The sequence below is a fragment of the Armigeres subalbatus genome, chromosome 2 (assembly GCF_024139115.2).
Source record: "Armigeres subalbatus isolate Guangzhou_Male chromosome 2, GZ_Asu_2, whole genome shotgun sequence".
NCBI classification, from domain to species: Eukaryota; Metazoa; Arthropoda; class Insecta; order Diptera; family Culicidae; genus Armigeres; species Armigeres subalbatus.
The window spans coordinates 455078029-455150117 of NC_085140.1; the positions used below are offsets into that span (position 1 = coordinate 455078029).

General features: G+C 38.5%; 2 protein-coding genes across 6 annotated transcripts in view; both read left to right on the plus strand.

The window, feature by feature from the left end:
* The first annotated feature begins 6206 nt into the window (after positions 1-6206).
* Positions 6207-51761, plus strand: LOC134213816 (reticulon-1-A). Of its 5 annotated transcripts, none has more exons than XM_062693174.1 (6): positions 6207-7314; positions 23459-23494; positions 49549-49756; positions 49823-50031; positions 50100-50205; positions 50270-51761. In XM_062693174.1, exons 1-6 carry the CDS (start codon positions 6465-6467, stop codon positions 50322-50324), a joined length of 1464 nt encoding a protein of 487 aa, XP_062549158.1. In that variant the 5' UTR covers positions 6207-6464; the 3' UTR covers positions 50325-51761. The 5 variants fall into 5 exon arrangements, with proteins under 5 accessions (XP_062549158.1, XP_062549159.1, XP_062549160.1 ...); XM_062693176.1 differs by lacking the exon at positions 6207-7314 and adding an exon at positions 22413-22901; XM_062693175.1 differs by lacking the exon at positions 23459-23494.
* Positions 51762-71473: 19712 nt separating this feature from the next.
* LOC134213817 (glycogen phosphorylase) overlaps positions 71474-72089 on the plus strand; it is a 17638-nt gene continuing 17022 nt past the window's right edge. The window contains exon 1 of the mRNA XM_062693180.1: positions 71474-71942. Coding sequence (XP_062549164.1) covers positions 71700-71942 — 243 coding nt within the window. The 5' untranslated portion in view covers positions 71474-71699. The remainder of the gene's footprint in view (positions 71943-72089) is intronic.

Below are 72089 nucleotides of genomic sequence, written 5' to 3' on the forward strand. Positions count from 1 at the left end.
ACCATGCGTGCAGTGCCCTATATTGGCTAAGAAAATTACAACAGCTGGGGTCATGTTCCCCCTAGACCGGGACAATAGTTACGATTATGAACGAATGTTAGGTTTGATAAATAGTCAGCTTAATTCCGCCCTATGCTCTTTCTCTAATCCTACTTTTCAAAGAATAAGTTTGCACCTCTCGCAAAATATGTAATTGAGTATGCACTTACCATTCTCAGCATAAAAACCTAAGTACATAACTTTTTTTTTTCACTTTCACCCACGTAAAAAAATAAATTATATTTTGTCCATACACACTCCCGCTTGCTCCAGATTCTACAATGCGATCTACTTAAAAAATGGTGAAAATCCGGCAGGATCGCCAAATGTGGAGCTTATTGTGGGAATAGGCAAGCGGGAGTCTGCTGGGAAACTGTCACTGCTGTCTGCGATGGTTCACCACATGCGTTTGACTGACTGCGAATTGCCACGATTGCTTTGATTGATATTTTGGTGGCTCTCCGTTGTCGTTCATATAAAGCCTACTTCGATACTTTCAAATCTATTGAATTGGACTTTCCATAATTAAAACTAGCAACCCTAAAACCAGAGACCGGCGGAGTGAAAAACTGTCGAAATGGCAACGTATGAAAATGCATGAAATCGTGAAAATGATACTGGCAGCACTTGAACTTTTTGCTTGCTTCTTATGGGTGCAAAAAGTAAACAAGTCGAAATGGAACCGCTTTTGACGGCTCGATTGGAAACAAGATGGCGTCTTCGCCGATCTCTTATTCTAGTATTTCTAATTAAAACCCAGTGCCATTGCACTGCCACACAGACCTTTTGAAAAGTTAAGCGAGATAATGTCAAAGGAGGTGATTCCAAGGGTGATTCGAAGTTCATAGCATCACCTGCGTAAAAAGCTGGATAGGAAGGGAAGGATTGTTAGTTCGACTCTTGTTGCTACTAGAAACCGAGAACACCTCTGCATCTCCACGATTGTCTTGGGATGTGGTATTGTGTTAGTTGTATAGGATATTTCATCTGGATTCACTTTGGTAAGTGATGCGATCTATGGGATGGGAAATAACACTAATTTGCTGAACGCCCGGTGGTAGGGGAACTGTTCCGTTTTCCATCTCACTGAACATATATTCATCTCATCGCTAAACAAAGTAAAATGGCACCCTTCTTCTTCTTCTTCTTCTTATTGGCATTACATCCCCACACTGGGACAGAGCCGCCTCGCAGCTTAGTGTTCATTAAGCACTTCCACAGTTATTAACTGCGAGGTTTCTAAGCCAGGGTACCATTTTTGCAATCGTATATCATGAGGCTAGAACGATGATACTTTTATGCCCAAGGAAGTCGAGACAATTTTCAATCCGAAAATTGCCTAGACCGGCACCGGGAATCGAACCCAGCCACCCTCAGCATGGTCTTGCTTTGTAGCCGCGCGTCTTACCGTCAATATGGCACCCATTTCGTCGATTCTTTTTGCTAACGTGCTGATAAAAAATCACAAAAATAAGAACCAAACCAAATACCTTTTCAATTCTTTGTTTTTCGTGGAATGAATATCGGTTCTATGAGATGAAATCCAGGAGCAGTAACCCTATCCAGCTTTCCACGATCGCCATAATAAGAGGATGCTATAAAAACATTGACATTAACTGCTTCCCGACACTGAACTTGAATTTTCATCTAGCAAGCATTGATGTGTTTCGTTGCTAACGACGACTCAAACTTGTTATTTTACTATCAACAAAACAATTTACTAAGGGTTAAGTTTCATCATTTGCACCGTTTCTCTTGAATAATTATTTCATTCAGACATTCTAAATCCAATGTTTTATTTCAGACATATTGAAGACATTCTAAAAAGTAGGGGAGACTGGGTAGACTTTATCCCCTTTTCTGATTTCCGATGTATCACAGCCAAAAATAAACATACGCGATTTCCACACAGACTCTCTAAGAAATATAGTATTAAACTTTACTGATGTATGACAGTCCTTAAATTATTGTTGTTATTGATACACAATCGATTTTTTGGAGTGCTGTCAAAAATCGACTTTTCAAATATTCGGGGGAAATTGATCCCTCTCCAAGAACTTGCTTTGATAAAATTAAAAAGGTGCCCTCAGATTTTTAAAATATTTTTCCTTCAAAATACGCGGAATTTTAGAATTGCTCTGCGTATACGTGAACGATTTTTGTTATTGAATTCGACAGCACATGCAATTTAAAAATTTGGGGAGACTTGATCCCCTTTTTATGATATCTACGCAATGAATATTTTTTCCTGACAACCCTTCGTCAAATCTACAAAAAATTAGAAGCCTGAGAATAGATTTATATTTTTTGAATTTTTTCGCCAAACTTTTGTATGGGTGACTAATGGGGGATCAAGTGTCCCCATATTGAGAAAATAACTTCTAATCCAAATATCCTTAAACTTTGATGGAATGTTAACATTTTCATCAGTACAGATCATTAAGCATATTTATGGCTTTGTGTTGTGAAAAAACGAAAGCATTTGGTCGTTGTTATGAAAAGTTGTTTAAATTTTGCATGGCCAATAAATAAATCTTTAGCAAGGTCAAAACATACAAACCGCCCTGCAGAATAAATAAGGTTGTCAATCCAAAAAATAACTCATCACATAAAGGTCATTTGTCTAGAGGATCTATACTAAAAAATACGCTAGAACAAAACTACTTTAGTCCTCGATAAAACAGGGGGTGATCAAGTCTCCCCGGGGATCAAGTCTACCCACCTTCCCCTACATATGAAAGTTTGTTTCTATGCCTTCAGTACCTTTGGAACTTATTATGTACTGTATACAAATCGCAAAAAAAAAACTGGAAAATAGCCATGGAACTAAACATTATTTGATTGTTAATTTATTTGGTTGATAATTGATACAAATTGGCCATAACTTCTGATCCCATAATCCAATCTAGCCAATTTTCAATAGCAAAAAATGGGACAAGATTCTCAGTCGAATGGAACTTGTTGCGAGTAATACGGTCAATGCTAAGTTCCAAAAAGTGTGTCTACAAAATTGTGTACACATACACACAAACAGACATCACCTCAATGAGCTGAGTCGATTGGTATATAACATTATGGGTCTCCGAGCCTTCTATCAAAAGTTTGGATTTGGAGTGATCATATAGCCTTTACGTATACTTAGTATACGAGAAAGGCAAAACGTTTCGCTATTCTGAGAATTACTAACTTTGGGAATAATGTTTCAAAAAGGTGGACCCCAGTTCGAAACCCCAGTTTGGAAATTAACGAAAATTCTTTAAAAAAAACTCAAAAGCCAATCAATTCCAGCGCCTAAAGAGGGAAATACAATTTTGTTAACAAATGGCGAAAAGGCTCAAAAACTTGCTCAGCAGTTTGAAATAATTGTAGTCTAGGTCTCAATAGTCCAATTGAGGATCAGGTTCCACGGAGCTTCGAAGACGTTCTCAATCAAGCGAATGATTTTGACCCTTCTTTGGGAATTAATTTGGATGAAGTGAGATCTATTACTAGAAATTTAAAAAATTTGAAAGTCCCTGGTGGTGATGGTATTTTCTACATACTTATCAAAAAACCTCCAGAGAGCTCTTTATCCTTTTTGGTTAATTTATTTAACAAATGTTTTCAATTGACATACTTCCCAGTTAAATGGAAAATCGCCAAAGTTGTTCGAATTTTGAAGCCGGACAAAAATTCAGCTGAGGCTTTTAGTTATCGCCCAATCAGTTTGCTTTCTTCAATAAGCAAATTGTTTGAAAAGATTATTTTAAATAGATTGATGATTCCTATTAATGACAATTCTATTTTTGCTGATCAGCAATTTGGTTTTCGCCATGAGCATTCAACCACTCATCCGTTATTAAGAGTTACGAGTTAAATTCGACTCAATAAATCTGAAACATATTCGACTGGAGTTGCTCTTCTTGATATAAAGAAAGCATTTGACAGTGTTTGGCATGAAGGTTTGATTGTAAAATTGATGAATTTTAATTTTCCTCTGTACATTATTATACTGATCCAAAATTATTTATCAGATCGCTCACTGCAGAAATCTGAATCTGATAGATTACCTGTAAGAGCTGGTGTACCACAAGGCAACATACTGGGGCCCATATTGTATAACATTTTTACTTCTGATTTACCTAATTTACCACCAGGATGTCAAAAAAAATGTTTTTTTACATGACACGGGCCTTTCAGCCAAAGGGCGCAGCCTTCGTGTCATTTGCAGTAGATTGCAAAAAAGTTTGGATATTTTCTCCACTTACTTGCAAAAATGGAAAATTTCCCCGAATGCTTCCAAAACTCAGCTTATAATTTTCCCACAAAAGCCGAGAGCTTCTTATTTGAAACCTTCTAGCAGACATATTGTCACTTCGAATGAGGTTCCAATTAATTGGTCTAGCGAAGCTAAATATTTAGGAGTCTATATCCACTTATAAACAGATTTTTAAAAATGATGTTCAAACCAATAATGTGGAATTTATGGTCGCCGCTTATTTTCTTCATTTACAACGATTGTGAGTGAATTATACCTCTCTTTATCATCTTTAATTAAAGATTGGAGCAATTTCTGTAACAACTGATTTTAATGCCAAACATTCGACTATAGTAGCAGTATCGGTTGGATAAATACATATTATAAAACAATTGGCCTTGCAACTTTAATTCTTTGGTCCATGCTGATTTCAAGGATACAAGCAACAATATTTCTAATTCTCGAGAACCAGAGCAGTTAGTGACTAATCATATAAATGCAAAGGAAAATGATTCAATTTAAATTTTCGTAAACGGCAAAAGTTCGATAGCAAACTCAATGTTTTAACGTTATAACAATTTCAGCACTCAGGGAAGCCTGTCATAAGACGAGTTTATACAATCCCATTGAATTCCACCACTTAATTGTATCTTGACAGATACGTATTTCGACCTCAAAAGTAAGGCCGTCTTCAGTGTCTCGTACTTGACTCGACTTCGGCCTTACTTTTGAGGTCGAAATACGTATCTGTCAAGATACAATTAAGTGGTGGAATTCAATGGGATTGTATAAACTCGTCTTATGACAGGTGAAAACATTCCACTAAAAAGCTCAAAATAATTTTCTTATCACTCAGGGAAGGTTAATTGCGCATACGCCTTTTCGCGCCACTGTTGTTGAATAACAATCTATTTGCATTTGTGTGAGCAACAACCTCTGAGTACAAGTCAGAATCATTATCGTATGGGAACGAAATCCGCACAGCATCTACATCTGTTCAATTGATAATTGGTTTTGATAATTGATTTTTACTATAATGTTATTAATATTATTATTATATTATATTATTAATATTAATATTATATTATATTATTTATATTAATATTATGTGATGAATTTACACACAAAAACATTCGAAAAATCACAGAAATAAAGCTTTAAAAAAGTAAACTCCGTTCAACAAGGTAAGACAAAGGTGATAAAATTAGTTGTTCACAGTGTTACAATAAACCATTATCGCGGGGTAGTTGAATAGTAAAATGCATCTATCTGAACAAATATCGAATGAGGTATTATATATCAGTGAGTGTGTTTTAATATTAATCATCTATGAATGCTGTACGGAATTTGGTCCCGTACGATACCTATATTAATTGTATTCAATATTTGTTGCACGTGCACTTCATAAGTGCGTGATCAATGTACTAAACGATAGAATTTTTTTTCTGCAAAAGCACTAATGAATCACATGGTTCGTTTGAAAATAATAAACTTTGAACATTTTTTATATGCTAACTGCCCGTAAAATAGATTACCTTCTTGTTCAGCCTGGTCATATTACGAGCTTTAAATCTAAAATAAAAATAAGAGGTGTGAACTTGAACATCAAGATACTGTTTATCAAGTGATACAGCATGTAGTCCGAACTTCCAACGTTAAATGATATTCCTCCAAGGACTCACATAATCTAGATAAGCTGTGACATGCGAAGCTTGACATTGATCCTTTCTGCATTGCCGTTCAACAGCATGCTGGGTGCATTCACTCATACCGATATCAACTGGTGTTGACATTCGATATCCTTTCGGATAGTGCATCTTTCGCCTGTACGATATAGAGCAGCAGTGTGAGTTCTTGGTGTACGGCACTACGCGCATGTACAACACTATCCAGGAGCCATACAATAAAGCGTGCCTCAGTGTAACACAGTAAGCTGGACCGCGCACACACTGTCAAAGACGGCTGTCGTGCTCTGGAATCAGTTGAAAATAATTTCCTGATCCAGACCGTGAGAGAATCTCTGTGCGTTCTGTGATAGAGAAACGTCCTGTTGTCTTGTCCAAGGTGCTGCACCTCAACTGTTACAAATCCATTCCATCGGTCGGTTCGTCCTTCGAGTGCAGGATATCTTTTAGGAACATCCTTCATACAGTGATAAAGTGTTAAGTAAAGGTTAATAAGTGCGAAAATGGATAGTTTTCTGGGCAGCTCTGACAGTGGTGTTCCAAAGGATTTGGGCAAAACGCCAAAGGAACAATTCGGTGACCTCATAACGGACCACTCCCGTTTTCCAAGTGGTGAAGAAAAATCAGACATTTCGCAAAAATTTCCACCTGAGGTAGATTTGCTAGGTGATTCTTTTACGATGCCCTCTACCCATACTGCGCCGGACAATAAAGTACCAGAGAAAGAAAAAGAAAACTTTGATGATTTCTTTATGGGGGTAGAAGAAAAGATCAATGCTGAACCTGCAGCATCTTCGATAAATAATCTGATTGATGTTGGCGAACCAAATATGTTCGAACCAAAGAAGAAAATTAACAACGAACCAGAAAAGTCTCTGTTTACCGATTCCGCTCCTTTCGGTTCTGGTCCAGATGAGTTAGTGCAAGTGAAAGACGAAATTGAAAGTGACTACATGAACCCGTATGCTGACATTCGCCAACCTCCAGTACAAAGTCAGAAAGCAGATGAGCCATCAGCTGCTTCGTCAGCCTCCACCAAAGATGATTTATTCGACGACTTTGTTAGCCACAGCAAGAACGACCAATTCGATGAACCTTTGTTCGCTGATTCATCGTCATCAGCTGCGGCCTCGTCTATCCCCCCTCCAGTTGTCACTCCAGCTCCTCCCGTCGTTATTCCAGCTCCTGTCCCAATAATATCTGAACCGGTGGAAGAACCAAAAACGAAGGCCCCGGTTGAACCTCCACAGGAAAAACCGAAAGCACCGCCGATAGTACCATCTTCGTCTGGTGCGTCTGCTTCCAACGATCAGTGCATTCAAGCGGAGAAAATATTCAAACAATTCGGTTTGGGTGAGTATCTTATCGTCGCTTATCAGCATGCAACTGAACAGCCAACAGAAAAAAAAATATGTGCGAGCGAATATATAGTAGGTGGCAAATTACGTCATTTTGAGAATTGTCGATGTCGAGAAAAAGGGTAACAGATAGCAAAATGCAATTGTCCGACGGTTGTGAATCACACCTAGCAGGGGTGGTGGCGAATGAGCGTCGCAACGATTAGATATGATTACGCTGGCTGTGGCTAGGGAGTGATGCATGCTGCTGTACGGTTGACGGATTTCAACTACCATTTCTAGCGTGAATAACACGCAAGCTGAAGTTCACTAAGGGGCCATCCACAAAGTACGTCACACTCCTAGGGGGGAGGGGGGGTTCCGAACAGCGTGACGACTCATACAAAAATTTTAGAGGTTTAATACAAAAAGTGTGACAAAGGGGGGAGGGGGGGTTGGAATTAGCCAAATTTTGCGTGACGTACTTTATGGATCTTCCCTAATGGAATGGCAATTTACGCAGTAGAGTTGACTGTGATTGTACATTGTCATTTGAATATAGAATAAATGTGACAAAGAATTGGACTAAGTAGAATGTTATATGTGGAAAATTGTTTTGCTTACTATTTTTTTTCCACTATCCTATTCTGAACGGAATCGGCTAAAAAATTAGGCAGATGTTAGAGTTAAAGTCAAATTTATTTTTTGTCAATTGGGCCGATACAAATTTTAAAAAATATGTCTTTTGAGGATTTTCAAAACATTATTTAACAAATCCGTGGAGAGTTTTGATTTTTTAAATCATTTTTCTATTTTTTTAAATTATCCTCCCTGCACTTGACCTTTCGAAGACCAATTGGACTTTATTTTTCAATATTAGTAACGGCCTCATTTATGAAATAATCTATGCTTGAATTTAGATAGAGGTTAAAAATCCACATATTCAACCGTCTAAGACGAATTAAGTACTCTCCATTTAATTCCACTAGTTAATTTTCGTTATCTTTGCAGATACGTATGTCGACCACAACTGTGTGGTCGTCTTCAGTGTCTCGTACTTGACTCGACAAGACAAGTTGTGGTCGAAATACGTATCTGCAAAGATAACGAAAATTAACTAGTGGAATTAAATGGAGAGTACTTAATTCGTCTTAGACGGTTGAATACATTCCACTAAAAGAGCTTTATATATTTTTCTGAATCCACATATTGTATTGTAAAGTAATGCAAAGTTGCAATGAGATAGGCAGAAAACAAATATGGAAAACCAATAGAAGTGCGGCGTGAAATCATCATTTCATATTTAGATTGCAAAAATTCAACTGCTGAAACCGAGTAAGGCTGAGTAATATAGGTATTGTGGAAAATTATCATCCCCTATTGATCTTAGATTGTTTAATTTAATTACATGGAGTCTGCTCTAGTTGATTACATTTTTATGATAATCAACTAGCTGTATGTACCCGGCCTTGCTCGGAGTTGCCAGTTTAATTCGCAGTTTTTTTCACCATCGGAATTGGAATAGGTCAAAAGGATAATTGTGTTTTCTTATTGATATTTCATCATTTGATTAAAAGAAGGTAGATTACATTTGAAAACATTGACTGATTTTGAAAATGGGATCAAACCCAAAATCGCTTTATTCCGGGCAAACGTCTATTTCTAAAGAAGGAAAAACATACACCGATGCCTTATTCCGGAAAAACGTCTATTTTTAAAGAAATGATCACATTTACCGTCCAGAAGGAAACACTTTAATCATTGCTTTTCTCTGGGCAAACCATGATTTCGATGAAGTGTTGAGTTGATCGATCCCTGTCATCTTCGCCTTCTTAAGAAAAGAATGTTTGTTCCAAATTTGGTTGAAATCGGGCAAGGGGGTACAGAAGTTATGCTGGAACATTGGATCATTGCATACCTTGCTTTTATTTATTAATCTTGAATCATTATCATATAATTATCATACCTTTTAAAATTTGGAATAAAGGTTACTCGATTATGGATCACTATGCAATTTGATCATTCATAATCATCAATCATTAATCATATCGATCGTTAATCATTAACCATACACATAGTGTGTCAACATTTAATCACGATCGGTAATCGTTAATCATAATCCAACGGTTTTTTTCATTATTCATAATCGTTAATTATTGTCAAAATGAATTTAATCATTAATCATTATCAGTCATCATTTTCAAAAATAATAATGCACTAATCATAAGCTCTAATCATAGAGTTGAATGATTTAATCATTTACTCTGCTTCGAATTGGTCATGGGGGTCAGGAGTTACCCTGACTTGCCCGTTTTCTCGCGACCACCGCTTTCCCTTTACCCTTCCTCTTTTCTCCACGGCCATTTCACCCCCTTTGTTATCTTCTCCTAGGGGTAGCAAATGTGTGTACCCAATTTGGTTGAAATCGGTACAGGGTTCAGAAGTTACACTAAATTGCCCGTTTTCTGAACAATACCCTCCCTTCAGACCCCTACCCCCTTATCCAAATTTCCCTCCCGTACGATCGGCTCCTCATAGTGAATATGTGTACAAAATTTGATTTGAAATCGGTCCTGGGGTTGGGAGTTACACTGAGTTGCTCGTTTTCCAAAGACAACACCTCCCCTATACCCTCCCCTTTTTCCAATGACCATCCCATCCCTTTGTTATCTTTCCTTATGATGTAGAATGTGTGTACCAAATTTGGTTGAAATCGGTACAGGGGTTCATGATTTACTTTGAATTGCCCGTTTTCTAAACAAAACCCCTCCCTCCAGACCCCTCCCCCTTTCCCAAATCCCCTCCCATATGATTACCTCCTCGTAGTGAATATGTGTACAAAATTTGGTTGAAATCGGTCCTGGGAGTTGAAAGTTACACAGAATTGTTCGTTTTCTGAACAAAACCCCTCCCCCTTTTCTACATGACCATCCCACCCCTTTGTTAACTTCCTCTGAGGATAGAGAATGTCTGTACCAAATTTGGTTGAAATCGGCCAAGTGGTTCAGAAGTAGTTAGCGAACATACATACATAGATTGGTTTTTATATATATAGATAGATAGATTTCCGATCATATGGAAAAAGCTAATGTTATAGTATTAGATCATTTGTAGTACGAATAATAATATTTTTGCAATGAGAGAGATGAGCCAGTAACAGAAAATTTTCTAAGTATAATCAACAAAACAATTAGCAAGTTACCGTAAAGTTGAAAAGCGTTCGCGCTCTGTTAAATGACGACAGGCACGTGCCAAACAATGTTTCTAGTAAAGAAATTGTCAATTGCTTTTTTGTAAATTTTAATGTTCATAACTACGTAACGATTTTTTTAAATTTCAAAATAGTTTTCAACTCGGAACATTTTATTGTTACGCATAGTGGAGCTCTCTTCTACTTTGGGTTGTACTGCCATTATCTGGAAAAAGAAGTGTACATCTAAATGCAACATAGCTTTTTTCTATTTCTACTTTTAAAAACTTTTAAAACTGTAACGCTTAATGGGTCCCATAACTTTGTCTAACAGGTCTCTAAATCCGAAATCGACTGCGAGATTAGTGATAGTTAGTTAGCGGCCGGCCATTTACGACGCAGTGAAGAGCAATGTCGAGTTTGTGGGGATGAAGTCGACGGAACGATTGGTTCGGCGAAAAGAGCAGACAGATTCTGAAGGAGAAGGATTCAGTACCAGCGGTCACGCTCCAAAAAGGGATCCGGCAGAACGTGGATCGCTATTGATGGAAACGGAAACAACAGACCCGCCGCTTGGAAAAGCGGAATGCAAACATGCCAAGATCTATCGAAAGCTTAACGCATCCCGCAAAGGTTTCGAGCTGAGATGTTCAGGAATAAGGATGGCAGCCACTTGATTGACGAGCAGGTGATCAAAGGGATCATATTCCCCATCTACAAGAAAGGCGAAAAAGATAAGCTGAGAAGACTTATTAAAGCAAAAATGGATGGTGTGCAGAATTGTGTGAAGATTTTGGGCGAACCCTCTAGTTGGATGAACTTTCGTGTTTGTTGCTTAACATGCGGAGTACTACGTATAAAAGCCGTGGTACGATTTTCTTCGGATCCAGTCAATTTATTTGTTTCGCGGATGATATGGACAATGTCTGTTGAGAATTGGAAAGGGTGACACATCTGTACACCTACTTGAAACGTAAGGTAACAAAAGCTGGACTAGTGGTGAACCCAGTATAGATGGAATCAAAAGATAGATGGGTACGACGGGCAGGGAATGTTGCAAGAATGCCGTACAGCAACCCTGAAAAGATGGTGTGAAGAAGGCGTGGAGCGCAACGAGCTAGGTGGGCGCACATTGAAGCTAGGAAATATTTGATCAACGTCTTGGAGGCTACTCTACATATCAGATAAATTAATAATACAGGGACTCGTAGTATTCGCTGCTGCCGGTGAATCGAGACTATTTTCACCTGTGTCGAGATCAGAGCTTTGAGAACAATGCACTGTGGAATAATGCCTCACCACTTATCACACACAGTCAAATCACCCTTTTAGGGTGATGCATGCAGTCCGTCCGAAACGTCACGTCAAACGTCACCGAAATGTCAATGATCTAAATCATGAACCAGTTCCACAATGGAATCGCTGCAAGTCCCGTGATACTCAACCGTGGTGGAACAACAATCTTAAAACGCTCCAAAATAGGTTACGCAAATGTCGCGAACGCTATTTCAAGACCGATCCGAAGAAAATTCCCTCGCCCATCGAAACATGAAACAGTTGTGCACAGATTGTGCTTTTCATAAGTACACTACTGGCTTAGAGTGGCATGCCGGCATGGCTTAGAATGGCATGCCGCGTGATATGCAATACTTGAATGATGTTGTCAAATCTTCCGAAGAATCTGCAAATCTGCTGGCAGAATTACTTTTAAACCTTCTACAATTAGGCCGATACAAATATTTAAAAACAATTATGTCCCCCCCCCCTCCCCCCTTGTTTTTTGCCCAAAAAAAATATTTTGAGGGTGCAACAAAAAAAAATCCGAACAATTTTGAGTATTTTCAAAACATTCTTTAACAAATCCGAGGAGTTTTATTGATTTTTTCTATTTTAATATTTATTTTTTATTATCCCCCTTTTCGGAGACCAGTAGGACATAGTTTAAATTAAATATTTGTAACGGCCTTACGCTCCACCGTCAGTCGCTGATGAAGTTCTTGACAGAGTAATCGAATATGAAGTGAATCTGCCTTTTAGTACCGTCTCAGTCGATGAAGTTTGTAAACGGCTCTCTCAGCTGGACTTCACTGAAGGTCTGGGATCCGATGGCTTATTACCGCTTTCTTGAAGCAATGCGCTGATGTTCTTGCACTGCCGGCGTCAATTATCTTCAACCGTTCCTTGTATAGCGGAGAATTTCCCGAAAATTCATAAGACGGGAGGCGTACATAACGCCGAGAACCTGAGCTGTTTGTTGAAGGTTGTTGCATGTATTGCCCATGACACTTTGTTCGGAGCTGTAAAGTTTTTGATATCCTTACACTAGCACGGGTTTGGTAGGAACAGTTCAACTACAACCAACCTAATGTCTTTTGTAACCAGCATAAGAAATGAGATGCAGAAGCGACAACTGGCAGATATGATTAAGGCTTATCGATTTTGCAAAAGTTTTCGATAAAGTGCTGCAGGCGAAACTGCGGAAAATGAGACTCCCGGACTGGAGAACTGCCTGGTTGCAATCATACTTGACTTCTCGGCTTGCATTTGTTAAAGTTCATGGCTATGAGTTAGCGCGAATTTGTATTCCCTTCGATGTTCCTCACGGTAGCCACCTATTCATGCAAGATTTGAGTTCTCTGATCCAATCTGTACCCGGACGACTTGAAAATTTTACTAACAGTTCTCTTGCATTTAGATTGGTTGGTATTGCATCGCAACTTTGACGATCTGAATATGCAGTGCAATGCGAACGGAATGAGTGTCAACGCTGGTAAATGTAAAACAAGATTGTACGACAATTCCACGAAAACCAGTTCCCCGAATGCAATTTTCCCGAAAAACTATTCCCCGAAAGTAACAATACATAGCGATGGGTATCCAGTTCGCCAAGCAAGCAAAGGCGTAGGATTGCCAAGACGGAGGGTTGCGAGTTCAATTCCCGGTTCAGCATAGGATGCTTTAAGGTAGGAAGCATTTTTGGGTGCTTGAGCACAAGTGTATCCATTGTACTGTAACTTTCTTTACTTTCTTTTAATGAATACGTTTGATCGGTATGACGAACGCATCTGCCTGGCTTAAGCAATAGGAAAAGATAATATCTTCTTAAAATAAACGCGTCTGCCCAGTATACGGCGAAAGGAGGATATTATGCATTCTTTAGATGATCCCGACTAGAAGAGCATAACTAAAACTTAACACAATTTTAACATATTGTGATCTTTATAACTTATGTTGATACAATTTTGTTGTTAGTAGCCATTATTTTTCAAATGTTGTAACAGCATTTTAACATAATAAGATTTAAAAAATGCTTTATACCGAATTGCCCAACAGTAGGCAATTAAAATAGATGTAGCAAAGCCTCCTGCCATAGATATCATAAACGCCGATATATTTTGAAAAAGTTGTCTAATTTATAATGCTTTAGTTTCATGTTCTCGAAAAATATTCTTGTTCAAAAATTAATGATAATGATGATGAGATAATATCATCTTCCACTGGCTAGTGGAGACATATCAGCTTCCACACTGATATCTTCCCTCCCTTCATATGGAGCTATAGAATTGAAGGTCGTTAGGATATGTGCCATCACAACAAGCCTCCGCTCGCTTTCAAATCGATTTATATATAAAAAAAAACATTCTTCATGCTCCGTATCCTAACGGAACTATCAATTCATACTTTCGCCTCTAATGCTATCAAGAATATGTACGTCCAAGTTTGAAGATGATATATGCATTTCCATATCATTGTAAATCGTTTAACTTCACGTAGAAGTAACACACACGAAATCATTAATTTAGTGTAAAAAACTAATATTTCTGAATGTTGATCACAATCTGGAGACCTATCACGACCTGTAACTGCACAGTGAACAATATATTTTGTATCTGATTCTGTTATAAATTTCTAACAAAATATGTTATTTTTATGATAAAATTGTAACGAAATTTGATAGTTTTTTGTTTCGAGTAGTGTAATTTTTGATAGAAATTTAGATATTTTAACAACATCCTGCACCATATTTCTAACAAATTTTGTTATAAAAATTTTGTATAACATAATAACATATGATGATATAATTTTGATATGACCTTCTAGTCGGGATAGCATCGCCCGGTATCAAATGAACATATTTGCCTGGATTAAGGCAAAGAGGATATATAGTCCCTTCTTTAAATGGACTCGTTTGCCTAGAATAAAATGAAAGAATGAAACAATTCTTTAAATGATCGCATTTGCCCGGTATAATGCGAATAGAGGAAATAATGCCTTCTTTTAATGAATTCGTCTATCCAGTATAAAACGAATGGAGAAAGATAAAATATTTAAAAAAAAAAACGTCAGTCCGTAATAAGGCAAGGAGAGGAGATAATTCGTTCACTGAAGGAACGCTCTTGTCAGGAATAATAAAAGTTTGGTGTGGGGCAATAATATGTTTCAAAACTGCTGCTATTCTACACCACAGTACGCTTATCAAAGAAAATAGCAATGTGCTTAATAGAAACGGCATTCCACCAATAACCATTCTGAAAAAGGTATAATCCGTCAAATGTCGTACCGCAAAAATTACATACTGCCAAATGTTACTCCGCGAAAATAAATTCGGCAAAATGTTTTTCGTTAAAATATTTTTTCCTTATTCTAAAAAGGGAACCACCTTTGCCGTATTTCGAGCTGACGCCTATTTCTGAAGAAGGGATCACAAATACCATTTCCTTATTTGAATCTATGACAAAAGGTCAAAAGGACAAAAGGTCGAAAAGACAAAACGTCGAAAGGGACAGAAGGTCGAAAGGACAAAAGGTCGGAAGGGACAGAAGGTCGATAGGACAAAAGGTCGAAAGGCACAGAAGGTCGAACGGTACAAAATGTCGAAAACGACAAAAGGTCGAAAAGGAAAGAACGTCGAAAGGGGCAAAAGGTCGATCAAGAACAAGTTGATAACAAGTTGGGTGTTTTCCAAAAGAATTTATGAAATGCATTTAACTTCAAGCAGAAATAACACACTCATCACATCAATCAAGGTTGAAGAAAGAGCAATTTTCAAAGAAGGAGTAATTACTATGAAATAATATTATGAATATCTAGATAGTTCTGTTAGAGATAAAAAAGATTGTTGATTTAGGAAATGAATAAAACTTGTATTGCGCGAATCAGAGTTATCCTATACAGTTGGCAAAAAAGTTGCTCTCTTGTTTTAAACTATTTTTAGCAATTAAATAAAATTCATTCAATGAGTGCAAGTAATAGATGAATATCTAGGTTTTCTGAATGTCAATTCGATCTGTCAAAATAGTGCACTCCACAGCCACGCAGGCGCACGCATTGAAAATACACCGGCGTGTAATATACGCTGGTGTATTTGATGTGCGGCGTGCACCATTTTGATAGATCGAAGTGACATTTAGAAAACTAAGCATCCATCTATTAGTTGTACTCACGTTGTGTTCAACTTAATGTAAAATTTTAAAAGAACACACAAATAAAGAAAACAAAAAGTTGTACTCACTGAATGAATTTTGTTGTTTAAAATTGTGAAAAATAAAAGAGCAGAGTTTTTGCTAACTGTCTAGGGCAACTCTGGTGCTAGATTAACTCTCTCCAGTGCAGTGGGGGGTCCCGTAGCGTAGTTGGCTACACGTTCGCCTTACAAGCGAAAGGTTATTGGTTCGATTCCCAGTCCCCCCACAAAACCCTCTCCAGTCGCCGGATATGCAGCCTATGCGGTGGCGTATTGAGGTGCACGCCTCACCGTCACGGCTGCCTGATGACGACTGACAACTTGTTCTTCTCGGAGGCATTCCTCCAACGTTACCCGGATAAATGGCAACCGAACAATGTAACGATCATTGAATACACGACATGGAACACAAACGGACATACTGGACTCACGACGAGATGGGCCAGCAACGACAACAACAATGAATAATGGAAAAAATGTGTGGATTCTGGCTACAGAATACCACAGTAGATCTCGGCACAGTAGCGGTTAAGTAACACAGAGTGCCTACCAAATAAAGAAAGGAAAAAAACTTTTGATCTTATTGATCGTTAGTTTCTTTCGACCTTTTGTCCCGTTCGACGTTCTGTCCTTTTCGACGTTTTGTCCTTTCGACCTTTTGTCCTTTTTGACCATTTGTCCCTTCGACCTTTTGTCTTTCGACCTTTTGTCCTTTCGACCTTTTGTCTTTCGACCTTTTGTCCCTAACCCTCCTTATTTAGTGAAAATGCCTTTTAAAGAATATTGAAGAAATAATAAAAATAACATTCATTATTTTGGGTAAACACCTTATTCTAAAGAAGGGACGGAGGCTCAATTAACCGCAGATTGTTCATTTGAAGAAATGATTAACTGATATATAATTCGGAATCCAGAGAACCCGACTAGAAGATCATATCAAAATTAAATCAACATATGTTATTATGTTATACTACATTTCAGTAGCAAAAGTTGTTAGAAACTTGGTGCAGGATTGTTGTTGTTCTTGTATCTAAACTTATTTTAAAAAATGTCACTACTTGAAACAAAAAGAAACAAAAAAGTATTTATCACAAGAATACATTTTTTTTAGAAATTAATAACAGAATAAGATACAAAATATATTGTTTACTGTGCAGTTGGATTTTTTTACAGGTGGGTGGTCTCCAGATTGTGACCTTCAATTAGTTTTTTTGTTTTAACCTGAACAAGGTTATTGTTCAAAAACATGAAACTAAGCCCAATATAAATAAAGCAACTTTTTCTAATCGTTCTAAGGAGCAGGCAGTAAAACCTTTCGCTTGATATATAAAGTCGACCCGCATGTCTTTTACTTATTTAAATAAAAAATAGTTGTTCTTATGTATGCCGCCAATTGGTACACCCACCCTAATTGATTGAAATAATGAATTTAATTCATATTTTTGTTTTAAGGATATGTCTAGTTATTATATCCACACTTCTTGGAACAAATCGTTGACTGATTTGCTTGCAACCAGTTGCAACATTTTGAAATCAGATTCCTAAAATATATGCATCTGTTTAGTATATAATGAAAAATTTAGTTTAGTATATAAAGAAAAAAAAAATCATCATTTATCGGCGCAAATCAACCGCAATTTAAAATATTCATTTCAGCCCCGGCAGATATTCATATTTTACGCTCGATTATCAATCGGCTATTGATGATCGAGCGATAAATTTGGTATGGAAGTTTGACAGCATGCTGTGAGATGTTCGTGCCTGCATTGCCGAGCGTCTGATCAAAACAAACACGAATCAATGACGAAGCTGCCTACTGAGCATCGATGCAATTGATAGTAGAACGAAGATTTCCGTCCCTGAAATTTATGGCCAAAATATTAATTTTTGAAATAAACGAGAAAGGCACTATTACCGCTAGGGTGATTAATCAAGATTTTTTTTTGATTTTGAGGTATTTAAATTAAACGTAAATCAATGAAAAATTTAAACTCATTTACCTATTTTAGACTTTTCTCATGTGATTTTTTCCAATATCCTGATCTATTGCACCGATGGAGGCATCATCACTGCTAGGTGGATTTATCTGATTTTTTTTAGTGCCTCCTGGTTATTAGAATAAATAAATTATTCCTTTTCTTTAAATCTAGGTGGTTTCTATCCATGCCTTTTTATTTTTAGCTGAGTTTTCAAGAGTGCCCACAACCGAACCACAAAATTGAAATGTCAGAAATATTAAATTTGCAAAATTGTCATTTTTTTTCAAACCGATGAAATCAAACTATTTTTCATAGGTTGGTAAAAAATAGATCATATATGCAGATTGTTCGCGAGAATCAGAAGCTTTTGATCTGCTTGTGCGGTCGATATGTGAATAGATTTTATTAATAACAATGCTGTACTTGAAATCATGCCTCAGAGACGTTTAAGTATTTGGGAGTATCAAATTTTCTGTCGGAATTGAGTGAAAAATAGATCATGTTTGTTTGTTGCTTGAATGACAAATGTTCAGCATTCATAGGTCACATACAGTCGTGATTTATTTAGTGGGCAGAACGATCGGCCGGTCATCACAAAATTTGTTCTGCTTTGTGCGGTTAGCAGAACGATCGACCGATCATCGAAATGTTGTTCTGCTTTGTGCGGGTGAGTACATTAAATAGAAAGTGTCAGTAAGCAGAACGATCGGCCGGTCATCGAAAATGTTGTTCTGCTTTGTGCGGGTTGCAGGGAGATCGGCTGGTCATCGACAATTTTGTTCTGCTTAGTGCGGGCGGTAATTAAAATAATTAATGTTCGTTCGATTATGTTTTGAATTGATCAAACTACACGCTATACACGGCATACCGTTTACCAAAACGAACCCTATCACAATACCTACCCCATATATCCAACATCCCAGTGATTTCTCGTGGAAGTGCAGATGACTCGTCGGCTTCTATCAAAGCGAGTATCACTTCAACAATTTCCTACCTATTCCTCAATTGACCTGCATTCGGACACGGCCGGCGCTGGTATTGCTTATTTTTGGGTTACCAGTTCTTACACATTGAGGATGATGTTAGTCTCAAACCAGAGATGCATCTGAACACGAGAACGCGTGTTCGTGTTCAAAAAGTTCTGAACACTGCACACTGTTTAAGAGCACTGACCTAACTTAGCAACTTGTATCCTAGGAAAACAAACTCAAGCGACGGCATGCTACTCATTTTTCGGCTAGTAATGGAACTCGTGGACATCTAACGGATAGAAATCAAGCATGCTCGTGTGTTTTTGCATAGTTCCAAATCTAAGGAGTCTTAGTTACCATGATCGTTTTGCTTGCGTACCAACCCAGTGCACACTGAACTGTGTTCAGAGTTCAAAATTTAGAACACCAAGGCGCGCTCTTGGCTCATGTTCTGTTCAGGATGCATCTCTCTCCCAAACTTCATCTGTTGGTTCTCTGTGTAATTACAGCTGACCTGGCAATAACGGAGAAGCAACCGTGGGCGGTCAATCATGCTCATGCTCATGCTCAAACCGATGAAATCAAACTATTTTTTCGCTAGTAGTAAGGTTATTAGTCTAGCTTTCCATTGGTATACAAATGTCGGCATACGATCAAATGAGGCCAAAGTTATGGATCAAAGACAAAAGGGTGCCCACAACCGAACCTCTTCCCCTATTATGATAAGATCTTGTTACACCATTTTAAAGATAATGGCTACTTACAACAAAATTTAATCAAAATAAGTTATAGGTATTACAATGTGTTAATGTTGTGTTTAGTTTTTGCTATACTCTTCTACCCAGAAAGCAATCAATTTCTTATGATTATTCTTGCTTGAAAAGGCAGCTTTTGGTAAATACATCCAACGTTTCATAACTAAAATGGTTTCCCGACTAGAAGGTCATATCAAAATTATATCATCCTATGTTGTTATGTTATACTAAATTTTTATAACAAAATTTGTTAGAAACATGGTGCAGGATGTTGTTAAAATATCTAAATTTCTATCAAATACTACACTACTGGAAACAAAAACTATCTAATTTTTGTTACAATTTTATCATAAAAATAACATATTTTGTTAGAAATTTATAACAGAATCAGATACAAAATATATTGTTTCTGTGCAGTTGGAAATTTTACAGATCGTGATTGGTCTCCAGATTGTGATCAACAATCAGAAATTTTTGGTTTTGTCTGAACAAGAATATTTTTTGAGAACATGAAACTAACAGCATTACAAATAAGGCAACCTTTGCAAATTATATTAGCGTTGTGATATCTATGGCTGGGAGACTTAGCTACAGCTATTTTAATTGCCTACTGTTGGGCAATTCAATTGTTAAGCATTTTTCAAATCATATTATGATATAATCCTGTTACAACATTTGAAAGATAAAGGCTACTGAGAACAAAATTGTATCAAAATAAGTTATAAATATCACAATATGTTAAAATTGTGTTCAATTTTTGTTATGCTGTTCTAGTCGGGTTGCTACTACGGATTATGTTAGATTTTTTACAATTCTGCACGAAAACCTACCAAATATCTTATCTAAACTTATCACATATTAGCAATATCCAACACTTGAGGCATCTTGTAAAATGACTTTAGTTTTCTTATCATGTAAGCAAGGATGTTAACGATCATTCAATAATTTGCGTTCGATCATTTAGTAGTTTGTCAATAACATATTCCAGAATGTGAATTTCAAAATGTGTTGTATGGTGGACTTCTAGTGCGAAGGTTTTTCTACAACTCTGCCTAATGGTTCGTTATTTGAATTCCACTAGTAACGGAGCTATAGCTATAGTTTCAGTAACTTAGACTAAATGATAACAAAATTCCAATCATTTAGTTTGAGTTACTGCAACTAGCGCTCTAACTCCGTTATTAGTTGAATTCTAATAACAAACCATTAGACAAAGTTGTAGAGAAACCTTCGCACTAGAATTCCACCATACAACATATTTCGAAATTCAGCTTCTGGAATGTGTTACTGACAAACTACTAAATGATCGAACGCAAATTACTGAATGATCGTTAACATATTTGCATGTGAGCTAACTGCGCAATATTTACAGAGATGACTTGTAGATATTTAGTGACTTCAGAATTAGTAAATATCTAAAGTCGTTTCATACTTTTGACTCGTGAGGAAAAGAAAAAAGCGTGAACCTCCAGCAATTACAGATACTATAGATAATATTAACTGTATACGAAATTTACGTTGGAAAAGAACATCGAGAAGTAACAAATTTTTCATTTATGCACTTGACAATTTCACCTTTGTTTATCTTGGGTATGTAATGTTCATGCGTAGATCATGTTTTACTTATTCCTCGCAGAATTGTCAAAACGAGAACTTCGATATGAGCTACTGTTATCCTTTCTGATGAACGCACTTGTCATAAGACGAGTTCGTACTATTCCATTTAATCCCATCACTTGATTGTAATTTTATAGATACGTATTTCGACCTCAACAGTAAGGCCGCCTTCAGTGTCTCGTACTTTACTCGAGTACCTTTAAATTTACAATCAAGTGGTGGAAGTGAATGGAATAGTACGAACTCGTCTTATGACAAGTGAAGACATTCTACTAAAAAAAAATTGTTTTAATAATGGACGTATTTTATGAACAAATAACTTTTATGTTTGTGAAAATTAAGCAGAATGAATCAGAATCACCGAATAACCATTAATTTTCCTCAGCCTAACCCAGCCAACTAAATCGAAATGATTCATTCAACAAGTCGCAATTATCTATTTTGGGAATTTACCCTATAGTGGGTTTCGTCCTTACAACCACTAGCAATGCGCCAAACAAACGAATGACTCATTTTCGCATATATGTGTGTATCAATTGCTACCTTCGTAACGAGCAAAATATTACGCACCACATCATGTCCTATATTGAGTCAACCCTCTGCCGAGACAGGTACATGCTCGACAGGTTTTCTCCATCGATCACGTGTAATAGCATGTTGTTCAATTTCCCTTTGATCCTTGGCGACACACATGTGTGGTGGCAACGAAAAGTCTACCCAGTCAGTGTGGACAATGCAATTACATTATCTGTGCATGCGAATTTTATTGCCGTTGGTACAAACAAAGGAATTGACTACTATTTACTCTGATTTATTGCGATGCAGATCTTACTGGGCTTTCGATTTTGTTCGATTGGATTGGATTGCCTAAAATGATTCATAAAAAGTGACAGATCAGTTTTGGGTTCTTCTTGTTTTTATTTCAATGTTTTTCTTTCTGTAAATGATAGCGCACCCATCAGACTGTAATGCCCATGCGCTGGTATTGCGTTCATAGGAACAGCGCAAAATGTTGCGAGAGAAGGATATTAACACAAATACTGTATCGCGAAAGGACAAAACGTGAGAGCCGGAAATTGAGAGAGCCAAAGAGTGCATATTGCACGCTGTGATCCTTTAAAGACAGTAGCCAGGGTATGTCCTGCTCAGTAGTTGGCCAGTTCGTTTCGCACAATTCAGTCATAGACGAGGGACGTAGTGCAAGGCAAACAAACGGGACTTAGTAGTCGGTGCTGAGAGAAGTCAGACATAGGAAGCGCAGTCGGAGAGAGTGAGCCAAGTTACGACGTTTGATGGGAAAAATCGATATTCGCACAGATCTCCTGGACAAAGTGCCCCCATACGAGTAGAACAATCATACGTACTGGTTCAAATTGAATGTAACTCGAATTCGCCAAAATAAGTATACGAGGAATTGTTCGCTGATCAGAGCGATGCTCGGGAACTAATTCGGCGATAGATTGTGTTGAAAAGTGATTAATTAATCGCGTGTGACAAAGGTGAAAAGTGTATAAAGTTTCCATCTCCTGCGGATTATCCTTTTCCTCTTAACGAGGTTAAACGAACGAAATGGAAGGAAACGCGAAATCATCCAGCCCACTCATAATCTGCAGTGTGATGAACCCTTGTAAGTTGTCCACTTTCCGTTCGTCACGGCAGTGCAAAGATAATTTAAGATAAGTGATCTGAATGCTATTTTACTTCCCGTTGGATACAGGAAGTACTCTAATAAACACCACATGGGATTATTATGAAATCAGTCCGTCTGGAGACTCCTAATGGGTAGCGATAATGAATTATGGGTGTGGATAGCTCCTTGTTCCATTCAATTCAGTGCAGACTATTTTATGAAATGTGCAGCAGTTCAGACAAAATTTGTATCCTGAACAAAGAACAATTTTCGTGAAATCCCATAACGAGGCCTACCAGGGAAGGACTATTGTGGACCAATATATAATTCATTAGATTTAAATTGGCTGCACGATAAAAGCTCTCTGCGAAATATAATCAAAGTGCACCTATGGTATACATTGAATCAATAAGTAGTATGGGTCATTGATGAGGATAAGTTCGCAGTATATGAAAATGAATGATGACTGTGTGCTACCAAAGTGGAAGCATTCTATTTTGTTACCATTTTCAACACTTAGTAATTATTATTTTTTCTATCTCTCCACTACACAGATGCTTGGTTCAAGCCGGAAAAACTACACCCAGTCGGTAAGTATGCACGTGTTTTTCACGCTGTCTCACTGATCGGTTTATACATTCGCAAAATCGAATAATTTTATTTGGAAAGTTAGGAATTTTGACATTTTACGAATAAGTGAAGATATCGCACTGAAATCTACTGAGAATGCAGTTCAGCAACTGAATCGCAAAATGGTACTTCAGCTATGTTTGAAACATTAAATTAGTATGACATAAATTTAATTTATTGAAGATTGTACCAATTTTGATTATGATTTTTTTGACAAATGAAGATCGTTTATTTCGAATTACTTGAACACTCTTGGACATGTTCTTATAAAAAGAAATACCTGAAATACTGGACAATGGTTAACATCGAATTGAAGTAGATGAACTGAAGAATAAATTGATCAAATTTCTAAATGTGATCGATTTGATTAAAAAAAAAATAGATTTATTCACCTTGTGCTAGGTGAAGCTTTTTCGTTATATTAAGTAATAAGTAAGCATATTAGAAAATTCAAAAATACTACTTCAGTCATTTTCATTTCCTTATATTCATTTATATGTTTCAAAAGCCGCTTTTTCTAATTGTGATTGAATTGAATTCATTTTTTCGTAGGATCATTTGGTCGGAAGTCATTAAATATAAAACAGTCTGGCCGGATGCCACTTTATCGACTAACATGTTGGGCCGAAATAAATCTTGCCGAATTCTATTTGACTGAATCGAACGTTTGGCTATTGAGGCAAAACTATAGTTGACCCTATGAACCATTTGCCGAACATGTCATACGGCCGAGAATGCCGTTTGGGCAAACGGGACATTATTATGAAACCGAATGAAACATACGGCCAAACAGGTCATTTGCCATTTGGCCGATATGATTGTTTGGTAAAATAAGACATTTGATCTAAAATATCTTTTGACCGAGCCAAAAATGTCAAAAAAGCCAAAAATGTCGTTAGGCCGAACAAAGGATACGAGTAAAATCATTCATCCAATTGAAGGGACCATCGACTCATGGAAATATCGAGATGAGGAATAGCAAATCTTTAGAAAGCTGTTTGAAGGGTAACCAAGACCATATTAAAATGGCATGATTTTCTTCCATGAGTCGATATCGAGTCATAGAACATCGGCTTATGGAGGTTTCACTGTAGATCATTTCAGATTAAGCCAAACCAGGAGTTCGGACAAAAAAATCTTTTCGCGAATTAGGGCTAGACCAAATTGAAAACAAACAAAAAAATGGACTTGTCATAAGACGAGTTTATACAATCCCATTGAATTCCACCACTTAATTGTATCTTGACAGATACGTATTCCGACCTCAACAGTAAGGCCGTCTTCAGTGTCTTGTACTTGACTCGACTTCAAAATAATTTTCTTATCAAAAAAATGGATTTTGGCTGAATGGCTTTTGGCCCTTTCCCATTTGTGTCAATTAGTATCACATACATATGTGATGAGATTGTTTAGCTAACGAAATCGATTGATCGTGCTCGTGGCTAGCACTGAAAAACGAATCCATAAAAATAAAACTTTTTATCACTACTAAATTTCCAAGTTGCTTTACAATTAAAAATGATTTATTTATGTATTGTCAGCCTAAGGCTGGAATGGCCTGTGCAGTGCATAGTAGTCTTCTTCATTCAACTCGGTCCATGGCTACGCGTCGTCAACCACGCAGTCTGCTAAACATCAGCTAAACATGTAACAACTGAATCGCAAAATGTTACTTCAGCTATGTTTCAAACATCCGATTAGTATGACATGAATTAATTGATGACCGTATCATTTTTGATTATGAAATTTTGTTGACAAATTGGTGTTTGTTTATTTCGTATTACTTGGATAGTTTTGGACATGTTCTTATAAAGAGAAATTTTATATCTGAAGTACTGAATCCAGGTTAACATTCTTTCGAAGTTGATGAACTGAAAAATAAAATTGATGAAATTATTTAAATTAGGTACTTAAAAAAGTTTTATTCATTTATATATTTATTATTTATTCATTCATTATTCAGTCTTTCTCGTTATATTAAGTAATAAGTTAGCATGTTAGAAAATTCTAAAATTCATTCATTTTCATTTCCTTATATTCATTGGCATACTTCAAATGCCGCTTTTTCTGGAGATTGAATTGAATTCATTTTTTTGTAGCATCGTTTGGCCGAAAGTCATTCGATATACAGTCAAACACCCATTAGTTGATGTTCTATGACTCGATATCGACTCATGGAAGCAAATTATGCAAAATATTGTGTGGGCTACTACGATGGTCAAACAGTTTTCCAAAGATTTGCTATTCCTAATCTCGATACAGTCAAACCTCCATTAGTCGATGTTCCATGACTCGATATCGACTCATGGAAGCAAATTATGCCATATTAAAAAATATTTTCTGGGCTACTCTGATGGTCCCTTCAAACAGCTTCCCAAGGATTTTCTATTCCACATCTAAATATTTCCATGAGTCGATGGTCCCTTCAATATCGACTCATATGAGGTGAACCGGTCAAGGGCCGAAAACCTCATTAATAAAGACAAAAAAAAAAATATCGACTCATGGAGGTTTGACTGTATTTCCAATCCCTTCAATATCGACTCATGGAGGTTCGACTGTAAAGCATTCCGGCTGGATGCCACTTTACCGACTAACATGTTGGGTCGAAATAAATCTTACCGAATTCCATTTAACCGATTCGATGGTTGTATGACATTTGCCAGAAAGTCATTTGCCAGAAGGCCTTTTGCCAGAATCAATTTGCCAGAATGGACCATTCCCCAGAAAGACGTTTGCCAGAATGCACCATTCCCCAGAAAGCCATTCGCCAGAATGTACCATTCCCCAGAATGCACCATTGCCCAGAATTGGTTGTCACATATTTGTCATGCGCGCGTTTGCCCAGTATGCGCAATAATTCTTAACGCCATAAACTTTAGGCATAACTATGAACAGCGTTAAAAAAGAGGGTCATTTGGCGTAAGGGACATTTTTTTATAATTTTGCTTTGTTATTGTTATATAGGGTGGGTGTACCAATTGTCGCCATACATAAGAACAACTATTTTTAAAAAAATAAGTAAAAGGCATGTGGGTGGACTTTATATATCAAGCGAAAGATTTTAATTTCTGCTCCTTAGTACAGCTGTGAAAACCACAATAAAACTTGTTATTATCCTCAAAATTGATTAATCCATAATAGGAACGCATGCACCAGTTGTGGCACTATTCTTAATTTTGGTTCCTTATTTGGCAAATCCCATTATTTTCTTATGGGACTGGCCAAATAGGGACCACTAGTGCCACAACTGGTGCAAAGGACGTCAAAAATTAAGCAAAATCAATTTTTACAATTATGCTTTGCTTGTTTGGGAGGAAATCAAAGGTGTTATCGTATCATATGAATATGCTTTATCGATTTGAACTTGGTTTGCGGTGATTTGATGGGCCATTTCGCATATAAAGCACTAGTGCGATAACTGGTGCTATAGCCACAACTGGTACACCTAGCCTAGTTGTTTTCTACTGAGGAATATACTGAGGTCGATAATAGAATTGAAATATAATACCTAATATGTACATAAGACGTATCCATACATAAGCCGAGTATAGCAGCTTGCCCGGATTAAGGCAAAAATGGCGGATGTGATCCTTTCTTTCAAATAGGTGTTTGCCCGGATTAAGGCAATGGTGGGTGTGATCCCTTCTTTCAAAATAGGTACATACACGGATTAAGGTAACGGTAGATGTGACTCCTTCTTTAAAAATAGGCGCTTGCCCGGATTAACGCAATGGTTGATGTAATTCCTTCCTTTAAAGTAGGCGGTTTTCCCGGATTATGGCAATGGTGGATGTGATCCCTTCTTTAAAAGCAGGCGCTTGTAGGGATTAAGGCAACGGTTGATGTGAACCCTTCTTTAAAAATAGGCGATTGCCAGGATTGAAACAATGGTGGATATGATCCCTTTTTCAAAAGAAGGCGCTTTTCCGGATAAGGGTAATTGTGCATGTTATTCATTCTTTAAAAGAAGGCGCTTGCTCGGATCAAGGCAATGGTGGATGTGGTCCCTTCTTTAAAAGTAGGCGTTTGCCTCAAATGAAGCAATGATGGATGTGATTCCTTCTTTAAAAGTAGGCGTTTGCCTCAAATGAAGCAATGATGGATGTGATTCCTTCTTTAAAAGTAAGCGTTTATCAGAAATGGTGGATATGATCCATTTATTAAAAAAAAAGGTGCTTGCTCCGATTAAGGCAAGGATAGATGTTATCTTGGTGTCCTCCTTAGCCTAGCGATAAGATGCGCGGCTATAAAACAAGACCATGCTGAGGGTGACTGGGTTCGATTCCCGGTGCCGGTCTAGGCAATTTTCGGCTTGGAAATTGTTTGGACTTCCCTGGGCATAAAAGTATCATCGTGTTAGCCTCATGATATACGAATGCAAAAATAGTAACTTGACTTAGAAACCTCACGGTGATCAACTGTGGAAGTACTAAATGAACACTAAGCAGCGAGGCGGCTTTGTCCCAGTGGGGATGTAATGCCAATGAAGAAGAAGATGTTATCCCTAGCAGCACACATGTTTCACATAGGTTGGTGCAACTCATATATGACCAGATTCAGTCACAATGAAGTTGCTGTAACCAGTTTCGTCTGATTTGTGCTGCTCGGGATCCCTTATTTAAACGTAGGTGGTTGCCCGTGTCCGTGTTTGAATATGTCAATTGTGGATATGATTCCTTCTTTAGAAATAGACATTTTGCCTAGACTTGTAGATATAACTTCTCCAATGAAAGCAAATGGCGTCTAGTATGACCACAGATAACAGATATTGAGGCTGGCATCCGATACGTGTGTTAACAGCCGCAACTGTTAATTCAAATGTATTTTAAATTGGGACCGCGTTTGGCAATCGATTAGAAATGGCGCAAGGATCATTTTTATTGAAAACGCAGCCCGAATGCAGCTGTCAAATACATTGGCTGCGTTCGACGGTTGTTATTCCGCTGTGTTCGTATGTACTGCCGCAATCAGTTGAGTAGATGGCAGTAGTGCGCCAACGTATATCAATTCAAAAGTTTACACAGGATTTTCGATAAAAATTGTTCTAGCCTAATCTGTTATCTGTGGTATGACATAAAATGATATTATCCGATTGTAGATATGATTTAAGTTTGAAATGAAGTCTGCGTCTGGAATGAGACGAAGAAATATGATATCCATTCGTAAACAGTTTGTTTGGTATTAGACAAATATGATTTTTTTTTTGATAAATAGTATCCATCTTTGGGGCGGTTCAAATATGACGTCCACTACTTTTTGGGATTTCTAGACCTCCTCCCCCCCTCTGTCACACTTTTTTGTATACCTAGTACATGTACTGTCACAAAATCTTAGACCCCCTCCCCCCCATAAAATCTGTGACATCATTTTTGAACGACCCCTTTCTGAAAATTGTCTAATATGTTAAATAATCCCTTTTATGAAAATTAGTTATCCCACAAATCCCTTTATTATTAAATAATGCCAAATCCACCAAATAATGCAAAATCACCTTCTTTATATATATTTTTTCTATTCTTAAGCCATCAATAATAATTGGAATTTCCAGTTTTACTATTTCTGGGAAATGGTACATTCTGGCAAATTACATTCTGGCAAATGGTATATTTTGGGGAATGGCTTTCTGGCATATGGTCCATTCTGGCAAATGGGTTTCTGGCAAAAATCATTCTGGCAAATAGATTCTGGCAAATGTCATACAATCGATTCGATCGTTTGGCCGAAACGGCTTTTAAGCCGAAAACTAGTTGATCCTATAAGCCATTTGCCGAACATGTCATACGGCTGAGAATGCCGTTTGGGAAAGCGGTTCATATGGGCGTAAATGTCATTTAGGCGAAAAAAATATGGCCGTAAGTACAGGTCTTTTGCCGAAAATGCCATTTGGCCGAAATGATCGTTTAGTAAAATGAGACATTTGATCTAAAATGTCTATTGATCAAACAGTCGAAAGTGTCGTTAGGCCAAACAAAAGATACGACAAAAACATTCATCCAGACAATTCGTTTGACTTTTCAGATTAAGCCAAACAAGGAGTTTGGTCGAAAAAATCGTTCAGCGGATTAGGTCTAGACCAAATTAAAAACAAAAAAAAAAGGCTTCCGGTCCTTACCCACTTGTGTCAATTAATAGGACATATTATGCGGTGACATTTCGAGACAGTTTCCTGTTAGACGAAGGTTTAGAAATTTTTAACGTTACATAGTAATCAAAAGTCCCGAATTGCAAATGAGTTTTGAAAAATGTTATTAGCAAATTAGTGATAGCAATCCCATGACATTTCGGTGACTTCTGACAACCAACACCGATGAAGACAGTCATTACCTGAATTTATTTACATACAATCAATTTGTCCCTAAACTGAGGTTGTCATGTAGAAAAAATCACTCCCTTGTGGACAATACATCTCACGGACGGTATGGATTGTGCGAATCGTTGATCATGCTTCTGTTTCGTGACTGCATGACATGAAGGTAGATTGAACCAGATGTACTAAATCCATGTAAATATTCGTGTACCAAGGGGAGGAATAAATGGATTAGTAAATGGCCATACGTATGCATTCTATTCTAATATTGATTCTATTCTTATAATGATCTAATATTAAATTCTAATATTGAAGCATACAATTATTTTGATTAGTGTTTTAAATTAGTTCACTTGGCAATATCTGTGGTACATATATATATGTTATATATAACAATCAATCACAAAACCAATGGAAATGTCCACACACAGTTTTACTTTTCGAATTGTAATCAATAGCAAACTGATATTCAACAGATTCGTCAAACATACCCAGAGGAAACGAGCTGAAAGTTTACAAGGAAGCTCTTTAGTAAAGGCATTAGTGCTGGACCTCGTTAATTTAAATCAAATAAAAGCTTTTTCAAACGATGTTTACCTAGAAAAGCTATTTTTAAGCAGAAGTGAACCCCATTGCAGTATTGCACGGCACACGAAATTTAGGAAAAGTTGCTTCCTGTCATAAATATCAATTAAATAATGCAGTCGTGTGCATGTTAGGCCGGGAATGGGGTAAGAAACCCTATTTACCATGCAATCGGTACAATAATCAATCATTTTTATAAACACATAAGATTTTTTTCATATTGCAAATTGAAATAAGAAAATTAAGATCAAATCAAAATCGCAAAGAACAAACTAAAAATGTTCAAGTTGTCATGATATTAGGTCGAAACAAATATATTTTTTTTATGTCCGAGAGCTCTTGGAAGATACAAGGGTGGAAGGTGCTGGGGAGAGGATGGGACAATCAGGGCCATTATATTTATGATTTCAATTGCCTCTGGCAGGATTTTTTCTCTGGTTGAATTGAACCATGTAGGAATTACAATGTTTTAAAAAAGTTTTTCGTGGTCAATCAGTACCGAACGGAGAATTTCTTGGAACACGTTGACGTGCTCTAGGATGATATGAACTGTGACAATATGGTCCTGACATGATCTTCCGAGGCGGAATCCTGCCTGTTTTCGTCGAAGACTCGTGTCTAACTTCCTTTGAATCTGAACTAGGATAATTTTGAACATATACCCGCCAGTTATCGCGCACATTCAGATTCCTGTTTTTGAAACCTTCACTAAGACTCTCCGCATCCAGTCGATCGGAAAAGTCGCGGTGTCCCAGATATTGCAGCATGGTTGATGCTGTACTTGCGCGGATGGCATGGGGTCGGCTTAGTGATCTTGGGATCCTTATTGGTTTTCGTTTTTTGCATGGCTGCTTCAATCTCCTCCAGTGACATTTTTTCAGCCAACGTTTAAGCTAATCATTTGTGTCGATGATTGACTGACATGCCTTTCATTGGCATCAACGATTCAGGCCTCTTGGAGGAGGAGAATATCGTCGGTTGTTCCTACTTTTCTTTGTCCGCTAGGGAGTCCAACCGGACTGCATGCCTCGTCTGCAGTAGCGTTTGATTTAGATCTGGGACTAGATTTGGCTGCTCTGATCAGCATAAACCGACCAGATGATCCAATTGTGAATAGATCGTTCGTTGAAGAAGAGTAGAGTACCTATATCATCAACGATATGCTGCTGTAGATGGATAGGCGGGCTTGCGTGGACTTCCTGGTCGATGAAAGAAGAAAGGCCGCAGAAACCGGAGATTATAACCTCTTCTGCGGAGTCTCACGACGCCTGGGTAGAGCTGACTTAAGTCTGGCGATGCCAGTGGGGGACGTAACAGGTAATTTACTAGCCGACTTGGACAGCTGAAATGTTGGTTTGATCACTTCGAACAGCTTCTTCAAGTTTCGGCCAGTATTTTTCAAGAAACAGCCATCCGAAGCGTGAAATCCAAAGGGGCTCCAAGATCGATCGGCTGCCAACAGAGGTGTTCGAATCTTGTAGCAACTATTCGGGGAAGAGTCGTTTGGCTGAAAGCCATTTGGCCAAATGCCACTAGGCCGAACAAACCATTAGGCCGAAACCCATTTGGCCAAAAGTCATTTGGCCGAACGGGTCATCTTGCTGAATGGGTCATTTGGCCGAATAGTACATTTGGCCGAATAGGACATTTGACCGAAAAGAACATTTGGCCGAAAAGGACATTTGGATTTTGGAAGTGAGACGTCTCACTTCTCACTCCCCATTTCTCACTTCTCACTGTAAAAAGTGAGACGTGTCACTTCTCACTCCTCATTTCTTACTGAATATGGTATGGCCGCTTCACGCTTCTCACTTTTTACAGTGAGAAGTGAGAATTGTTACGTCTCATTTCTCACTCCTTAATTCACTGTTAAAAATGAGAAGTGAGTAGTGAGACGTCTCATTTCTCGCTTCTCACAATATTTTCAACTTAAACTAAACTTAACCTAATTTATACTAAGAGTTCAAGGAGCTAATCGTTACAATAGAAGATTTTCGTTTAAAATTGTAAATTATTTTGTTGGACATTTGTTGCAATGTCTCAATATTTTTTTTGACCTATGACCTATTTAGCCAAATGACCGATTCGGACAAACATCCTATTCGGCCAAATGTCCTATTCGGCCAAATGTCCTATTCGGTCAAAGGATCCTTTCGGCCAATTTACTTTCGGCATAATAGTCTGTTCGGCCAAATGGTATATTCAGCCAAACAACTTTCGGTCTAGTGGCCTTCGGCCAAATGGCATTCAGCCAAACGACCCTTCTTCGCTTTTTATTGGCTACGGAGTGTTTTCTGTTGTCTGAATCTCAAGGGTCTGATTGGCGCCCTGGGATGCATGGAAATAATTTCCAGATTAGGTGTGAAGGCTCGAATGCTAGTAGAAAATGGATCACACCGAGCAGGAATTGTTCTGCTCGTCCAGTCTGTTTGACGTTCAGAAACTGATTGAGGTAAGGTAGCATCGTGGCTACTTGGATGATTATGAAGGGTCTCACGATAAATGAACACTTGCAGGTTTATCGTACCCTATTCAGTCACAATGTTCACTTGTATCTCAGCTAGTACGACACAATAGGGTCACCGACCTCTTAGAAGTACGGTACTAGTCTTTTGCAAGCGGGGTCCTGCATAGCGGAGCTTTATCTGACCCTATCGATTAGTCGCTGATGTGAAACAATAATGCATTTTATCTCCGTTTTTGCTTCTTATCGTGATCGATAAGATCATGGTGGGTACGAATAATTGTGGGACAAAGCATGGACTGCTCTGGCAGTTTTTTGCTGTGGAGCATCTGGATGACTCCGATTTGGCTAATGATAGACGCTATATTAGCACAGCGATGCTCTGTTATGCGGATGGGATCTACGATCTGACCGTATGTTCCCTTGCGATCAGTCTCACCTTCAACGTCAGCAGGATCAAGATGAATACATACAGGTGTTGCAGTATGCTATGAATCAGCCATCTTGGATTTTTGTGTGGAACTTTTTGTTTACGTTTTGCACTGAAAATGAATTTTTCACCCCGCGCTAACCTCTCCCATCTACTGACGAAGTGAGTGAACCCTGATATAAGAGCCCTGAGCAGGACTAGGTCGATAATGAGAACAGCTTCTCGAAGGCTTTCAATATCTTAACAGCTTGATGGCGTCGGATGGCAGATATGGAATCGACATTGGAGCTACCTGTGGCTGCTCCGCAAGTTTGCATAATATATGGAGATCCAACAGGATTGGTCCACGCGCCAGAGTTCGTGAAACGTGATGTTTATAGGTAAAGGTTACACATGCGATGTCTAAAATTTATATTTCCTGTCTTGTGGTCTCCCGGCTGGATTTCGTGTGCTATTTACAAGTAATCGTACACGAAATCTGTAAGCAAGAGCCCCCTAAATATTTGTAAACTGATATCCTATCATGGAGATAAATGCGTCGAAATGCAACTCAATAAGTTGTACCAGATACAGAACGTAGAAAAACTTTCGTTACTCGGCATGCGGAAACGAACTGAAAAGTGTAAGCTCCATAAAAGACCTGGGAGTTATGTTTGACCGCCAACTGAATTTTAATGAGCATATTGCAACGAGTACTGCCAAGGCTTTCGCCGTACTAGGCTTCATGACCCGGAACGCTGCAGGTTTTGATGACGTTTACTTCCTGAAAAGCCTGTATTGCTGCCTCGTGCGAAGTATACTCGAATATGCTGTGCAGGTGTGGGCGCCCTATCACGAAATCCAGATGAAGTGAATTGAAAGGGTCCAACGCAGTTTCGTTCGTTTTGCCCTCAGGCGATTGCCGTGGAATAATCCTTTGAGGTTACCGCACTACGAAGAGCGATACCAACTGATTCGACTCTAAACCCTTATACAACGACGTGGAGATTTGCCGTCTCACGATCGATTCCGCATTCATATTGTGCAAATATCACCAAATTTAAATTTGAATCTTGGAAACACTGAAGACGTTTTATAGAAGAAAACTACGTACGTATTTGTCGACTGAGAATGGGGTTATGTAGTAAGCGTTAATAGAAAAAAAAATGTATAACCTAAAGTTTTGAACACAGCTTTAAGATTTTGTTCAGCGGCGCAGCCAAATTTTCGATAATATAAAGTCTGGTTTAAGTTTAAATTTGTTTCGAAATTCCGCGGGATTCCGTTAAATTTCGTTAGAAGCTAGTTTTTTCTAGCGAAATTTTTGCAATTTTACGAAACGAAACGAAATTAAGAAATCAGATTTCACCATGCTCAAATTCCGCGGAATTTCGTTACGAACCACCTGAAACGAAATTTTTCGAAATACCGCATATGCTTAGTGCCATGAAAACGCGAGTAATTTTACTTTGGATCCCGGGAGGTTTGTCTTGGCAGGCTACGACTGAATATAAAATACCATAGCTAAACCTAATGTGGTAGGCCCCTCGAGTGAATAGGGACCCTAGGGTTTATAATGGTAGGAAATTATACACAGATGGCGACACATAGGCGAAAAAATTAGCCGTTCAACATTTGGCGATTTCCCCTAATTATTCGTTAGTTGGGATAAGCTGAAATTTTACACGTCGTTGAATTTTTAAAATTAATATCTGTGTAGCTTTCAGTAACATCAACATCAAACCTCCATTAAAAAGTGTTCTGCAAAAAATAAAAATAAAATACACGGACTGGTAGAACATTAGTATCATGAGTGCATCAGCTTTGTACTCAATCGCAAAACTAAGGTCTTTGTGCAAAGCATTGAAAATAAAAGAAATATGTTTGATGAAAACTCATAGAAGTCATGAAAATGCATTTGTGGCACCATGCGCTCCTTCCATCTGTATGCAATCGAGAAGAAGAAACACGATTTAAGACTTGATTTAGCGATTTCATCACCGCGTCGGCGTTAACTAGTCGTTGCTCGATTTACGCTTCCATACCAAAGGAGACAGAATCCCGTGTGTTTGGGGAACCTTCATATGCCGGCCAAATCGGATATTGTTCAAAAGCAGACCTACGCAATATTTTGACAAGCATTTAACATCTTCCCATGGGCATTCATTTCATACTTTATTTCAATCAAATGCCATGCTTGCACTGGACACATTGTTCCTATTTTCAAATTTTAGCTTTAGACTGTAGTTATGTTATTCGCGCCGAAAGTGGTTTAATTTAGTATCTGTTTACCGCTAAATCATTGTACCAATACAAATCACACCTTACCAGCGGCACTAAAACAAAACCGCGCTAGTTGTGATTATCTCGCAGCCGACGACATGTGCGCGAACGTGAGAGTGTTGGTACCTTCGGCGATTGGAGCTCGCTCCAAGGCGCGCAGTAAGTCGATGAATCAAGCGCCCATGCCGTGGATGATTTCAACCCGAGCTGTTTTGAAAACGCTGTAGGTCTGGCGGCGTACTTCTGGTGAGAAGCAGTAACGAACCGCTCGCGAAAAGCACTGCTCTTCTCACTCGGCGCAGCGCGTACACTTTTAGTCTTAGTCGAAAATAGACGGAGTAAGGAGAAAAGTTATTAATAAAACCGAATTTCCTTGGCCAGTCTTAATATCCCCTTACAGGGATAAATTGGTTTCCGCCGCAGAGTTCTAGAAGTCTATTCGCCTGGCTCTAGACGGACATTCCGATCGAGGAAGGTGGATCAATATCGAACGTAGAAGAATTGAATCATAGTGCGATCCACCTGAGAAAATCTGACACTGTGGAACCGATTGAAGAATCGCGCCTTCGCGACAGTGAAAAATTCGCGTGTGACCAGTGTGAATTTTCGGTGTGTGGGCCGCGTGAGGAAAAATATTCTCTGGAAAATCCCAGCCGCTAGTCGTTCATATTCTAGGTCGAGTGCAATTAAGGAAACAGAAACCCCACCAGCAGAATGGATTGTGCGTTGGAACAACTCAAGCTGCTCCGGGAGATCGAGTTCTCCAAAGAAGGATGTAAGTGGTTAGCTATGAAGATCATCATGAAATTCGATAGCCCTGTGCTGTTCGATCAACCTTTTCGCTTAATTACGTCGTACGTTCTTTGTGCGGAATGCAAGCAGTGGTGGACTTTCGATGACATTTCAAACAAGGCAATCTTCAACCCTTTCTTGCATTTGGAATACACCGGGACAAATGTGTTGCAATGCAATGTGCCGTGAAGTGTATACACACGCGAATTGACTAAAGAGGGTGCTGTAACGAAACGGAGATGTGTTATACTTAGGTATATTCTCATTTTCACATTCTGTCATTTTGGTTACGTAAAAATCATCCGCTAGAAATGTGACAAAAGAGCTTGAAACGGGCAGTGCCGAATCAATCGCCGGCCGCAGACTTGGCCATCATCATAGAGTGTATGCCAGCCTGTGGAAGAATTATAAAAATACACATTCCGCACTTTTATAGGTGTGCTGGTCATCTGTAGGAATTACTGTACTATACTCCTGTTGTCGTTTTCGATTCAGCGAGAGTCAGCCAACCAGTGTTTTACGGCAAACTAATATCAGTGCGATTCTGCGATTTTCTTTTTCACGCTTCTATGGATTCTGGTGGAAAGAGTCAGTGTACCTAACCGGTGCAGGTGCAAATGCACCGCTCCATCGCCAAATCGGCCCGCACCAAGGGATGTGCTTTGAATGGGACGGGCAGACGAGCGCCAACCTCGCTGGGGTATTTTTTAAAATACCGTAGATGATACGGGGTGTTAATTTTGAATCTATTCGTGCTTTTCAATACTTGTGTGATGACAAGTCAACCCTTTATAATAAATCATGTGCTAATGAGATGTTCGTACAGTATTTTCAAAGCTGCTCTTATCGTAGAGTAACTTTGCGCATTGCATTTCTGCCATTTGCAGTTTGTGTTTGTTTTATTGTTAGAATGAAATGTAAATTGACATTCGACTTAATAAGCTCTTCTTCTTCCCAAAATTATGTCGCCTAGATTTCATTTCGATAGGAGATCATCTTAGAAGTCATGATGTAAAACTGATCATTTCTCAATTCTCGATTCTCAAGCCATGGTTTTACAGTGTTAGTTAAATTCTACTAAATTCTGCTGAAGTTGGGTCATATTGAGGTCGAAAAAGGTATCAGTAAAGATTACAACGTAATGGCGTGGTGACGTGAAGACATTCTGAAAAGAGCTGAATAAATTTCTCAAAAATGGCTATTTTAAATTTATTTGTGTTTTATTTCATGAACATGGGTAAAGCGTGATTGATATGGTCTAAATTTCAAAATTATTTGTAGATCCTACAATACATGCAGGGATATTGACTGCCTAATCATCAGTTTTTAGTACATTTTCACAGTATCCATATGACGCATGTTTTTGTTCAAAATAGCCAATTACCGAAACTTCCACCATCGATTACAGAATGTAGGTTTAGCTGATATCAATCAGTTTCGAATAATTTATAAGCTGACAATTATTATTCAACATAAAAATTGGGCTGAGGAATCCCGTACTATTGTTAAGTCAAATCTGGGTCATTTGGACTCAACAGCTTACGTATGAGTTTTTTAGGCGCTTAAGGAACGTAGGTCAAGGTTTAGGAATAAGATTTTTCTACGAAGCATGAAATTCAAGAAGTTTCAATCTTTCACATATCATTTTCATTTTCATTTATTTAGCCTTCATCTAAACATATAACACAATTTAACGCCACAATGCACGATTTCGAGTCAACATCTCTGTTTATCCTCGATTGTGCCTCACGCTTTTAAAGTCTTTTTGTACCTGGTACATACACCTTGCTGGCTGCCCTCCATGTTTTATTAATTGTTCCAACTAACTCGGACGCGAACATTATCTTTGCAGGGTTGTTGCCAGGCATTCTCCATCATATCCTTTTGGCTTTTGGTACCTTCCGAACAAAGGATTTGCCGTAGATTTGAACGAACTAGTCGTTTATCCTTCGCCGCCACACGCGACACTCTTGCATACAGCCAGGGCCGGATTTAGCCGGAAGGGGGCCAACAGCTTGTGGGGGCCCCAAAATGTACAAAAAAGGTTGGTTTTGATACATAAGAAATGTGGGGGCCCGGGGCCACGGCCCCCCCCCCCCCCCCCCCCCCCCTAAATCCGGCCCTGCATACATCCAAAGATAAGCACGCGTCTCTCAAATACCCCGAGTGGTTGCAAGTCCTCCTCGAGTCCCCGAGGGTCCATGTTTCATGTCCGTAGAGGACTACCGATGTTATGATACTTTTGGTGCGGGTGTGAACCTTTTCTGGCCACAGTTTTTTTTCTAGTAGGTATGACTTCCATGGATATTTTACTTTATTAAAGTGATTTTTCTCATAACTACAGTTCATCACTTTTCCATGGAAAATATGACTTCATGTTTGATGACTAACATTATTATCAGCCTTTAGCAAGGGTTCAGGTAGACGAATTCCTCGACCACCTCAAAAGAACCCCGGTATGTAATACCACTGCTTCTTAAGCGGGCTCTGTCGCTCTCGGCTCCGTCCATCAGCATTCATCATATGTTGAAAATCGTACCCCGGCTGTTACACCAGGATCTCCGCATTACTCCTTCTGGCGCAATATTGAACAAAAGGCACGAAAGTCCCGTAGTTCCTGACTGGATTCGAACGTTCGCTTGATATCTTCCTATAGCTTTGCACACCATCCATCGTTGCTACTCGTTATTGTAAACTTCCCGGGAAAGCTGTTTTCGTCCACAATTTTCTTTAGCACTACGCGGCCTATACTGTAGTGCGTTGGGACATGTTAATCACGGCATTTTTAAAGGATTTGCCCTACAGTCGAGCGGCCGTAAACGAACCCGGCTTGATAACTTCCCACGAACTCATTCACTATTGATGATATATGACGAAAGATGATCTGGGATATCACTTTGTAGGCGGAATTAAGGATGGTTCTCACACTCTAGCTTGTCCCCTTTCTTGTAGATGGGAAATATGACCCTTTCCTTCTACTTCTCCAGTAGCTGTTCTGTTTTCCAGAGTCTGGCTATCAGTTGTTACCAAAAAAAGCGATAACATTTGATAAGATTCATGGTTTGAGACTCAAATTTGAACTCAATAACGATCAGCTCGAATGATTTGAGTGGTAGAACCTGTAGCAAGGCATGAGCCAATCAGAGTAAACATGGCAACACTGTTGAGAGATGGTTACCAAATGGCATTAAGGTGAAGGTGGGTTGAGTACCAAAACAAAGATTTGAAAGTGTTGGTACAATAAAAACTGTCATATACTGTAGTAGTATTGGTTTCGTATTTATAAAAAAACAAAGAATATTAGTAGGGTGGTTCAAAAAACGACCCAGTTCCAAAACGCGCAATCGATTCCGTCCTATGCTCCGAGTGTCCTCCAAAAGCCGATTTGAACAAATATTGATTGAGCACAAGCTAGTATGGGAAACTAAACCTTTCATTACACTGGCTACAGTTCCTCTCCTCCAAACGCTGGCGGAAAGAGAACCCACATAGCTGAATGAAAACCGCACCTTGGGAAAGATCCATTGATTACATAACGCGAAAATAGCATTTTATATCGCGCATGTCATGTCACACTTTTTGTATGTAGTATCTGCTCCTGGTGCGATAGATATCACAGACAAATTCTGGCTATTTTGTTGAATTACACGTTTCACTGATGCCTTCTGAGAAGCCTAATTATCATGCTAAGGATTCGCAACCTCGATTAGAATCGACTCCCAACTATCGGAACGACAATTCAATATGCATTGTCTATATGGAATTAAAGCTCTTGAATATTTTATCCAGTCATATGGTCTCCCCCCTCGCCAGGGCTCAATGACGAAGCGCCACAATCAGAATAATGTAAAATTCAACCTCGCCATATCAACTCTCATACAAACCTGAAACGACCTGTGCACGGTAAGCCCCTATTCAAACCAGCCCAAACCAACGGAAGACACCCAAAATACGAAACATATTCGACTGAGCGTGACGGAGCAAAATATTTTTTGAGCCACCCTACATATTAGTTTGCTGCTGCCGGTCCCGGTGTTTACATTCGCTCCGCGATCCGTTTTTGGTGGTTTTCTTCGGTCAAAAATAACAGTTTTTATTAAGTTTTCGCTTCAAACAAGTGAGTGATTTCAAAAAGTGATGTTTAATTGGCATTCCATCAACATTTCGGGCTGCTCATGTGCGGAGAAGTGCGTGAAAACTTGATTTTTCAATGCCCTTTGAGAAGAAGTGAAATGCAGTGATAAGCCCACCAAATCGCAAACGGCTATAAAATTGGCACGAAACAGCTAATTTATGCTAAAATTCATGCCGAAATACATTGGGCTCTTTGAAGAAACATGTTCATTATCACGGGAAGTGAATAAATATGCTGTGAACAGGTTAGTAATTTGAATATCAAACTTTTGTTCGGTGCTGTTCGATGCTTCGAATGTTGGTGGGAGAGGAGTGCGGGAGGTGTGGTATTGACCCGTGGAAGGTCCGGTGCCATATTGACTGCCATCATGGTACTCTTCCAACTATGTCCTTAAGAGATGAAAGTGAAGGAGAAAAATCGAAGAGTCGAGTGCCAAACGAGGATAGACATGGTCGAGCATACGTTGATGTCACTGTGAAGCATCAGTCACTCGTGTGCATTAAGCGCTTGAGCACCTGCTGATTTTCAACATATCGGAATAGCCACTTATTGTAAACATAAAAAATCACGATAATAGAGATCTAAAAAAAAAAAAAATAGCCACTTCGACATAGAAGTTTAGACAAAATGGGGAATTCAACGCGAAAACTACCATTAACTACCGAAATTAAGGAATCGATATCTGTTTTACATTAATAACCAAAGAACTAACTATGCCAAAAATGAGCCTATCAATAGAATGATGTCTTGCTATAATAGCTATTGTGAACCAGTCGACATAACAATGAATAGGAATGTGCTAAAAAAAACTTTCTTCTCTAGAGGTGACTGATGACTGATGCAAAATAGGCATTCAACATTATACAGTAATATAAGTTATCATGCATAAAATTGATAATTTGGTGTACGTATTGTTTGACGACAAATAAATAAATCGGTGCCTCCAAAAAGGCGCCACCGTCAACAACGGAGATTTCACCTGCCAAAACGCAGCGAAATACAGTTGTCCGACGTATCCCACATCGTGTCTCTCATGCCGCATACGTTGCTATTGTTAATACGACAATGCTGATGTAGTGCTCACGAATACATCACAACTTTTGTTCCAATACGAGCCATCCGAAAACTTTTCTTCGCTTAGAAAAGATCACAGCAAGCCATGGGTTCGGATGGTTGCTTTTGAATTTTCTGTCGCGTTTTTGTTCGTTCCCGCAAGAATAAGATTTGGCTGATGTCTATATTTTGCATATGTACAAAAGAAAAAGTTTTAGTGATCTGAAGTATAAAATTTACAGATAATGTCAGAAATACATAGATAAAAAACGAATTGCTCCTCAGAATGGCTCTGGAAGAGTGAAGTGAATTGTTCGTGAATACCAGAAGTGATCTTCGCTTCCCCAGTTAATTTATCTGAAATTGGATCAATTTGGTGAGATTGTTTCCACATGTTTTCATATGATTCCAAAGCTAAAGGCGCGCTGGATTTAAATTAAAAAAAAGTTTGTTTATGAATCCATTATTCAATTGATAATAGTAGCATGAGCAGGAGGAGCTTATTGCAAGTGAAAGTGACCTAGGACTGGACGTAAAATACCAGGCAGTCTGAAATGGGTCACTGGAGCTGCAGTAGAGCTAACGCTTTCTAACTCCCGGGCTAAATCTGGCTTTATAACAGACCGCTTTCGTTCATTGTACCACTGCCGGACAGTGGGTGTTAGATTGAAGATACACTCACATCCGAAAACTTTCCTTAGCTTGCCCTGGGGCTTGGGAGAAAAGGAAGCCACCCCATAAGCTGTCGTTGGCTTTAGACCAATAACTTGGGGCTTAGGCGAGCCACCTTCTGAGGCAGCAGCTACTTCCGAAGTCACAAGTAGTTTCGCAGCCTATGCAGACAAGTAGACAGCTTCTCCGGGCCCATCTTGGTGAGTTCAGCTCCGATACCATCCTTCCCGGTTACTTTTGTTTCATCTTTGGTTTCATCTGTTAGCATTCACAAACTGAACTCAAGTGAAGGTAAACACCTTCTAGTGCTTGACAAAAAAATGAACTAAAACGTAACTACTCGATGTTCACCAGAGCGTTTATGAATAAAGCTTCCAGTGAATGATTAAATTTGTTATGATAAAATCATTCATTTCTATGATTAAAGATTATGATTAATGATTAATTCATTTTTGACAATGATTAACGATTATGATTGATGAATAAAACGTTTGGAATATGATTAACGATTACCGGTCGTGATTAAATGTTGACACAATATGTGTATGATTAATGATTAACGATCGATATGATTAATGAATAATGATTATGAATAATCAAATTAAATGATTTGCAAAGTGATCAATGATCATGAAACCTGTCTACCAAATTGTGTCATTAAAAGGTATAAAAATTGTATGATTATGATTAAAGATTAATGAATAAAAGCGATGTATGCAATGATTGAAATTGATGATTAATGAATAAACTGAAAACAATCATGAATATGATTAGTGATTAATGATTAAATGTAAAAATCTATGATTAACGATTAGTGATTAATGATTGAATCGGATTTTTTGTATGATTATGATTAATGAATAATTATTCATTAATCATGATTAAATCTATGATTAATCACTAATGCTCTGGTTCACATACAATTCCTGGGTTCAATTAGGTCCGAGTTGGACAGCAATGAATTCAGTTTTCCGGAATGGAATTCACTAGTACATGGCCATGGCAAAACTTTGGGCTAGATTTTTCTTCGTCGACTTGATCCTTGATGACGGCGCGATGACTGCGTACTTCTTCTGGTGATGGCAGCGAAGAGTTGGTTTCCGCCGGTTTGATGGCGAAGGTGATTGACGTCATTCACGATCTTTTCGTGGCAATGGCGACGAATAGATTTATAGATTAGAGATTAATAGATTTAATCCAAAGAGCTACGTCGACGGAATGTCGCGCTTCCCTGGTTGATTATCCCCTCCAGTCAAGAACCGTGTATACCTCCGGACGGCTTTGCCTTTCAGCTATGACGATTTCAGCTATGACTGCCCGTGATCAAATGAACTTCAGATCTTCGGTTCCAATCTGGCGATTTAAGACATATATAAGCGACTACAAGAATACCTATAAAAAACAGAAAACTAATCACAATCACACATAGAATCACTCCAATCACTCAAATTACCATTATAAAATTATATTTAATAAAAATTCATACTCATTACTTGAAACAAACTTGTTGCTCGTAAAATTTCGTAACACCAGCCTATTGGGAGCGAAATGGACGAGATTCAACTTGTTCTTGCCCAAAACACCTTCCTCAGTAATTAACTGATTCCAGGGCTGACAATCGTCATCGTCATAGCACGAAATGCCACAGTAGCGACGAGTTGCAGTGTCTTCATTGCTACTCTACACATCGTCAATGACGCGCACGACGTTAGCTTTCGTCGTGTAACCAAATCGTCATGACGACATCGAAGAACGAAGTCTTCATACCGTTATTCTTCAAGCGGCAGCTGCCATGCGAAGATTTTTACTAATCCTTTGTAATAATGAATTTGAAGCAACGTTTGAAAGCGTTATGGATGTTATCGATACATTTATGTTACCAAAGTTCCTACTATTTGTTTATTTGAGACGCTATTATGTTTTTAACCAGTCCGTCTATAATGACGTGCAATCAATTGTGTGAAGAAGTGACGACGAAAATCGTCATAACTTTTGGCTGCGCGACTATCGTCGTGGTACGCATGCGGCGCGAAGAAAACGAATAGGTATTGCGTCGTGCGTCGTTATGACGAAGACTAATTTTTTTTCGCTTTCTTCATGCGACGAGAATGACTATTGTCAGCCCTGGCTGATTCTTTCCTAATTGCGCCAAATCAAATTTCAAATGGCAATATGGTTTGGTTGGGTCATTTAAAGAGCCCTCGTATAAAAGATACGCTTGCGATGCGTTTGACAGTTTTCGCGGGAACATCTGAGCGCCTAGGAATTAGAAAAAAAAACTTCTGCATGCTCCAAATTGATAGTATCAGATTTAGTGATTGAATTGCATCTCTCTAGCTACACTGCCTGTTATTACATATACAGCTGGTATACTATTTCAAAAATAACAAAAACCATCAGATTATGTATTGAGTTACGCATCGCTTTGGGGGTTTTAATTGATCACCTCTACTCCATTACAACAATGCATCGAAACGATGAAGATATGAAGACGCATGGTAGTTCATTTAATTAGGTATCACGCTAGTCGGTTATCGTTTATGCCAGTGTCAAGAATAAGCAAAAACTTGAACACATGCAAAGAAAAACTACGAATGAGACACCAGAAGGTTAAACGGGACTCGCATGGTCCTGGATCACCCTTTATGTGGTGTTTTCGAAGGTGTTGACCCGGAAGGTCAAGAGCAATACCGCTTTTGGCACTGGAAAATATCATTTTTGAAATATGCAATCTGGCTAACCAAGTAAGAAAATGACAACTATCGAACACATTAGTCAAGTAGAACGTTTTATATCAAAAAAATTTACCGACTTCGCCTGATATACCATTCCTAACCCTATGTCGGGTTAGGTCCTCACGATTAATCTGCCAGCACTGTCCATTCCAGCCGAACCACATGGCAAGCACTAGTGTTGGTGAAAGTTTACGTCGCAGTTTTTACACGTCTCGTAGTTTTGCTTTCATTCACGTCCTCCACCCTGTCTCTTTCTGTCGTACCGTCCACATCTCGTCTGGCTCAGCCACACAGGTTTGGAAGGCCCGCTTGCAGCATAGGTGGTAGGTGTATCGTATCAATCAAAGGCAATGCTTTGGATTCTTATAAGCAAGCCTGCGTAGTCCAGGTTCAGATCGTCTACGTTGCCACTACTGCTGCTGCTGTCGCAGGGATCTCATCGTTGTAAACGTTGCTCTTATAGACTTTAAAATTATAGTGAAGTAGCCAAACAGTTCCAGAGAAAAATGGTGAAACGACAGAACTCCCGATACACGAACGGAAATGGAAACGCCAATGCATATTACAAACAAGAACTGCCGCCTCGAGGACCAGGTATTTAATTTTGTGAATTGTTGAAACACAAACCTTCGATCTACATTTGTTGCTAGCGGGGCGACTGAGACGTGGGATTGGGCGCTGATGTAGCTGGCAACGTGTCATGATGTGGAGGAGATCGGAATCAACTAAACTTCGATTCGTTCGATATTCAAAGTGAATGTGGCACCGTTGTGTACTCGCGATTGAGTGCTAATTGCTAATGATTTAAATATAATTAATCTCGTTAGCGTTACAGATGACTGACAGTGAAAATGGAAATGTTTATGGGTTTCATATGGAAAGGAACATTTCTAACATATCTGATTAAAAGTAAAAGGATCGAAGTTTTGTTTTTGAAAATCGCTCATGTTTCATACCAACAAGAGGCAAATCCAAAGACTTGGAGCGTGAAGAAGTAGCAGCTCGGTAACTTGGCACCATTTCGACGCGTTGAAGAATTGCAGTGAGTTTACGTTCAACACATCTCTTTCGCTGAAACGCTTATGGCTTTTCCTTCCACTATATTCGCAAGTGATCCGTGTGTTGTTACCTCGAATGTAGAGCTGGTTGGCATACGAAATTGCATGCGTGACAATTTTAAAGCAGGACCGTGGTCGAGCCACATTCACCAAATAATTTCATGATCCTCTTTCATCTCCTCCAAGTTGGTATTCGAATTTGTAATGGATGAATTTGATTAGTTCATTGTATAAATCGTTAATCTATTATTTTCGCATGCTTATGAATGCCGGTCATACGTATCATATGAATTAGAAAGGCCTTCATAGTGAAAGGAGCTAAATCTGCTTTGCGAAAATAATTTACAATATTACACGATTCTATCACGCTCGGTGGCTGGCCACAAATAAATCGAACCAATGTGAGCTCTTTGAAGGCAAGATAAAAAAAGAAATAAACGAAAACGAACAGAGGAAAAATGCTCGCCTTTTCCCAGCCATATTACACCACGGTGCCGATTTAATTTTTATGTCATCGAACTTAATGAGAGCAGTTACGACCGTGAACACATAATATTTTACCTTGCCGACCAACGAACAACGGCTGCTGGTGTCTGTTGATGAAAGTGAAAAGCGTTCACGTATTTCGTCGACCGGCAGACGAAGTTTTGTGTGACGTTGCTTACCAACAGTCAGCCGGTAGCTTATCATTTCTGCCACACGCCGATAAGAGGTTCGGGGATGCAACGTGGTCACAGTGATGAGTAAACACTTGTGCACTTGTAGCTTATTCGGTCTGCTTGTCGGCATCCATAAACTTAGTTAAATAGCAATGCCATGATAATTCGGTTGTGGCTTTGTTAAACAAATAATGCGGTTTTGTAGAAATATTAAAAAAAAAACTGTGCTTAATATGAATTTATTTAACAGTTTGTTAATTTGCCAATTGTAATGATTTTAGCAAACTGCAGTTGTATTAGTTATTATTTCTTAATTTTTATCTAAGGGACCAAAACAATCATATTTTTTTCTTACGTAACGTCGCGCCGTCCTCCAGCTCCTCGAAGTTGGATATCGAAAACCAGTTTAATGATCAATTGTTTTTCTTGTTGTAATGTCTCTTATATACCAAGGTTCAAGGCTTTCGGTTATGCTTGTTTGCTGTATTTTGAGACGTTTCGGTGATTCGTTTTTCGTAATTTTCAATTTGCCAAATTGCCAATAAAGAAATATAGGTATAAGCTATTACTGCACTCAACCGATAATTGTTAGATTTTCTAACAGTTATGTATAAGAACCTACCAACACCTGTATAAGAACTGGGCATATGCAAAAATGCTAGATTCTCATACAAATATTGACCTTACAATTTTGCAAACTTTTATTACAATATTTGTTTGAGAGCTTACATTTTTTGTATAAGAATGTAACAATTTCGAATATTCCCAGTGTTAATTTAATGTTAAATTTCTATAACCATTTGAAAAAAATAATATAATTTTCCAAAAGCCAACAAGATGTTAGAAATTGATTATGTTTATTGGTTCCAATGAATCATAAGAAACAATATTTTCCGTTATAAGAAAAAACCCTGATTAATCCACCTAGCGGTGTTTATACCATTCTCGTGCAAACAATCACTAAGAAATATGAGTGAGTGTTTTTTAGCGTGTTTTGCTCATAAAAATAGTATTTTAGCCATAAATTTTGATCCCACAGTCCAATCTGGACAATTTTCAATGGCAAACAATGGGACAAGGATTCCACGTCGAATGAAACTTGTTGCGAGTAATTGTTAAGTTCCATGCCCAATGCTAAGTTCCAAAAAGTGCGTTTACTGCAGTGATTGAATCCAGAGAGAAATGAAAAAAATCTCTCACATCTCTGTAAACATTTTCAATATGTGGCATATCGTTAAAGACATTTTTTGCAAGCTGTAAAGATAATAATCTGATTTGCGGGAACATACCGTTTTGACTTATATTCCGAACACTCGCTTTCAAGTGGCCATTTTAGCTTTAAGGTTCCCCCAAACACACGCGACGCGACAGTCGCGACGCGATTCTATCGCTTGGCGACAACGTTTCTGTCGCCATTGGTATAGAAGCGTAAATAGAACATTGCCTGCAGCGACCCAACGATAGAATCGCGGCGATGAAATCGCTTAGGTCTGGGGGAGCCTTTATTCGTCTAATTTTCTCCACAGAAACTCGAATTCGTTTATAATCTTGATCCTCTGTACGGAAAACCGATGAGCTGCAAAAAACCATGCACCAAATGGCAATTGACCAAAAATAAAGCGTCTTGGATTCTCTTTCTTTCGCACTTGTGCCAGGTTGCGATAAACTTATTTTCATTACTTCTTATAATTGAGGGACTTCTATACCTCTCGTTTATCTTCGTTCGTTATCATTTGACAGCAAATTCTGCAATCATTGTAGAAATAAACCGATATTTCGTTTTTATGTAATTTGATGTGAAAAAATGATAAATGTCAATTGGGGCGGTTCCTTCATCAGTGCTGCCACCTGGAAAAATTTCGAAAAAAAGTATATCATGGAAATTTGACATGGCATGATATAGAAAATTTTTTTTTAGTCAAACAATTTTTAGTTTATGTGGTTAGAAATTCAACAACCTTAAGCATTAACAGCTTATTCGAAAAAAATATAAAAATCGAGATAACCAAGATTTTTTTTGAAAAACATTTTTTAATTTTTGTTTTATAACAAAAATATACTTATTTTCCTATACCATACCGTGTGAAATTCCAATGATTCTACATTTTCTCTCGATGACAGCTGGCAGTCTTTTCCTTCCCTATAATAACGCACCACATTTTTACACACATTCAGGAATTGTTCAAATTCGTCAAGCTGAAACAATTGATGTATTGCCCTTCAATAAGCTTTCTATAAAATGTGTCGGATGTTGAATAGACCTACGGCTTTAACGTATAAGGTAGATGTACAAATTGGGTTTTCTTTGGTTAGAGCCCGTTTCAGTTAGGGGTTCACTGATTGGGGCGAGACTCGACTTGATAGCAGTCAAGCGTGATGTGATGTCAAAATTGTCTTCTGTTTTCGCAATTTGGTGGCTGAAATTTTCTTTTTCGTAAGTAGAAAGTGAGATAATAATATTTACGAACGGTATTTACTTGTCATAAGACGAGTTTGTACAATTCCATTTAATAGTGGAATTAAATTTATTGTACCTTTGAGTACGAAACACTGAAGACGGCCACACTGTTGAGGTCGAAATACGTATCTGTTAAGACAAGTAAATACATTCCACAAAAAGCTTAAAATAATTCTCGTATCTGGACGGTATTTGTTAGTTGAATTGCGGTACGGGAAGGTCAATAACTAAAGTGAGAATTGTAAATTTTTAACTTGACGTATTTTATGGATCTTCCCCAAGGCCTTATCTAGTAAACGTTAGACTTTAACTTACAAATTTCCTCCTTGCGAATCGTTATTAAATTTAGCTTTTATTAATTATATTATATTAATTGAATTTCGTTCTCTTTTTTTTTGCAGTGGAATCCTTGATCTATTGGCGCGATGTGAAGAAATCGGGCATCGTTTTCGGTGCCGGACTCACCATCCTGATTGCCATGTCGCTGTTCTCGTTGATCAGCGTCTTTTCCTATGTATCCCTGTTGGCCCTGTTCGGTACCGTCTCATTCCGGATCTACAAAAATGTGCTGCAGGCAGTGCAAAAGACCTCCGAAGGACATCCATTCAAGTGAGATTGATAGAATTTTGTTCAACGCTCTTTACGAGTCTAATCAATCTTTTCCCCTCTTTCCAGAGAATACCTTGACACTGACTTAACCCTGTCCCAAGAGAAAGTACAGCAGCTGAGCACAGTGGCCGTGGCGCATGTTAATGCTCTGCTAACGGAACTTCGCCGTTTGTTCCTGGTGGAAGACTTGGTTGATTCCATCAAATTCGGCGTTGTCCTGTACTGTCTAACCTACGTTGGTGCCATTTTCAACGGAATGACGTGCGTCATCATCGGTAAGACACTGAATTGAATAAAAACTTGCGCAATGTTCATAATAATGTGTACCATTCATTGCTTTCAGCATTTGTCGCACTGTTCACCTTGCCAAAGGTCTATGAGAACAACAAGCAGTCTATTGATGCTTACTTGGAACTGGTCAGAAGCAAAATCCTGGAAGTTTCCGAAAAGTAATGTGTTTTATTTCCATTTAAAATATGCGCATCGTGATAACTGTCTTATTATTAATTCCAGGATCAAGGCTGCCGTACCTATCGGAAAGAAGGCCGAAACCGAAAAGGATAAATAAGAAGCAGTAGTTTATATTTGTAAAAGAACCATTTTTATTTTCTCTTTTATTTATTAACTATTACCAGCAATGCAAAAAATGAAATTTAAACTTAACGAAAAATCGAATATTTTATTCCTACGCAAATTTCTTGTTTAAAGTATATTCGTTTTAATGCCAAGTACTACTGATATGAACCATGAACCATAATTACTGAACGATTTAAATTTAAGTAGAAATCACCAACTTTGCGATAAAAAATGATAAACAAATAAATATTTAAGATTATCTTTCCGTTGCCTTTATTTTATCCTCGTGATTAATCAATGGATCAAAACAAAAACTCACAAACATAGACAAAAATATGCGTAGTAGTAATAGCTGTAATAATCCAAACAAAGCTCTTCAAATAGAAAATCGAAAACAAAGCTGAGATTGACACTCAATAAACAAGTTTCAAATAATTAATCTTTCGAGGTATCATTTTGTCTGAAAAAGCAAACAGTAAAATAGTTCACTTGTCCACATCACTCTCACCCACACGGTCATCAGGCATTATTCACTCATCAATCGAAGTCAACACCACAAACTCGGTTTAAATGTTCATTAAAGTATTACCAAAAAAATATATGGAGCAAAAACATAAAAAAAATGCAAAATCGAGATTGATTTTTTGAAAATCTCGGAACCATCGTTAAAACTTAGGTTGAGATCCCGCCTCCATGTTATGCGATTAGTTTTTTTCTTTTGTGGGGTTGTGATCATTGTTTCGTGCGTGTGTTGATTTGTTTTCCTGCAACGGATCAAGTTAAGCCCAAACGGAAGAGAAATTTATATAGTCCCGCAGTTATCGCACTATAGTTTGGTTGAACCTATTCGAATTCGATTGATTTATCCGACAGATTCACAACATTTAATCGAAGCTGTGAAATTTTACGTGCACGAAACCCAATTCGCTTAAATCTGTGTAAAATTATTCATATTTGTAATTGTAATTCGTATAAGAGTAAGAGCTTGTTTGAAGTGAAGCGAAGCAAAGCAAAATACCTAAAAAATGCAAGAATACACGCGGCGTCGAATCTCTAAGCTAATTCTGTTGAAACAAAGCAAGTTTTGTGCATTATTTAAGCAAAATATAAGATGCGAGAAATAAATATTGAATCTTTTTTCGTTGCCCGTTATCGTAGGAGTTTGTTTTAGCCTAAATGACAAGAAATCATTTTTCGATTCACCTTTTTCTAGAAGAAGTAAATTGAAGAAGCAACAAACCGTAGCGTGTATATGGGATGAACTTCAAATCCAGCACATTAACGAAGAAAAGGAAAAAGCTTAAAGAAAACTTTATTACTGTAATTCATTATTGAAGTACGATACTAAGATGAAGAGAACAAATATATGAGAAAATTGTCATCAATGAACAAGGATCAAATAATAAAAACGTGAGATGACAGAACATAAGTTGATGAAGCTTTATCTTTGCAGAAACATCAATGATCTGCCCATAGATAGTGAATAAAATTCGGCTGAGCTTTTCTTTACTGATGAAAGAATTCATCAGATAGCAGTTTTTTTTTGTTGGGCATGGTACACTTTTGATCGCTGTGAATTTCGATGGAAACTCTTCGGTAAGTACCTTGTCGAAAAAGATAAAGCGACTGATAACAATTCTGTACGTATTTTTCAAACCTTTTGGTTTTTTTCCATTTTAGTTCAAAAATTGCGCATTATCATTTCCGTAGCGGCTTCCACAATCAACTCCGGATTTGTTTAACTCTCTATCTTCGTAAGACACTCGAAAGTTAACATTACCTCTCGTGATTCTATATATTTTTTAAGCAATATGCATATTTTTTTTTCCAATTTCGTTTATTTGGTAGGCTCAGGCGTGTATAACACTTTACGGAGCCATGGTTCTTTGGGATATGTACAATCAATATCATTTTTTATGAAGTTAATAAGAGAAGGGAAGAAGCCAACGTACTCGTGGTGACTCGAGGTTAGGTTTACAATGTTCAGGGATGGAAGGGGATTAGGATTCGGAAATCAGGGAATCATCATAATCAAAGAATGTCAGCTGCTCATCCGGTTATTTGGTGTCAGTTACGATGTGGTGTGTCGTCGTGCTTGAAGAATGGTTCGACTGGGAGCATCTTCCGGATTTCCAGAGCTACGGAGCTCTACGGAACAGACAGGCAGAGACTTAAAAAAAAACTTTAAAGAAAGAAAAAAATAAACAAAGTATTAGATTTTGATGTCAGAAGAACAAAGAAAACCATAAATGGCCTGCATATAGACTACATCACGATCTCCCAAAACACCTCGAACTTCCCTGAAGGGTTGTTTACCTCGGGCCACAAGGGTATCCAATAGTCGCTCTCTGGAGGCGTCGTTTTCCGAGCAGAACCAAACTACGTGATCGATGTCATCATAATCGGCTCCGCACCTACATAAGTTGCTATCGACAAGGTTTATTCTGTACAGATGTGCGTTTAGTGAATAGTGATTGGACATAAGTCTCGACATCGTGCGAATGAAGCCTCGACTTAAGTCCGCACCTCTGAACCACGCTCGCGCAGAAACTTTAGGAACTATAGAAAATAGCCACCGTCCAAGTTCGTTGTGTGTCCAATTCCTTTGCCAACTCTGAAGAGTACTCTGACGGACTAATGGGAAAAACTCGTTGTTCGAGAGTTGTCTATTATAAACCTCACCTTCCTGTGCGCCCACCTTTGCTAGCGAGTCCGCCTTCTCATTGCCGTAGATTGCGCAGTGAGATGGGACCCAAACAAAGGTAATCTTGAATGATCTTTCGACCAAAACACACATCTGCTCTCTTATGTTTGTAAGAAAGTAAGATGCGTGCTTAACAGGTTTCATCGACCGGAGTGCCTCGATAGAACTAAGACTATCCGAGAAGATGAAATAATGGTCTACGGGCTGATTGGAAATTATCCCCAAAGCGAAGTTAATTGCTGCCAGCTCAGCAACATAAACCGAACACGGTTCCTGAAGTTTTCGGAAGGTGGTTGAAGTCACATTGAAAACACCGAAGCCAGTGGATCCGTTAATGCGAGAACCATCAGTGAAGTATCTGTTGTTGCAATTGACATGTTCATATTTTCGGAAAAAGAGAGGAATGGATATTTTTCGAAGATGATCTGGTATTCCTTGAATGGCATGTTTCATGGATAGATCGTATTCAATGGAGGAACTGTCGTTGGTGAAGTGAACTCGAGATGGATTATAACACGGAAGACAAAGATCTGTTGATATGTAGTTGAGATAAACTCTAAGGAATCTTGAACGGCAAGTCAGTTCAAGCATTTTTCGAAGTTATCTAGGACAAGTGTGTTACTTGTTCCACATTTGATGAGTATTCTTAGTGAGAGCTCCCAGTAACGGTGCTTTAAAGGAGTGACTCCAGCAAGCACCTCCAGGCTCATGTTATGCGTTGAATGCATGCAGCCAAGGGCAATACGCAAACAACGATACTGAACACGTTCCAATTTGATCAGGTGGCAATCAGCTGCTGAGAGGAAGCAGAAAGAGCCATACTCTAAAACAGAGAGAATAGTCGTTCTATAGAGTTTGATGAGGTCTTCCGGTGAGCCCCCCACCATGTTCCGGAGATAGAACGTAGAAAATTGATCCTTTTCCGGCATTTTTCTATCAAATACTCAAAATGGAGTTTCCAGGTACATTTGGAATCAAACACGACCCCAAGGTATTTAGAAGATAAAGAATGGTAAATGTCATCATTCAACAACTTAAGATTCAGTTGATCAGGGTACCACTTCCCAGTAAACACAACCAACTGAGTTATCGCGGTGAAAACTCGATCCCTAAATGTCTGGCCCAAACAGTCAGATTATCTACTTTGGGTACTTTGCAATGGTCCTTGCAAGACATCTGCACATGGACCTCTTAGAGAGACCACGGCATCATCTGCAAGTTGTCTCAGCGTGCATTGTTCTTCCAAACAATTGTCAATATCTTTAACATAGAAATTATAAAGCAAGGGACTTAAACATGAACCTTGGGAAGGCCCATGTAACTAGTTCTGGAAGTTGTCAGAGTGCCGAGTGTGAAGTTCATTTGTTTTTCTGACAACAAATTGTACAAGAAATTATTCAAAATAACGGGTAATCCATTACTGTGCAGATTGTCTGACAGTACTTCTATGGAAACTGAATCAAAAGCGCCCTTAATATCCAAGAATACTGAAGCCAATTGCTCCTTGTGCGCAAAGGCCAGCTGAATATCTGAAGAGAGCAACGCTAGACAATCGTTTGTTCCTTTCCCTTTTCTAAATCCAAACTGAGTATTTGAAAGCAATGCATTTTGTTCGACCCAATGGTCGACTCTTGAAAGGATCATTTTTTCCAATAATTTTCTCATGCATGATAGCATAGCAATCGGTCGGTATGAATTGTGATTAGACGCTGGTTTCCCAGGCTTTTGAATAGCTATTACTTTGACCTGTCGCCATTCAGGTGGCACAATGTTGTACTCCATGAAACAGTTGTACAGGTCAAGTAATCGTCTTTTTGCGATATCTGGGAGGTTTTTCAGAAGATTGAATTTGATGTTATCGCATCCCGGAGCAGAGTTATTCGATGAAAGAAGAGACATAGAAAGTTCCAGCATTGAGAATGGTCCACCTAAAGAACCGGGATCAGTTACTGATTCTCGAAATAGCGGTTCTGCTGGTACGGAATCTGGGCAGACCTTTTTTTGCGAAGTTGAATATCCATCGATTGGAGTATTCTTCACTCTCATTGGTGGAAATGCGGTTCCGCATGTTGCGAGCCGTTTTCCAAAGTGTTGTCATTGAGGTTTCTCGTGATAGTCCCTCAACAAAACGTCGCCAGTAGCTACGTTTTTTTGCCTTGAGAAGATTTTTGAGTTTTCTTTCGAGCCTCAAATACTCTTCAAAAAGCTCGGACTTTCCGTGTTTACGGAAGGCCTTGAAGGCATCAGATTTCTCAGAATACAACTTAGTACATTCATCATCCCATCCAGGAGTGGCTGGTCTTCTTATGACAGATGCACTTGGAACGCGTCGTTTCTGAGCTTCTAGTGCGCTTTTTTGAATCAACTCAGTAAGGAATCGATATTCATCCAAAGGTGGAAGAGTATCAGTTGATTCAATACCAATTTTTACCGCCGATGCAAATTTTTGCCAGTCAATGTTCTTCGTGAGATCGAAAGTAACATTAACTGGCTCAGATTGTTGATAGCCACTCTTAATTGTGGTGACTATCGGCATATGGTCACTACCATGGGGATCTTGAATTACCTTCCACGTGCAATCTAATGATAGTGAATTTGAACATAAAGACAGATCAATACGGCTTTGTTGACCATTTGGTCCTATTCGAGTTACTTCACCAGTGTTCAAAATATTCAAATTGAAATCGTCACACAAATCATAGAAAATAGGCGCTCTATAATCGTCATACGTTTCGCCCCATCCAATACCATGTGCGTTCATATCACCCAATATCAATACTGGAGATGATAGGAGGGAGACTGCGCTCCAAAAATGTCGACGATTAATAGAGGCATTTGGAGGAATATACACTGAAGCTATGCAAAGATCTTTATTCTTCACATTTACTTGGCATGCGACGATTTCTAAGCCGGGAACAGTCGGAATGGGAATTCTGTAGAAGGAGTAGCATTTTGATCCCCAAAAGAACGCCACCATAGTGATCATCCCGATCTTGGCGAATAATGTTAAAATCGTGGAAGTTGATTTCATCTTCAGAAGAAAGCCATGTTTCACAGAGTGCAAATATATCGCAATCGGAATTGCGAATCAAAAACTTGAACACGTCTAATTTATTTTTAAGACTATGACAGTTCCACTGCAGCACAGTGATTGTATCTTGTGTAATGGCCGTATTATCCATCGAAAGATACAATTCCTGCAAGAAGGGGCCATGAAACAGTCAATTGCTTCAGATAACTTTCCACTGTTGGTATAAAGAGGTCAATGATTGGCCTCAATGAAATCGGAATATTGAATAAATTCAAAAACGGTCCACAAGGTCCTTAAAGGAGATCAACCCTCGCTTGGACGGAATTCTTTTCTAGAAGTGCGAGTAACATTCTTTTTTCGTTGATAGTCCTAATCGGATGTTTCTTTGAATCATCGGTTTTTGGCAATGGCGGGAATGTCTTGCTGCAACTAGGATCTAAAGGAGCAGTGAAGACAGGTTGCTTCAGGATTTTAAATAATCCCCATTGCCTTCAGATTTTGGCAAGCTTTATGGATGACTTTTGATTTCTTACGGCGCGATCCCGGGGAAGACGGTTGCTTCCTCTTTTCGGGCACGTGTACCTCCGCAGAATCATCCATGTCGGCTACATCAGAGTCCAATTCGTCAATGGAAATGGAATCGTAGTAATCACTTACTTGAACGGTAGCTGAAATAGCAGCCTTTGCAGTGGTATCGGCGGATGAGTCTTGCGCTTTAACCATCTCCGCATAAGTCTGCTTGGAGCGCTGTACCAACGAGCGCTTCACTTTTTGGGTGCGCTTTTTGTACACCGGGCAATCTTGCAAACCATGGGCTGGAGCCATACCACAATAAGCACATTTTGTGGCTTGTTGCTGACAGGACTCCTCCCGATGACTTTCGAAGCATTTAGCACAACGTGGTTTGTTGTCACAAAACTCGGCAGTGTGACCAAGTTGTTTACAATTGGTACAATTAAATACCCTTGGCACCAAAAAAAAGCACCGGAAAAAACATATTTTCTATATCGACATATTTTGGGAGCATCGAACCGGCGAATGTCACCCGAAGAGAGCCTGACTTAGAATATACCTTTTTACCATCTACCCTGGTTGCTGAATGCAATTCCTTGCAGTCCAGAATATCCACGGTAGATTGCAGGGAATTCTTTAGGCGACCTTTCCCTGCAAGCACATCCTTACAAGTCAGGCTCGCTGCGTTGATTACACCTTCTATCTCGACCTCCCGCGAGGGGACATAAACTAAATATTCAATATTGTACGCCTTGTCTTTCGCAATTTCATTCGCCACCTGGTATGTAGGTGCGGTGATGCGTAATTTGTTTCTGTTGATTTGACTGAATTCAAGCTTCGTAAAACGACGCGTCAAATCTCGTTTTATGCCCAGGAAATCTAGGCTCTTCACTTTCTGCCGAAAGTAAACAACCCAAGGCCCAGGCGAAGCCGCATGGTACAATCGTGTGCGATTACTTTTGGAGGCCCATTGCCTCCTACTGTCTCTGCCTCCATTCTCACCTCGCAAGGTGGAAGGATAATTATTGCTTATGCTAACTTACAACTAATAGATTATTAGAAAAAAATATCAAGAAAAAAAAAACTAATTCAAATTGTTTCTATTAGTTCCGCTCTTTGACGGGAGAACAATAAAGCAATCTCTTCCACTTATCTGCGCCTGCTGCTGTAGGTAGCAGCAGTAACAATAGCCTGCTTCACTGGCGTCGCCAGAAGCAGCTACTTCCCTCGCCGAAAGCGATCGCCTTGGATCCGTAGGTAGGAATAGCACCACACAATACTTGCACTACCGAACACAATCCGCGATGAGACACAGCACACACGTCTGGCTCGTTCAAGCTATCGGCACGGAATGACAATATGCATATATGAGGATATGCTTTATCCTTTGAAAGCTAATATATGTCCAGAGTAAGCTGAAGAAGGATATGATTCCTGTGTAATTCTGCCTTTTGTCTGTTAAAAAATGGGGTGTCTTACGGAAGCTTGTCTTACGGACTTGTTGGTACAAAATGTCCGCCTTAAAACTTAAAACAGCCCAATGCAAATCTGCCTTTCGTGATTTTCCTTTCTCTACGATAGGATGTCCTTTGGCCTTAGAACGGCCAGACGTGCTTTCTTTCTTGCATACCATGCTAGCAAAGAGGCATAGAAATCGTACACTTAATAACGCTGGAAGTGCTTCATAGGTAGCTGGAAGTGCTTCATGGGTGCTAATGTTTCAGTTGTGAGATGAGATTATAATTGTTAGAAAGTAGAGAAATATACAGTGGGGCATACTTTTAAAAAATGAATCATATCTTCTTTCAGCTTAAACAAGGTAGATGCGATCCTTCAAAGAATAAAATATTGACGGTTTCGTGCAATGCAGGCACAACTCAAAACCTACAAATTTTCAGAAACGACGTTTCAAATTTACACTCAAGAAAGAAACTTCTATATTTTTGTGATTCATTCGAATTTTACGGTTCTTTCTGCATGTTTTGATACAAATATATTAGATTTGGATGTTTCAGCGAGAAAACTTTAAAAATAGACAAATTCATGGATTTATAAGAACGAAACATCGTCAAAACTTGAAATACATATATCTTTTAATATAAGATAAACTAGCGAAAGAAAACCAGCTTTGCGCGAGTGTTGCAAATGTCATAATGAACTATTTCCAGCATCGCACTCTAGATCAATTTCTGTGCGTTTGTTTTGTTTTCCTCAACAGCTGACCCAAAATTGTATTCTAATGATTTTTTTTACATTTCCCCGTTAAATTCTCCACCTTACAAACATTGCCGATTCAAAAATGAATCGATCAGCGAAAAAATCTTGCAAATCGGTCAACCCGTTCGCGAGTTAAATAGTCAAGAATGAAATCTCAACTCATTTTTATCATATAGAAGATAAGAAGATTTCGACCTAGGTCTTTGTCTGGTGAAACTTAATACCATTTTCCGTGTTTTGCCATCAAAATGTGAAAAACGAAAAAAAAAAATTGGTTGTACCAGTTATGTCCTCCTTTACCTCAAGCACACAACTGTTGACACAACTAAAAAATGAGAAATGTAATTACGCCTTTATATATTCCGCTTTTTGTTACGTGTGTAAAAAAGTCTGCTTTTCAAGATTCTGCCTTTTGTGATTTCGTCTTTCCGCCCTTTGTTAGGGCTCTTTCATATTAAATTCACAAATTTAATTAGCATATTGGAACGATAAACCAAAACTTTTTGGGACAATATTACCAAATTACTCAAACACAGCATATTAGTGTAAGGTTGGAGACATAACCCTAATTTTATTATTTGAAAATCTGCTTTTCGTGACTCAACATTTCTTGTTTGAGGCTTTGAATAGGTTTTCCGTGTTTTTGAGCGCTCGTATGAGTCTCATGTTGTTCTCAATTTCAGTATAATATTGTTACGTTTATAATAAATTGAGCTTTCGTCTGATTCCCATGATCGCGAACGCAGTGTATCCTCAACTACTTTTCTAATCTTCTCTTCAAACGAAGTATCCCGAAAAGTATTTTTTGTTAGAATGCTGTGCTCAAAATTCGACAGGGCTATGAAAAATTAATATTAAAATTATTTCCCATTTTCCTTGCAAATGACAAAACCGACTCCTATAAAAAAATTATCAAATCAAAATCATTATCCTCCCGAAGGTCTAAATAGATATACATATTTTGACAAACCAATACTAAAAGGATGTCTTGATTGCGAATATCCTTGTGTACTTTGTGCAATTGTGCAATTGAAAGAATTGTAATACTCGGGGCCGACGAAATTATCTTCGATACTCATTAGCCGGGCTGTGAACAGATATCAGACGAAACATAAAATGTGCCTGAATCTTCTAGGGTTCTCGAGTAACTCTTAGTTTCTTAGCACTGGGTTATCAAAGCTAAGAATATCACTCTATATGAAGGAAATTCGCATGGCTTTATAATGGGTTAAGTTTTATCCATTAAATGGGTATCGGATAGCAATTACTAAACGAAAACCCAGATTAATCCACCTAGCGGTGATGCAGCCTTTCTCGTGTGTTATAAAAATATTATTTTGGCCATAACTTTTGAGCCCATAATATGGCTAATTTTCAATAGGAAATAATGGGACAAGATTCTGCGTCGAATAAAACTTGTTACGGGCAAATCGGTTAAGGATAAGTACCTAAAATATGAGTGAGAATTTTTCTTGTAAAAAAATATTTTGGTCATAACTCCGAATCCCATAGTCCGATTGGGCCAATTTTGAATACGAAACAAAGGGACAGGATTCCGCGTCGAATGCAACTTGTTATCGGTTAAGGGTAAGTGCATGACAAATTAGTGTGATTAGTTTGCCCGCACACATACACACTCATATACATCACTTCAATTCCTCGAGCTTAGTCGATCGGTATATAACACTACGGGTCTCCGGGCCTCCTATAAAAAGTTCATTTTTGGAGCGGACATATAGCCTTATGTATACGAATACGTTGTTACGTATATCATTACGTATATTTGACCTTACATTGAAAATGTTGTTTTATGAGGTTAAGAAAATTAGTCAAATATGGCAATACGAGGAACCTTAAGGTGACTCGGGGAGGCACTACACACCGTGTTAATTTTTCTATCTTTTGTCTCTTATTAGCATTGTCACCTCGTAATTTTGGAGCGGCGTATTTTGGTTTTTAATTGTTTGATGTAACTGTAAATGTATCAGGATATAGATTGCGAGTAAGCACGCACCGGTGATACTTTTTCAAAATCATATTAGTTGTAGAGAAAAAATGAAGCATTCAGTGATGCAAATGATGACGATTTGATGATTGTTCGTGCTTCCCGTATCGCCTTACCTCTACTCGCATGATTTAGGTATAAATGAATGTTATTTCTTGCGTTTGTATTTGTTCATTCCTGATTGAGCTATCATGCACCATGCACCTCCACATTGCACTCCAGTAGTGTGAAATGATGTTAATAAAAACAAACAAAAATGAGAAAACTTTAAAAATTGTAAACAATTAAAAATAGGACAAGGTTATACAAGGAATTGTCTTTCTTCCAGCCGTTTTTCGATGATCTATCAATTTATGATGAATGCTTGGTTCAATACCGAACTAGTTCAACCCCTGTTAATTAATCGTTCAAGATATCTTCTTCTTCAATGGCTCTACATTCTACCTGAAACTTATCTTGATTTTCAACTTCGTATTCTATTAGCATTTCCTCGGTTATTATTTGAAAACCCGCCGTTGCATTAGTATGTATGCAACCATGTGGCACTATGCCCAGGATTTCAAGAATGTTTCCCACCCGAAAACATCCTAGATCGGACCGAGTCGGACGAGAATCGAATTCGCCATCTCCGGATTGGCAATCTTACGCCTTTGCTCACTAGAGACAGCTAAGCACTTTGGTACTCCTTGTTTTATGAATGTAAGCGAGTCTGATGCCTGTTTTCAGATAATTGACCATGGATGATTTAGAAGCCTTTTCTTGGAATATCTCGCGTAATTTTCCGATCATTAACTTGTGTTCATTTTATACGAGTGCCTGACCGATTTTGTTATTTTATACGGAAGAAATAAAAATTAATTAGTGCCTGTTTCATCGTGTTTCGCTCGGTCGAATGAGTGAATTAATTTGTGCATGATCGGACGTGTTTTGGGTAGGACGCAAAACATTCGCGAAATCCGAGTAGTTTGTAGTTTTGTTTTTAACGGTCGGTGAATAAGTGCGCGATTGAACCTGTTTTGTATATGGAGCCAAACATTTTTAAGATACGGCTTACTTTGTTCTGCTTTGGACGGTACGTAAGTAAATGAATGAATATATTTTAATAATTTTTCAGCATATACTATCAGGGTTTCGACCAGGATGCCTTTATTGGGGGGTGATCTGACTTGCCAATGTACCCAAGCCAGCCATCTTGGATTTTTGTATGAAATTTGTGCTCGTCGTTCAACCTATACATACGAAAGGGCCTTGGTTTCAACTTTTCGTTTCAATGAGACCAAAGCAAGCGTTTTTTGGGCCAAGGGAGAATCTTTTTTCGTTGTTTATGATGAGGATCTTCTTTCACCCATCAATATTTTCTCTAGAATTAGCTTTGGAAGATATTTAAACGAAAATCTTGCGTATGAGATTAAAATCCTTTTTCGTTTCATCACTTTTACCTCTCACTTTTCGCGTGAATTATCGCAAAACAATTACAAAATTGTATGGCCATGCCGGGATTCGAACCTAGAATAGTAACAATAATAGCCGCATGGATGCGCTTACATTAACCACACCACACGCTATCTGTGTGGAAGTATTAAGTTATTTGTTCCACATAAGCTACTACCATTTGCATTGATGATGCCCTGAAAAGACACGAATATGAAAGAAAAAGAACAAACCAACGATTGGCGGCAATCAAAGTGAGCTAAAAATGGTTATCACTCTCCAGGTTGCTTTTCTTTCCCAAAACGCGATTTCTTTCTTAAATTTTTTCGTGAGGGATTATTATTTATTTGATTCAGATCCATATGATATATGAATGACGAAGTTATTTTTCACTAGACAGCCATCTAAAAACAATTAAAACAGCTTTATGGAAAATGTTGTTCAAATATGTCCCACTTGCCCCATGTATATTAAAATTCAAGGGCAAATGAAAATGGCAGATTTTGGCTTTAATTAAAAAATTTATTGTTAAATATCTTGGCTGTGCATATATGTACAGCATATGTTTCGAAATGGACAAATTGATATGAAATTTGCGAAAAAGAATCCACCTGTCTTCGAGGGACTCGAACCCTCAAACTCCTACTCTATATACTACCCCTATACAACAAGACCACTTAAAGGTCACGTTTGCAGAAAAGCCATCAGAATCCGAGTACCAAGCGTCACCGCGGTTAGCTCTCTTTTTTGCAAATTTCGGATGATAAGAGCTTTTTAGTGGAATGTCTTCACTTGTCATAAGACGAGTTAATACAATCCCATTGAATTCCACCACTTAATTGTATCTTGACAGATACGTATTTCGACCTCAACAGTAAGGCCGTCTTCAGTGTCTCGTACTTGACTCGACTTGAAGAAAATGATCGCAGCTTACACTATTTATACTATGCGTAGGTATAATAATTTATCTAGGTACTTATCTAGTTACATTTACTACGGTGTTTACTTCTACTCGCTTGTTGCGCTTAATGCTTAGGTATAAACTTGAAGAGCCAGGAGCTACCATTTCCTTGATCTTTATTCAACAACCGCGTTTGTACCTGTCGGTAGATTTCCAAGCTCTCAGCAACATCAAGTTTCCACGGAGAAGAGACATTTCTTAAAATTTTAATGTTTGATGTCGTAATTGAATGATTTTCCTGATATACATGTTCAGCTACCTTAGACCTAAGCTCATAATTTAATCCCTTATCAGTTTCCCTCTTAGCCTTACTTACTTCTGCAATATGTTCGTTGAACCTTACATCTAACGATCTTTTTGTTTTACCTACATATACTTTATCACACTGTGAACAATTAATTTGATAAACCCCGGCCTTATTTAACATTTCTACTCTATCCTTTGTGGAGCCCAACAGTGTCTTCAGTTGATTGCTTCTGCTGGAAAATAATAAATCGATGCCAAATTTTATTAGTCTATGGCGTAGCTGGTTGGTGATGTTGTGATCATAGGGGACCGATACCCTTCAGCGGTTCATCCATAGGTGTTAGTGTTGTCAGTTCGTTTTTCCGTAGGTTCCTGATCTTTCGGATGTTTGATTTGTCCAATCTCCACATGAGCTTTACTGTTGTATATCCACAGTCAAGCGAGTGCACATTGTTTATTAAACGAGAGGATCGCTCTCCTTTGGCACAGCAGAGTGCGATTGATTCGCATTCTATTCCAGTCCGCCCAGTCCAGCGGATCTTTTGAAATTTGTCCATTTTGCGGATTCTGTAAAGTTCTTCCGCAGCTGTCAAAGTTCTTCCGCAGGACTGAAAATCTTTGACACACTGAAACAAAAACCTGGAATTTGGTTTTGTCATCGTAGTATGCCATGCAAATGGACAGAGAATTAGTATGAAGTGACAGCTGCGGTAGTTCATGAATTGATCCGGGAATAGGAAAGCTTTCTCTGGAATAGCAATACTTCGAGGGAAAATTTCAAGTCGATGCTTCCCAGGACGAGATGAAGTCAGATGCAGAACTGATGAGCACAAGTTTTTTATGGTAGGAGCAGCAGGGTGTGGTAGTAGTGGATTGTTTTAAAATAATAATCGGAGGTACGAAATGAAAGCATGAGTTATTTGAATGAGATTTTAAATTCTAAATCGAAGCAATCGGCGTTCGAATAGTAGGCGCCCATTAGCACACGAATATGAAATTGATTGACAGAACGAAACGATACTAATCCGAATATTGGGTACATCGTCTATGTACCATACTAGAGCTACTCGTTCTGTCAGAACATACTTGTGAGTACACAGCCCATGATAATTCAGATATTCGATGGATGTCCTTAGGATATTCGCACGGCCCCGACATGGCGCGGTTGATAGCTAGCCATGATTCGGGGTATTTTTTTTGTGTAAAAGAGAGAAAGTAGGAGGAGTAAAAAAAGAGATAAGAAATGCTCTCCGGTGGAAATAGACGGAGAAGCAAAGGTACAAGATGATATAAAAAAAGAAAAAAAAAAGAAAAATGCGGTGAAAATAATTTAAAAATGCTCTCCGGTGGAAATAGACGGAGAAGCAAGAAGAAGAAGTGTACAAAATGATCATAAAAAAAAGAAAAAAACACAGGTTCGAACTTTGGTAGTGATGGAAAAAAAAAGAAAGAAAGGAAACAATTGGTCTTCGGCTGAGATAGACGTAGAGCCACAAAATTAATATGAATAGCAATGAAAAAACGATGTTTGAAGATTTTCTGATTTTGTTGTTTGATCGATGTTCTTGAAAACTAACATGACAGAGAATTGAAAATTCAACAAAGTGTTGTTTAGCGATTTTTTTAACCAAATAGAATCATAGAAAAGAATAGAGGTGAGCGAGATTGTGGTAGTAGCGGATTGTGTTAAAATAATAATCGGAGATACGAAATGAAAGCATGAGTTATTTGAATGAGATTTGAATTTCTAAATCAAAGCAATCGGCGTTCGAATAGGTAGGCGCCCATTATTTATATTGACTATCAAACGTGATTACGAATTTTCAAAATTTAGAAGGCACTTACTCCTCCTCATCATTGATTCTATGATCAAAGTTTAATGTTGAGACGAAATTGTGAAAGTAACTGACAAAAATGGTTCGTAATATTGATTTGTGATTGCTTTTATTTTTAGTCAATAAACTACAAGAGGACAGCCCCACGATATGTTGTACGAACTGTAGACGTACGACGACGTAGATTCAAGTACTCAACCGCAAATTTAAAACACTATCCTTTGTGACTTTATAACGTATTAAAACTGTAAAATCTTGCAAGAGCAGCCATTCGTTACTTGCGTTGAAATATTCTTTAATAAATTTATTAAAAACGATTTTTTGACAGATTTTATGTGTAGTGTCATTTTGCTCTGCAAATGCGTTAAAGACCATTCCTTCTACCTTTCTATCGCGCAAATCAATTCCGTGATGCCACATATTCCACAAAAAGTAAATGAATTTAAAAAAAGTAAAGCAACTAAGCTAAGAAGGAACTCCGTCGGTCTTAGCGGCTACTGAATGACCCCGAGATTCCTTAATTGGACGTATAGTCGAATCACTCACAATCTACAATCTCGGGCTCATTCAGTAGACGCTTAGTTGCGAAGGCCGACGGAGGTCCTTCGTAGCTCAGTTGGTTAAAGCACCAGTCTAGCGTACTGAGGTTCGAGTCCCATCGAAGGGAAAGTGGTTACCTTCAATACATTTTCCAAATCTAAATCTTCCACATAATGTACGTAAAATAATTGCCAAGTTTAATACCCGGGAAATAAGCAATTAACTTTGATTCAACTGAAGTGGAGTGCGTGTTTTTCATGTTATGAACAGCAGAATAATCGCACGATCTCCCGAAATATTGTGTTCTGCATAGTGCGGTCAGTAATAAAGTTGATCAGTGCGCGTTTTTTTTTCATGTTACGAACAGCAGAACGATCGCGCGCGTTCGGAATAAATAAGTAAATAGTCGCTTACCAAGGCGACTTCCTAAAGATTACCTTCTCATCTAACCAAATATGCCTTTCCTGTGCCACGGAGATGAACAGGATTCCTCAGTCTCTTGTAGCAATGAGTGTTGGACTAATTTCCCTCCCCTAATCCTAAATTGACTGTGAGAACGTGGCAGGCATCGTTATTGGTCTTGAATTATTGAAACTCCAAATCAGGAGAGCGGGGTAAATTTGTTGTATCTCGGTCAATCACGACTAGCAACTACCATATACACTAGAGTGGGGCGCAGTTGTATGGAAAAACGCAAACTTCGTCTGATCAAGTGAGATCAAGGTTTTTCTGAATCGATTTGGGACCCCAATCAACTGTGCAAAATATGGGCTCGATTGGTTGCAACCTCGCATGCCGCATCGCGTTTTAAATTTACATGGAAATTAGTATGGGAAAACGTACTTTTTTACATTTTTGCTCTTAGCGGCTTCAATTTATCATCAATTACGTGACTCAATACGTTAGCATATAGTCTGGAAGATGCCGAAAGGCTTTGCCGAAGAAGGTACGTAGCTGTGAGGCCTACAAAAAATGTAATTACGTTTCGAAAATTGATTGTTTAAACCATATGCAAGAAATCAATGTTTCTGCCAGCTCTACCGGACAACGTGGTTATCAAAGGGCAAACCCCATCTTCCTTCTTGTCGGATTTTCTTCTTTGTGAAATGATTCCGGATAGCTCCCATTAGCTCTAAAGCCCTATAAGATCAATTATTTTGAAATAGCACTCAGTTAAATTGTTGGTCTACGTAGTACGGCAGTGCTGGCAGAATAAATGATTTTTTGCATATGATTTGAACACTCAATGTTCGAAGCGTTATAACTTTTTTCGTGGACGTTCCAGCAACGTGCCTTCTTCAGCAAAGTTTTTCGGCATCCTTTGGGTTATACTTTAACGCAATGTGCCACTTGGTTTACGATGAACTGAAACCTCTAGTAGTAGAAATGCAAAAATATACGTTCTCCCATACTAATTTCCATACAAACTTCAAACGCGATGCGGAAAGCGAGGAAACAACCAATCGGTCCCAAATTCTGCACAGTTGTTCAGGACCCAGAATGGCTTCGAAAAACTATTGATTTGAAAAAATGACCATGACGCCCCACTCTAATATACACAGTCAATCAAGCTAAGCTAAGCCGAAAGTCTCGTTAATAAAGATAAATAAATAGGGTAACGGTACCAATAGTGGAGGTATTAGTAGATTATAGAAAAATATTAATAAAAATATTTTTTAAAAATTGATAATTATGGGAAATTTACAGCTTTAATATCTTAGCTAATAGATAAACTAATAAATTTGCTAACAAAAATGAGATAGATGTCATTTAACATTAACAATTACCGAATATTGCTTGCACCACTATGGGTACACTGTTCCTTTAGTGGAGGTAAAAATTAATTTTGGTTCCCATAGTGGTGCTATCCATTGGTTTCTTATGAGACTCGCCACTATTGGTACAGTTGCACCACTATAGGTGCAAGGGAGTCAATTTCGTTAAGGAAAATCATTGTTTTCAATAGTTTTCGAAGCGAAATCTTAGGATAAGTTGCATTTAACAGGATATTTAAAACACGACGCATCAACTGAAACCATCGTAAAGTGTATAAATATGATAAATCTCATTAAAACCTCACTACCTCCACTATTGGTGCTACCTCCACTAAGGGTACGGTTACCCTAAATAGCTAAGCCAATTATTTTTGATTGAACTGAAGTGCACAGTATTCGCTACAGTTTACCTCAACAATGTTTGACATTTTGTCACCGGGAATTCAGAACCGAGGCTTCAATAGCTATTTTACTGAGGTGAGTACCGACCGGCTTGGGAAGGCCCATAAATGTCGTCCATGTTATTATTATTATTTATTCAGACTAAGGCCGAAGTGGCCTGCGCGGTATATAAGAGTCTTCTCCATTCGGCTCGGTCCATGGCTACACGTCGCCAACCACGCAGTCTACGGAGGGTCCGCAACTCATCTTCCATGGCGCCTGCCTAGGATGTGGTGGGGTTTGACAGTGGGCCCTGTTAAACCTCTAATAAAAAGCTGCATATATTCGCAAGTAGGCTCCGCCAAAGCGACCGTGTGCCGCTCAAAGCGCACAAGCCCAAGTCCTGGTGTTAGGTGGGACGCTGAACAGCCCTGACACGACGGCCCTCCGGCGAGACAGGAGGTTTGCGCAGGCCCAATAAGCCGCCTGGAAAACCAATAATCGTCCATGCAGATCTTTATATGTATCACCCTACGACGGCTTTGAGTTGACTTTATACGTTTTTTTGCAGGTCGACGGCATTGGATTATAGTACGGTTCCGAACACGTGTTTTGGATCTGGCTACGTTTATCCTTTAATTTAAAGGTTTCCACATCACAAACGTAGAGTGTGTCTTGGTGCCAAGTAGTTGTGGGGTTTGAGTAAAATGCCTTCAGCGTGTTATAATAGATCGGCGAGCAGCATGCCATGATTTTACATCTTCGAGTCAGACCTCCGCGGCGTGCACACGCATCCACGGAGAGTCGCCGTCATAACTTCGTTTCGGCTATTTAGGGCCACACATTTTGGCGATCCTGCCAGTCTATTTTTGGATCCTGTCGCTGATTTCATGAGGTAAGTTGAATTCAAGTGGTTAAATTGTGACAAGTGGTAGGGTTAAGGCAGGCATATTCGTCTTTTCGTCATAGTCTCGAAAACCAATAAAAGAGACACTTTTTTGACAAACTCATCCGTATCAAATTGTATGCTCAGGAGATACGTTCTGCTATAGTGGAGTTCTAGTAAATGGACGTTGTTTTCGATGGTTTTAGCCCCTATGACGATGGACGGAAATACCCGCCGTGTCCCTATATTTCAGTTTGCAAAATCACAAGGCGCGTCTCGAAGACCGTCGGAGAATGGTTTGTGGTTTGCTAAATCACAAGACGCGTCTCGAAGACTGTCGGAAAATGGTTTGTGGTTTGCTAAATCACAAGACGCGTCTCGAAGACCGTCCGAAAATGGTTTGTGGTTTGCTAAATCACAAGACGCGTCTCGAAGACCGTCGGGAAATGGTTTGTGGTTTGCTAAATCACAAGACGCGTCTCGAAGACGCGAAGATTTATGGTTTGAAGAACATCAAAGTCTCGCCTGGAAGACCGTAAGAAATTGGTTTGTGGTTTGCAAAATTACAATGCGCGTATGGAAGATCGGTGGAAATGGATTGTGGTTTAGAAAACTTTGAGGCGTGTCTGAAAGGTGGCCAAAAAAATAATTGTAGTTTGTGAAACTACAAGGTGCGTATGGAACACCAACAGAAAATGGTTTACGATTTAAAAAATTTCAAAGTCCTGTGAGCATTGATTTTGATTAAAACAAATTTAGATATAGAAATTTAGAATAGATCTTCCAGGACTCGCACCGTTGTTAAAGTACTACCCATCTACCCACCCAGATGCAACAAATGCATCTTGCTTTATCTTTGACATCAATCATTTTGGGCTTAAATATCTGTCCATGTAGTTCACAAGAACGGCGGGACTGCATGGGTGAACAAGAACCATGCTAGTCCCGGAAGGTTAAAATATTCCATAATCCTATTCGTGCCCGTTTTTTTGCACCAAAGTTTCTCGAACAATATTGAATTTTCGGAAACAGTAGATTGTGAATCCAAGGATTTTTATTAACTGGGATTCAATGATTAAAGATACTAAAAATATCGGTGATCCTTTCTATTAGGATACTATGACCGTCAGAGATGTCCTACACAGTTGGCAAAAAATCTGCTCTTTCATTTTTTACAATTTTAAACAATCAAATAAAATACATTTAGTGAGTGCAACTAATAGATGGATATTTGAGCTTTCGAAATGTCACTTCAATCTGACAAAATGGTACACGCCAAATATACGCGGGCGCGCACACAATCATATACATGCCTGTGTATTTGCTGTGCGCGCGCTATCTTGTTCATATGCTTGACAGCAAGCATTGAAATGGAAAGTAGGCTTTGAAATTAAAATAACAAAAATTAAAAACAAATCTCTCCCCATCAAACGCGAAGTTTCAGGTGCCGTTTGCTCGCGTGTTGACCTAAATTGTACCAAAAGTATTTGAATCATTTGTTTAAGAAACTGCATAAGTCCATTTTACACTATTTCGAGAAAACAACAAAAAACTGTTTTTGAACAAATTTGCACCAAATCTTTCGATTTCTTCGATACAGATCAATAGTTTTTGGCAAAACTCAACACCCTGGTTCACTTTCAGTGCAAAAAATGTAAGGAGTACTCCACAATTGCTCATCAAAGTACGTGGACATATGTAGTTTCTCAAACAAACGAAAACAAAATTGCATATATTCCTCAATAAAATTTTGTTTTTCGTATTTTTTGCCAGAATACGTATTTTTGGACGAGGATTCATAATATATAAAAATCTCATTTTGCCAAAAATGTTACATATGCAGTTTCTCAAACAAACGGTTCATTTGTGTTCAAATTTCAAATCGCAATGAATAAAGTATGATCAGCGGAATGAAAATCAAAGATAACGTTTCTCATGGTGCGTATTGAACTATTTGCAGTAGTAGTTCAGTTAATCGATCTGTTTTAATTCGAATATTTAGACGAAACATAACTGTACGGATTTTAATTCTATGATTCGATTTAATTAATTGTTTTATCATGTTTTTCGTAGTTTTTGGCGCGTGAATGAGGAATGCTTCAAAAGTAGAGACCCTTATGCACCTGCATAAACGACAAAAATTTTATTGGCAGTCGATTTCATTTTTCTAAAGGCTTTTCCATATACTGAAGTGCTTAAGAGTAACGATTTCGATGCCCCAGGTAAGCTATCATGCGTCTCCATGATTTTTCCAGCTATTGAGGTATGAATCATTTACATAAAAACGACTTAGTCCATGTTTTGTCTTTTGCTATGTGCTCAAGATAACTCATGATAATCACTATTATGTCATGTTCAAATTAGGCCCTACATTTAATTCCTGAATATGACTCTGGTATCTCATCTATCGCGAATTCGCGCTCACTACTCACAACACCCTCACGTCACACCATGAAACGTTCGCTTTTTTCAACATGCATAAAGCTGGCTCATTCGTAAGCAGTTTTCGTGGTAAAAGGAGTGATAAGAGGGCGAAATTGAAACCGGTCAAAATGACAGCCAGCCCAAAACCTCCTGCTAAAGCCCGACTATAAAAGACAGATGGCGAGAGAGGCAAACAACAACTTGACGGCGCATGTTTGACCTTCGACAAGGTGACCGCATCTGAGTTGGAGAATCGCTGTTTTCACTTGTAGTGCAGCTGTGGTACTGAGCGGGTCGCACTTCGATAGTCTCCGCTGTTCTCGCCTTCTCATTTCTTAGTCCAACTTTGTTAATTGTTCTGTACAGATTGATTGGTGAATTGAACGGTGTGGTAAAGTTTAGTGTTTATCCGAACAAAATGTCTAAGCCTCAGTCAGATGAGCAGAAGAGGAAGCAGATTAGTGTCCGCGGTATTTCGGTACTGGAGGATGTGAACGAAATCAAGAGAGGTTTCAACCGCCATCTCCACTACACCTTGGTGAAGGATCGTAATGTCGCCACCGTGCGCGATTACTACTTTGCCTTGGCCCACACCGTGAAGGATCATTTGGTGTCACGCTGGATCCGCACACAGCAGCATTACTATGAGAATGACCCCAAGGTAAGAGGGATTTATTATAAACACATTTCTACTGATTACAATGAACGGGTGGTGTCCAATCAGCATTCGTCACAGTCTCTGGCGAGTATAAATTTGACCTTTGATTGTCTTTTTGGCGCTCCGGTAGGTCTATATTTTTCCAACACA

Excerpts from the sequence above, each read along its gene's own strand:
- LOC134213816 (XM_062693174.1), top strand. The coding sequence starts at position 6,465 with ATGGATAGTTTTCTGGGCAGCTCTGACAGTGGTGTTCCAAAGGATTTG. Across the intron at positions 7,315-23,458 it reads ATTCAAACAATTCGGTTTGG|ATGCTTGGTTCAAGCCGGAA; the intron begins GTGAGTATCTTA and ends TCCACTACACAG. Across the intron at positions 49,757-49,822 it reads TCCGAAGGACATCCATTCAA|AGAATACCTTGACACTGACT; the intron begins GTGAGATTGATA and ends CCCTCTTTCCAG.